Source organism: Drosophila biarmipes, unplaced genomic scaffold (genome assembly GCF_025231255.1).
Source record: "Drosophila biarmipes strain raj3 unplaced genomic scaffold, RU_DBia_V1.1 ptg000019l, whole genome shotgun sequence".
Lineage (NCBI taxonomy): Eukaryota > Metazoa > Arthropoda > Insecta > Diptera > Drosophilidae > Drosophila > Drosophila biarmipes.
Genome location: NW_026114537.1, coordinates 2,444,787 through 2,516,875, shown reverse-complemented (window position 1 = coordinate 2,516,875; position 72,089 = coordinate 2,444,787). Strand labels below are relative to the sequence as shown.

Below are 72,089 nucleotides of genomic sequence, written 5' to 3'. Positions count from 1 at the left end.
CTGTCAATTAGACTTTAAGCCATCTGAAGATTGGCTTATAATCAGACCCGAAAACCTTTAATTTCCATGTTTTTTGCCAATAACAAACAGTTCTGGAAACAACTCAATACTTTTGCCAGCAAGATCCAAAGTTATTGGAAAAATTAACTGGTACAATAGCAACAACAAAAAATGCATTCATAAGATTACTTAATACTACAAATAAAGATCAAGTAGTCAGTACAAGAAGATTGGCATATGAATCAGTTTCGCTCAACGAAGTAGTCAAAATTAATAATGAATATAGAGAAAAGTCTGTATTATCTCAACTATCAAAGAACATTCCTTCACAATTTAAGTCACAGCTCTCAAGCTTATGCACCAAATACAGTGATATATTCGGATTGGAAAAAGAACCAATCAGTACAAATAATTTCTACAAACAGAAACTGAGATTAAAGGATGATGAACCAGTATACGTAAAAAATTATAGACGCCCACACAGTCAGATAAATTTCAACTCCCTAAAATTCATGACATTTTAGATCAACTATGGCGAGCAAAATATTTTTCGTGTCTTGACCTTATGTAAGGATTCCACCAAATTGAACTCGAAAAAAGTAATTTCACGTCCTTTTCAACGAGCAATGGCTCGTATCATCTCACGCGATTACCTTTTGGTTTAAAAATAGGGCTTAATTCATTTCAAAGGATTATGGCTAATGCATTCTCTGGATTAGAAGCTTCACAAGCATTCCTTTATATGGATTACTTAATAGTTATAGGTTGTTCCGAGAAACAAATGCTTAAAAACTTAACACATGTTTTTGAGAAATGCAGGGAATACAACCTAAAGTTACATCCAGAAAAATGTTCGTTTTTATGCATGAGGTGACTTTTCTTGGTCATAAATGCACAGATAAAGGAATACTTCCAAATGACAAGAAATATGACGTCATTATGATTTACCCAGTGCCGCACAATGCGGAGACGTTTTGTAGCTTTTTGCAATTACTATAGACAATTCATTAAAAACTTCGCCGAATATTCCTGGCACATAGCAAGATTATGCAAAAAGAATGTTCCCTTTAAATGGACAGTTGAATATCAAGACGCATTCCAATATTAAAAAAAGAAACTGATGGTACCAACACTGTTACAATACCCCGATTTCAATAAAGAATTCTGTATAATTACGGATGCAAGCAAACAAGCATGTGGAGCGGTTTTAACTCGAAAAAATGATGGACTCCAACTTCCCATTGCTTATGCATCTATATCATTCACTAAACGAGAAAGTAATAAGTGTACTACTGAGCAGAAACAAGCTGCAATACACTGGGCAATATTACGTTTTAGACCATATATATATGGAAAACATTTTATAATAAAAACAGACCATAGACCTTTAATATACCTCTTCTCAATGATCAATCCCAGTTCGAAACTGACACGTATGAGGCTCGAATTAGAAGAATATGATTTCTCAGTTGAATACTTAAGGGAAAAGACAACTATGTAGCTGATGCGTTATCACGAATAACCATCAAAAACCTACAAAATATAACTGGCAATATCAATAAACACACTATAAGATATCAGAATAGCCAGAAAATCCGCGGAAAATAAAGAAAAAGAGTTTCCTACGCAATCTTTAGATACAGCTTCTACGCCCAACGTATATGAAGTCATGAACAATGACGAAATATGTAAAGTAGTGACATCGCATGTAAAAGATATGCTATGTTCATTTAAACATGGCAGAAAAATTACATTTCCAAAGTCTTGAACTGCGTGGGAAAATATCTTTTAATAAACATTAATATATAATTTCAAATTAATGGCCAATAAAGTATTGAAAACATTAAGAGTAGCGCTACCCAACCCGGTGCCCCTAATAGATAAACAAAAAGATAAAGAAGCCATTCTGTCTAACTTCCATGACGATCCCATTCAAGGAGGTCATACTGGCACTTCAAAAACTTTAGCAAAAATCAAAAGACATTATTTTTGTTATTACTGACTACATACGAAAATGTCAAAAATGCCAGAAAGCTAAAATAACTAAACATAGTAAAACCCTAGATCAAGAATAGATCTAAGAAATAATTCATTTCCATAACATAATGGAAGGGAATGAAATATCAAAATAACTATCAAACATTAAAGCAGAATTTGAAAAATCGCATAAGTAATTGGATATTAAAAACAAAGCTAAAAGGTAGCCCCAGAAATCTAGTCGGAATTGAAAAAACTACATCAAAAGGTTTTTTCGGACTAAAAAGCAATGTCAAAGGCAGAATCTTCAGCAACGAAACAAAACTGCTAACCACTACACGTCAGAGGTTGGGCAGATGACGAAAGCTCTAGAAAGTGCGTACATAATGGACGGCCTAACCCTTGAATTAGCCAGAAGCTATTCTACACAGTCTGCAATTGATAAGGTAAAACTTATCATGCAGGCTGCCACCTTCAACACAATGAATGATGCCATATCCCAGTTCGTAAATAGTAGCACGGAAGCAACTGGACCACCAAATACTGTCCGTTATTATAAAAATTATCCTTATCGTGGTGGAAGCCGCGGACGTGGAAATTGCAGAGGTAAATTTTATGTTCGTAATAATAATTATAACCACTACAACAGTTCCAATTATAATAATAATGAAAGAGGTCAATTCAGAGGAAACAATCGAGAGCGTGGTAACTCAAATTGAGGCCACAATAGCAATAACACCAATAACCGTGTGAGTGTATCCCAAAATACATTGGGAAACTTTGAAAACTCTTTAATACCCAACAGTAGAAAATGTAATGGTTCATGCAATTAATCTCAGTCAGAATATGTTTGTTACTTTTACTAACGTATCCACGGGAAAAGAACTGGTGTTTTTAGTAGACAAGGGTGCAGACATTTCAATAATCAAAGAAAATTCTGATGTCTATCATGACATAAACTTTAATTATATAATAGATATAAAAGGAATAAATCACGAGGTTACAAAATCATGAGGGTTAACATCTATTGAGATACAGAAAACTAAATATATTATCCAACACGACCTTTATATCGTGAATTTTATTTTTCTACTCCATGCGATGGCATATTAGGAATCGACTTCATAAGGAAATACAACTGTCAATTAGACTTTAAGCCATCTGAAGATTGGCTTATAATCAGACCCGAAAACCTTTAATTTCCATGTTTTTTGCCAATAACATACAGTTCTGGAAACAACTCAATACTTTTGCCAGCAAGATCCAAAGTTATTGGAAAAATTAACTGGTACAATAGCAACAACAAAAAATGCATTCATAAGATTACTTAATACTACAAATAAAGATCAAGTAGTCAGTACAAGAAGATTGGCATATGAATCAGTTTCGCTCAACGAAGTAGTCAAAATTAATAATGAATATAGAGAAAAGTCTGTATTATCTCAACTATCAAAGAACATTCCTTCACAATTTAAGTCACAGCTCTCAAGCTTATGCACCAAATACAGTGATATATTCGGATTGGAAAAAGAACCAATCAGTACAAATAATTTCTACAAACAGAAACTGAGATTAAAGGATGATGAACCAGTATACGTAAAAAATTATAGACGCCCACACAGTCAGATAAATTTCAACTCCCTAAAATTCATGACATTTTAGATCAACTATGGCGAGCAAAATATTTTTCGTGTCTTGACCTTATGTAAGGATTCCACCAAATTGAACTCGAAAAAAGTAATTTCACGTCCTTTTCAACGAGCAAAGGCTCGTATCATCTCACGCGATTACCTTTTGGTTTAAAAATAGGGCTTAATTCATTTCAAAGGATTATGGCTAATGCATTCTCTGGATTAGAAGCTTCACAAGCATTCCTTTATATGGATTACTTAATAGTTATAGGTTGTTCCGAGAAACAAATGCTTAAAAACTTAACACATGTTTTTGAGAAATGCAGGGAATACAACCTAAAGTTACATCCAGAAAAATGTTCGTTTTTATGCATGAGGTGACTTTTCTTGGTCATAAATGCACAGATAAAGGAATACTTCCAGATGACAAGAAATATGACGTCATTATGATTTACCCAGTGCCGCACAATGCGGAGAGCGCTAGACGTTTTGTAGCTTTTTGCAATTACTATAGACAATTCATTAAAAACTTCGCCGAATATTCCTGGCACATAGCAAGATTATGCAAAAAGAATGTTCCCTTTAAATGGACAGTTGAATATCAAGACGCATTCCAATATTAAAAAAAGAAACTGATGGTACCAACAGCAAACAAGCATGTGGAGCGGTTTTAACTCGAAAAAATGATGGACTCCCATTGCTTATGCATCTATATCATTCACTAAACGAGAAAGTAATAAGAGTACTACTGAGCAGAAACAAGCTGCAATACACTGGGCAATATTACGTTTTAGACCATATATATATGGAAAACATTTTATAATAAAAACAGACCATAGACCTTTAATATACCTCTTCTCAATGATCAATCCCAGTTCGAAACTGACACGTATGAGGCTCGAATTAGAAGAATATGATTTCTCAGTTGAATACTTAAGGGAAAAGACAACTATGTAGCTGATGCGTTATCACGAATAACCATCAAAAACCTACAAAATATAACTGGCAATATCAATAAACACACTATAAGATATCAGAATAGCCAGAAAATCCGCGGAAAATAAAGAAAAAGAGTTTCCTACGCAATCTTTAGATACAGCTTCTACGCCCAACGTATATGAAGTCATGAACAATGACGAAATATGTAAAGTAGTGACATCGCATGTAAAAGATATGCTATGTTCATTTAAACATGGCAGAAAAATTACAGCAAGATACGATGTTAGGGATTTATATACCAATGGAATCATAGACTTAGGTCCATTTTCCAAAGTCTTGAACTGCGTGGGAAAATATCTTTTAATAAACTTTAATATATAATTTCAAATTAATGGCCAATAAAGTATTGAAAACATTAAGAGTAGCGCTACCCAACCCGGTGCCCCTAATAGATAAACAAAAAGATAAAGAAGCCATTCTGTCTAACTTCCATGACGATCCCATTCAAGGAGGTCATACTGGCACTTCAAAAACTTTAGCAAAAATCAAAAGACTTCACTTCAATATGTGACTTAACTAAGTATTTAGTTGCCATATCTGTTCCAAATAAGAATGCTAATACTGTTGCTAAAGCAATATTTAAATCTTTTATCCTGAAGTACGCTCCAATGAAGACGTTCATTACGGACATGGGAACAGAATACAAGAATTCAATTATAGACGATTTGTGCAAATATTTAAATATTAAAAATATAACATTTACATCACACCACCACCAGACAGTTGGAACAATAGAAAGAGGTCATAGAACTTTTACGAATACATGCGATCTTATGTCACATAGTTATTGTCTATATGAGTTAGTATTTGGTAAAACAAGTAATTTACCAAAACAATTTAATTGCATAGATAGCATAGAAACAATATAATATGGATGATTATGCTAAAGAAAGTTAATATATATTAGAAGTAGCATATAAAAGAGCTAGGATATTGATAAAAGAGCATAAGAATAAAAATAAGGTACTATATGATCAAAAAGTAAGCAATATAGATATATCAGTAGGAGATAAAATATCATTAAGAAACGAAACAGGTCATAAGTTAGATTTCAAATATACTGGTCCTTATTAAGTAACGGAAAAAGGAGATAGAAATGATGTTATAATAGTTAATGGCAAAAACAAAAAACATATAGTTCACAAGGATAGACTAAAAGTCAAAGCTTCTTATTTAAAACTGTATATATATATATATAATATATATATATATATAATATATATATATACATAAAATATATATATATACATATAATATATATATATACATATAATATATATATATATATATAATATATAAATATACATATAATATATATATATACAGTTTTAAATAAGAAGCTTTGACTTTTAGTCTATCCTTGTGAACTATATGTTTTTTGTTTTTGCCATTAACTATTATAACATCATTTCTATCTCCTAATATATATATATATATATATCAAAAGTGCGTGGGCTTAGACAAATATTAAGGTATAGGATATATATGTCATGTTATTTCATAAGCACACACGAAATAATGAAGGCTAAATAGGAATCGTAAAGTAAATTACAAACTTGTCTTAAATGTATTGAATATAAAGCAAACTAAACTACTTTAACTTAATGCGATACAAAACGAGTTGGCAGTTCCGGCCACCGATGAAGGAAAGTCGGATTTGGAACAATTCCAATTTGAATGCGGCGTCCTGCTACAACTGTTTTGCCGACTATTGCGCCGAATTGGCGCCGCTGTGGGAGCACGATCAGGCGTGGCAATCCTGTTGCGGATTTGGGGTGAGGTGAAATCTCACGCGGGTATACTCCAGCGATCCTATTGCAGTCGTTTCCCGATATAAAAATATGAGTCCGGGCTGACGAAATGATGAAGATCCACCTCATGGCTTACGAATAGACTTGGCGCTGAAGTGGGAATCCTTTAGGCCGATCGGCGTACCGCTGACGCAGATTGAAGTGCCGCTTGCGATTCTCAAAACTGTCCCAATTCTTAGAAATCCCACGTGGTCGATACTTTTCTGTTTTCTGGGGAATTCTGGTCATAAAATTACAATATTTCGGATATTCGGATATTTTGTGGATAGAATAAGCACAGATTAGCAAGATTACCACACGCGATCGGATTAAATAATTTTTTCCAGTAGCAAACGAAACGTTCTCGATAGCAGCTTGAGTCAAAGAGGCCGAAATGATGGCGTCTAGAGTGGACGTATGCATAAAATACCAAAATCCCTAAATAACGGATTTTTGCGTATATTTTGTGAGAATCAGATCCTTGCTAATAGCAACTTTGCATTTTGGCGCGAATGACTTAACTAAAATGTCTTAGTTAATACTTAGGCAAAAATATACTGACTCTCACAAGGTAAGTTCTCTGTGATTTCTTTCGACAATGAAGTGTTTACCATAAATCTATCGTCGGAAATGTGTTATTCCCTATTGAATAGCTGATAGTTCTTGTTCTGTTGTGCTCGTGTTACTTTCGCCTTTGTAAAAGACAAGATGCATAAGCAACTGGGAGCTGAATTCCATTTTTGTTTTGAGTTAGACATTTTCCACAAGCGAGTTTGCTACCATATGTAATTATGCAAACTTTTTTGCTAAAATCCTGTTATTATAAAAGAGTTGGGTTCGTTTAATCGTTCAAATGAAGATTTTGTTTTGTCGTTGTGAACTGGAAAAGCACAAAAGTTCGATGAAAATCGGACATAAGGAACAAGGGTGGGACGCTTCTCAGATTTTTACTCATAGTTCTGTCCGTTGGTGCAGGTATAATAATTATTATACTTATTATTAAAATAAGCGCGAACATTGCCTCTACCGTGATAGATGTTTCCTCTGTATGTGTACAATATTGAGATGGAGTTGCCTTTTACTTCAGTACTAGATTGTATGTCCTTAGTCGAGGCTTCATTCAACTATGAGAAGTTTCTTGCCGCTAAAATTGTTTTTAGGCGGCCATGTTCACAATTTATTAACCATTTTGGTGACGGCTTCCTTTGTGCTGTATTAATCACCATGTTCGGCTAGTAGGTCTTCGTCAAAGTGCGAAGCTTCAAGGACTTTTCGTAGTTGTCTTTTTCTGTTGTAAATTTTTGCCTGTTTCTGTTCGTTTGTTTGTTTGCTTGTTTTCGCCATTTTGGTTTTCACTACGTCAGATTTTTCACCGACTACAATGTCAATTATATCTTCGGTGTTTTTTTACATATAACCCCCTACGCTTGGAACTAACATTTTTCATTTCGTTTTAAATTTCGTATAAAATTTTATCAAAATCGGATGACTAAATCATATAGCTGCCATTGGAACGATCGAAAAATTAGAAGGAAAACATGAAATAAAAATTATATCCTTTGTGTTTTTTAACATATAACCTTATAAGCTTGAAAATAACATTTTTTAATTAGTTCTGAATTTCGAATTAAATTTTATTAAAATCGGACGACTATATCATATAGCTGTCATAGGAACGATCGGATAATTGGTGGGAAATAATGTGAAACAAATTATAGCTTTGGGGCTTTTTGACATATTATCTTATAATATTGGGAATATAAATTTTTATATTTTTAAAAAATTTCGAATTCAATTTAATAAAATTATCAAGTATTTTTTATAAATGCAAAGATATACAAACTTCGGCTTGCCGAAGTTAACTTCCTTTTTTGTTGTATGATAGAATTTCTTGTTAGCTCATTCTGCACCTCATTTAATGTTGATCATATAAATTTTGATAAACCGACTTCTACAGCCGAATCTTTGAATGTGCTTTAGTCAAGTTAACGCCCTTCAATTCTTTTATAATTGTTTTCTTTTATGTCTGGCGCACTTATATCTAAGTCTAGTGCTTCTGGTTCTTCATTTACTCTTATAATTGCTGCAGTTTTTGTATCATGTAGATCTTTTTCTTTAATTTCAACTCCTTCGCCCGAATTGAAATCTTCATTTTCCATTAGGTATATTTCTTGATCTATTGTCAAAGGGGTATTTAAAATTGTCGGTATGTATATATTCAATTAAACCTATCCTTGACAGTTATTTAATTTGTTCGTAACTTGTTCAATAATTTTGACCAATTTGTTCTATTTATAGCTGTTCTATTTCAAGTACTGAGTTATTGCTTTATTAAAAGAATCAACAAGAATCTTGTTTATTAATAGTGTCTGTATAATACATACCTATTTGGGCTTATACATTTGTAAGACTTATCAAAGATGTCTTTTATTTCACGCTCTGTAGATGCACACATATTGTATAACCACTGTACCAAGAGTACTTAATGGATACACACTGTAACACTTTGTTGCAGTTCATCGCGACTCTCCAAACACATATTGTATACCAAAGCAAATACAATAGACGAAAAACAACAGTAAAACCCCAAGGCTGCTCAAGGATACAAAGAAAAGAGTCCAAGGATAGCTCCAAGGAAACTCAACAGATACTAAAGAAAGAGCCCAAGGATAAATCCGAGGATGCTCAAAGATTAATGAGGAAAGACTCCAAGTATCATTCATAGGATTCTCAAAGGGTACTACGGTACTACAACTCGAAGGATTCTCTACAAGGCACTACGGTACAACCATATGTAGTACAAGGAACACGTCAAGGATAACGAACGCAGAAGGGAACAAACCAAGGTCTTCAAAGACTCGATTGGGGCTGGCAGGAAACACGAAGTATTAGTCTGCCTAAGGAAGTGGGAAGTCGGCACAGCTAAGAGAGGTGTACCGAAAGAGGCCAAGCACCTCGGGGAAGGGCAAAATGCCCAGATGGGGAGATGGGATCGCCGTCCGAATCGAGGTCGAAAAACAGCTTCAGGAGTTCGAAACGAACTTCGAGTCGCGCGGGAGAACAGAGTACTTACTTAGTGGCAATAGGGACGAAAAAACTAAACTCCGACCGACAGGTCGGGCATAACCAATTTGCAAAATCATCTTACAAAAGGGAAGCGGGCGCCTCGATAAGCGGTCGATTGGCACTGAACGATAGTACAATCGATGAGCACAAGGAAATGGAAATATGTGATGAGCGGCGAGCAAGTGGAATAAGCGGGACGGCAGCATCTCGCAGGACGTCGGTAGGAAGCAGCGCATGAAGGACAAGAGGGTCAATCAAGAGCCATGAACCTTGGACCCTGTGTGGAGAGTTTCGGCGGGCCGTTCGCAAAAGGGAAATAACGGTTCTCGGAGGCGGAATCAGTCGATCACCATCAGTCGATCACGATCAGTCGATCACGATCAGTCGATCACGATCAGTCGATCACGATCAGTCGATCACAATCAGTCGATCACGGGAAGTCGAGTCGAAGAGTTGAGACAAGCAGTCGATCAGTTACCAAGTGAACAGACAACCAACCAAGTACACTACAAGGGAGCCACAACAAGGCGAGTCGTCGCAAACAGCGCCGTGGGAGCCTACAAGGAGCAAGATCGCTACGTCGAGACGTTCGGGATTGGGATTGGGATTACAAGCTGGACTGAGGTACAAGGGGCATCACACGGCTCACACGGGTCTGCCAGAATTGGAGCAGTAAAGGCCGGCGACAAGAATTCGTGAGCTCGGGGTTAAGCCTGTCTAACCCCAGTAAACCTCGCCCTAAGCACTACTTTGGCGTGTCCCGGCATGAGCCCCGTGCGCCATATGGAATTGAGCAGGTCCTGGCGCGATCAGCCAAACGGGAGAGCGGTCGATCAGTACGGTCTCGAGTGAAATTTTCCAGGAGAGCCTACGGTTCCGATTTGTAAAGTCCCGGAGCGGTGCGACCGAGCCCCGAGATTAACGAGCCAGAAGGGAGAGAAGTCCCGGAACGGCGTATGCCCGAGAACGCAACACCAGAAGTCACGCTACGTACAGCCACCCAGTCAGGAGCAGTTCGCAGGACACCGCCATCAGCATGCAAGACACCACACCGCAACAGCCACGCAAGATGAGCCCGTAGGAACAGCACGGACAGCGAAAGGGTGAGGCTAGAGTGGAACGTTCTTTTACACAAGGCGTAGAAGCGAAGTGAAGAGCGAGGCGCCTTCCTGGCGTTTCGCCTTGACTGTCCGCACGATCTGAGCGGAATCCCCAGTGGGACCATCTGGGACAAAGCAAGGGACAGGCGGTCGGGTGTCAAGAGGAGTGATCCTAGAGAGCACGTCAGTCTGTTCACCCTAGTCTGAGAACGGTGACGCAAGTCTGAATCGTTGCCTAGCAGTCACCGAGTAAACGCATCAGGGATAAGCAGCGGACAGGCTAGGAACCTACAAAACTGTAACAGCGTGTCAACGAGGCGAGAGGACATCGAGACAACCAGAACCGACGGAGAAACCGAGGACAAGCAACTTATAAAGCCGACTGTAGTTATACCCGCAATAAACTCACTACGAACCCGTGAATTCTGTGCTTTCTCAGTGAACTACTGGACGGTCACGTTTATATAAACTTGGTGGGAGGAACACACACAATATACTGAGCTAGCCGCACAAATATCGTAGCGAGCAGAAAGTAAACAAAATCGATTCGTTGAAGGTTATTTTTCAAATTTTGGAAGAATAAAAACTGGGAAATATGTTTATCCCAACACGAATGAAACTCTTAAAAATGTATTCCAAACTAGTAATTAGGTTAAATTATTCGGAAAAATTCATGGAGATATATTTAATCAAAACAAAACTTTTGAACATTTTAAGATTCAACGCTTTAATCTATTGGTTAAGGAAGTTCGAGTTCCCTCTCAGGCTTTAGAATTTGATTTCTCTAACCCGGAAAAGGTTCAAAGCTCCAGAGGTTATCATATGCTATTTAGATCGTGTAAAATAAAACATTACGACCGTGTACTGCAAATTACAAAGGAAATGTTTGATACAAACAGTTTTATAATAGCCTTTGACTTAACTGCTGATCAATTAAATTCAACTGTATGTTCAAATTTGATCTCGCAAGGTACTATAAGAATCGAAGGAAGATTTTCCCAACCACTTACTGAAGCAGTTACTTGTTTAGTATACTGTGAATACGATTCGATGCTTGATATTAATAAACATAGAAAAATTCGAACGCTTTTTTAAAATGAATACTTTACAAATTCAACATTTGCTTTCCAAGCATTCAAAAGCATATCTATTTTTAAAAGAGTCTTTCCCTCGGACCAGTTACCCAAATCTATTTTAAAGTATCCCGATTTAATAATTGCGAACACCTATGCTTCAGATCAGAAAGGCACTCATTGGATTGCATTCTATTTTGATAGTCACAGGTCAGCAGAATTTTTCGATTCATATGGACAATGTCCGTAGAAAAAAGAATTTCTAAAATTTTTTAAATCTAACGCCTTTTATAATAAACAACCACTACAAGGATATTTTTTTAATACTTGCGGTCAATATTGCCTTCTGTATGGTCTTTTTAAAAGTAAAATAAAACACTTACTGGTTTTTTAAAATATTTGAAGAAAAAAGACTTTTTAAAAAATAATAAATTAATACTTCAAATAATTCAGAACTTAAAAAAAAAAAACTGATTATTAGGTAAAATTTATTTATTTTATTTATTTGGTCAACTTATAATATTTAATCATAAGACTAAGGGCTTCTTCTTTCAGTGCCGGCAGCATATGACACTGGCATGTGTCGGATCCAGATGAGGCATCATCGTCGCTCCACGAGCAAAGTTTGTAGTGGAATCCGAACTTTGAATAGATCAACTCTTTGTCCTCCAAATCATCCAGATTAGCTTTCAGAAATTCCATCCGTCGTAGGTGGTGCTCGAAAAACATGCCTTCAAATTGCATCGATTTGTGGAGCATACATTTTTATTTAAAACTATATCTTTTTCAGACTGATTTGAGACTGTTGTTTGTATTATATTGGACAATTTAATTTACTGATAAAAATTCAATTTGCGCTTTGCTATATCCTATCATATACCATATGAGTAATTCCATTCTCAATTAGTTTCCTAAAAGGTGTCCTTGTAGAAAATTTGTTTACATAACTCTTAGGTAAAAATATCCAAACATCTTTCTCGTCCTTATCAGTTAGATACGCGGCTATTTTCGATCCATATGGAGTCTTTTCAGCTTACATCCAGCGATCTTATACTCAAATCCAGTACATAGATTTTCAATTTTTGTATAGCCAATCACAGGCATCAATTCATTAAGGGTCTCTAAGAAATCCTATAAAATTCAACCGAATTAGTTGATAATTTTCTTTTATATATATACTTATACCATTCTTAAGAAACGTGATACTGGATTTGTTATGTCGTAGTATTTAACCGTGGTATACTAATTAATTTACTCAATATAACATGATCCAAAACTAAAAATATTACTATCAATGCATGTACAGTGAAAAAGACAACTATACAAATTGATTATATATAATTATATAAATATATATTAATATGTAGGTATATATACCAAAAAGTCATTTAATCCATGTAATATTTGAGAGCGCGATAAGAAAGAGATACCTACTAGTATATCTATCTCATTTTATATCTAAGTAAATACTCGTATGTCAATAGTGTTAAAATAAAGTTAGTTACATAATGTAAAAACAAAGTAGCTTGGAAAAATTTGGTTGCAAAACAACTATAATATGCATATTCTACTGATGCACAATGAGGAGATAAAAAATATTCGTAGAGCAGAAGAAAATTATCGAAAAAATAAAAATCAATTATAAGAAGTCTATTTTTATTTTCGGTATAATATATAATGGAAAAAAATTAAAATTAATAATCTAGTCTAAATAAAACGTCGAGAAAAGCGCTGTCATCTCCATCATCTAACAAATTTAAATATGGATTTGCTGGTTTTGGTGGGGGCTACAAATTTTCCTCGAAGATGTGGTCGTCTTCTGGAAACATTTCCGTGGGGATAGGTTCGTCCAATTCCATTTCCTGTCCACACTGAAATTGATCCTGGCTTTCATCGTTAAGGATCAGGGACTGCAGAGCAGCCTGCGTAGCAGTCCCCATTGGGAACTGGCTCCACGCAACTTAGGACAATTCCAGTCCATCTCTTGGGTAGAAGCTGCAGCAGGTTGAAGTACTCTTCATAGGAGACAATCAACCGAATCTTCCGTCTCAGAAGCCTCCACAACCTCCTCATCCGAGTTTTCAAAAATGTCGACATCAGAATCCTCCGTCTCTGGTATATTGAGGTGATCAACAGTAAGATCCATTGGTATGCAGTACTGAGGCATTCGAATTTCGATCCTGAGCAATTTGAGGGGTGTCATTTTTATAGGCTAGAATGTTCACTTAACAGGTTGTCATCTACAAGGAGTGCATGTTGTTGCGTTGTACTCCTAGAACCAACCCTTTGGTTTTCGAATATAGGAAGCAGAACAAGACCGCAGTCAAATAATGATTTGTCGGAAAAGGAAAACAAGGATTGCTAACAAATAACGGGGGGTGAACGTGATGTAGGAGGGTTCAGTATGTAGGTAAATATCGATGGTGTATCGGCTATGGGACAGGATACGCTTACGAAAGGTAATCTCTGTGTAAGGAAGGTAAAAAATTATTGACACTTCGGTCGGGTCAACATTTGCGGGAGATGTTGCAATGCAACCATTAGAATTTTCTCAAGCCTTACGCTAAGAGTAGCTATAATAAGCGGGATCAGAGGTTTTTTCGACGGTTTTGTTTAAAATCATAATCAGTGTGTTTGCTATCCGAGGGAATCCTATCGTTTTATTGCATTTCAAAATATAGTGATCCCTCGCTATCTTCTGAAAATGTCCATGAGAAAAAGCACGTGCATACCCACGAACTCAAGTATCACCCCCTACCATCGAGTCCTTGTGTGTGTCTGCTTGTGCATAACGTGTGAAATTCAAGTTTTTAATTTTTCTCAAAATGTGGAATTTTGATCGAAATATATTTGGGTCATCGAAGGTCGTCGGCATTTTTCACCCCTTTTTGCACAGGGTTAAATGATTTCAGACAGAAGTTTGCAACGCAGGGAAGGAGACGTTTCCCACTACATAAAGTATATACTCGTATATTATTGGTCAGCATCACTAGACGAGTCGATCTAGCTATGTCCGTCTGTATGTCCGTCTATCCGTCCGTCTGTCCGTCCGTTTTTACGCAAACTAGTCTCTCAGTTTTAAAGCTATTGGGCTGAAACTTTCCCAAAAGTCTTCTTTCTATTGCAGGTAGTATATAAGTCGGAACCAGCCGAACTTCGATGTTTTTTAACATATAAACTTGGAAATAACATTTTTAATTAGTTCTGAATTTCGAATTAAATTTTTTCAAAATCAGACGACTATATCACATAACAACGGTTTTAAACATTTCACCTCCTACGCTTGGAAAAATAAATATTTTATAATTGGTTCTAAATTTCGAATTTAATTTTATCAAAACCGGAGGACTATTTCATGTAGCTGCCACAGGAACGATCGGAAAATTGGTGGGAAAATAATATAAACAAATTAAAGCTTCGATGTCTTTTGACAAATTATCTTCTCTTAATGGGAATATAATTTTTTTACACTTTTAAAAACAGTAAGAGAAATAATGAAATTGTTTTTTTATACCCTTACAGAGGGTATAATGATTTTAGTCAGAAGTTTGCAACGCAGTGAATGAGACGTTTCCGACCCCATAAAGTATTTATATTCTTGATCAGCGTCACTAGACGAGTCGATCTAGCCATCTCCGTCCGTCCGTCTGTCTGTCCGTCTATCCGTCCGTCTGTCCGTCCGTTTCTACGCAAACTAGTCTCTCAGTTTTAAAGCTATTGGGCTGAAACTTTCCCAAAAGTCTTCTTTCTATTGCAGGTAGTATATAAGTCGGAACCAGCTGGATCGGACAACTATATCTTAAAGCTCCCATAGGAACTATTGGGGAAAAAATTTAAAAAAAAATTATATATTTCGTGTTTTTTAATATATACCTTTCTAAGCTTGGATATAACATTTTTAAATTAGTTCTGAATTTCCAATTAAATTTTATCAAAATCGCAGCCGTGGAAAAAATCGCAAAATTAGCCTGAAAATATGAAAAAAATTATATCTTTCGTGTTTTTTCACTTATAACCTTCTAAGTTTGGAAATAACATTTTTTAAATTTTGAAGAATTTCGAATCAATTTAATAAAAATATGTCTACTGTAACATATAGAAGTAAAAATAATGTCAAAAAAAAGAATGAAATCATTTTGTTTAATATCACTAGAGCCAGCAACAATCCTTTAAAATTTCACATGGTGTTAGAAAAGTTGATTATTTCTAAAACCTGCAAGGGTGTACAAAGTTAAGCTTGCCGAAGTTAAATTCCTTTCTTGTTTAGTATCACTTAAGCTAGCAACAATCCCTTAAAATTTAACATGATCACTAACGTTGATCATTTCTTATAACTTAACAAAGTTAACTTTCTTTCTTATTTATTTGTTATTAATTATAATTATTTTATTTCATTTTTTTTCAAGGTTAATAATACGATTATTTTTCGAGCAATGTTGTTTGTGCTCCTTTTTTTGATTTAAATTTTGTCCAGTTTTTTTACCTCATATCTTTTTTTAACATTTTTAAGGTAACTGATATAGTTTAGAAAAACAATTTGCGCAAATTATAACAACAATTATTATCAACAGTGTGTGTATTCTAAGTCATAAGTCTACTGACTTAACGTTTACTATTGACATTTTGGGTGTATATATATTCAAATTATGATTAAAATTATTTGTTTACAGTTTTTCCACCTAATGTTTTATATACATAGATTTACGTGCTGTTCTTCTAATTGAGCTGAGATGGCTCCGCAACTTTACAACTTTACAATTTTTATAAAATATATGTATATTATAATTTTGTTGGTTGGTGATCCGAATATCTTCCGCGTCTTGCGGTATTTGGCTTTTGTAGCTGGAGGCTTTCTCTCAAATAATCAAGTTCAGCAGTTAATTTTACTGATGTTGCCCATTTGGGCTGCATATGTATTTGTGTATAAAAGCCACTTAATGTGTGCTGTTTATACCCTTTACTAGAGTAGAAGGGTATACTATATTCGTCGGAAAGTATGTACCAGGTAGAAGGAAGCGTTTCCGACTTTATAATGTATTCATGTATATTCTTGATCAGGATCACTAGCCGAGTCGATCATGCCATGTCTGTCTGTCTGTTCGTATGAACGTTGAGATCTCGGAAACTATAAGAGTTAAAACGGGCATACTTGCCATGCAGATTCCTGGGGATCCTGCGCAGCGCAAGTTTGTTTCAGCGGGGTGCCTTTAATGCCTACAATCTAACAATTTAACTGAATTGGGTTTGTCTCATTAATACCAGTAAACTGACCAAAAAATTGTGTCACGCGCACTCTAACGACCACAGGCGCTTGAATCTGTCTGCCGCCCTCTTCTACTGAAATAGCCGGTACGTGACGCCCTAAAAGATCACTTTGCTGCTTATATATTTCCGTTCCCTTTTGCTCCCTCAAGCTGAGTAAAGAGTATCTAATAGTCGAGGTAATCGACTATAGCGTTCTTCTTTGTTTAATTTTATTTTCCCGCCAATTCAGTTGTCCGATTTCGATAAAATTTAATTCGAAATTCTGAATCAATTTAAAATTTATTTTCAATAGTAGGAGGTTATGTGTTCAAAAACCCCAAGGCAATAATTTTTTTAAAATTTGTTTTCCGATAATTCCTATGGTACCTATAAGATAAAGTTGTCCGATCCGGCTGGTTCCAACTTATATACTTCCTGCAATAGAAAGAAGACTTTTGGGAAAGTTTCAACTCAATAGCTTTAAAACTGCAAGACTAGTTTGCGTAAAAACGGACGGACAGACGGACATGGCTAGATCGACTCGTCTAGTAATGCAGATCAAGAATATTTGTACTTTTTGAGGTCGAAAACGTAAATCAAATATGACCTGCGTGAAATCAAATATGACCTAGAAGTAGTCGAATTCATTTTATCACAATTAATTGCAACTAGATCAAAAAGGGGAATAAATGAGTTACGCACTTTCTGGAAATGATTAGCTGGAACTCCAGATCCTGATGATTTTATTAAGGTTCAGAATACTATCAATGACTTAATTGAAAAGAATAATAAGCATTTTATTATCAATTCCAAATTGTTCAAATAAAATATAATTTTTTCCTGATGAGTTTAAAAACGTTTTTATTGATCAAGATTTACCCCTGCGAAAATTTTAAAAATGATGACATCATGGAAATATTAAAATACGAACAAAAATTAATTATCTCAGACTTAATGTACATCTCTGTTGTTGAAATCGCACTTCATATATAACTTTTAATTATTTACATAAAATACTTAATAATAAAAAACAGATGCCCCAGAGGGATTTCTCAAATCGAGGGGAAGCTAGTATTAAGCAATTAAGTCGCAAAATGCGCAAATATGTTTTATGAAATGTGTAACTTTAAGAAATAACTTTTTCAAAATTGCTTCACTTTAATTAGGAAAAAAACAAGTTTTACCCGATTATTAAATGGTGAGAAATTAACACGTAAAAAATATGAGAAAAAAATGAGAAAGGAAGTTATATGAAAAAATCAACGTTACTAACACCGTGTGCAATTTGTAAGGATTGTTGGTAGTTTAAATAATATTCAAAATAAATCTTTTATTTTTTCTCTGTCCGTTTCCCTGACAGCTATATATTAGAGTAGTCCGATTTTTGTTAAATTGATTTCAAAATTGTTTAAAATATGAAAAATTAAATTCCCAATATTATAACACCAAAGCTATAATTCGTTTCATATTATTTTCCTACCCATTATCCGATCGTTCCTATGGCAACTATATGATATAGTCGTCCGATTTAAATAAAATTTAATACAAAATTCAAAACTATTTTAAAAATGTTATTTCCAAGCTTAGAAGGTTATATGTTAAAAAACACCAACGATATAATTTTTTTTAATTTTTTCCCCTATAGTTCTTATGGAAGCTATAAGATATAGTTGTCTGATCCGGCTGGTTCCGACTTATATCTTCTACCTGCAATAGAAAGAATACTTTTGGAAATGTTTTACCCTTATAGCTTAAAAACTGAGAGAATAGTTTGCGTATAAACGGACGGACAGACGGACGGACAGTCTCTTTCTTGCAAACTTCTGACGGAAATCATTTCACCCTCTACGAGGGTAAAAATATACGTCATACAAGATGATGCCATTCTAAATGGTAACAATATTGGTAACAAGTCCCATTTAAACGGGACATTTAATAACATTTAATGGTAAAACCAAAATTAATAATATCTCATATACCAATTTCGAGAAAACAATTCATGACTACATCACTACGAATCACCTAAAAATTTTATAATATTGAAATTTCATTTTATCAAATAACTCGGAACTCTCTTTTGATAATATAAAAATGTAAAATCCCTTGACTAAAATTAATAATACCAAAATATCACTTACCTTTAACTTATTAATTTTTATTATTATATATTTGATTTGATGCTATCTTATTTGTAGCAAAAAAACAAAGGCCAGAACCAGAAAAATCCATTAACCAAGACAATTTATTAGCAGAATTAAGAGATCAATTAAATGAATTACATATTGAATCGGGACGATCCATTTTAGAAGGGGGAGAGTTATCCAACCCATGAAACCAGGCCACTTATGGCTTTTATAACAATAATTTCAATCTCTGCATTTGCCTCTGTTTTTTCCGTTGGCTTTGAGCTACGATCTTGGTTTCCCAGCTAAGTTAAATAAATCAAAATTAAAGTAAACATCAGCTTCCGTTCGAAGCCCAATCAATTGCGCCTTTTGCGTTCCAAGCGTCCACGGTTAGCATAATTGAATTTCACAATGAGATGCGACAGTTTTATCTTAAGCTTTTAATCTAAACATGAATTGAAGTTCTAAAGATCAAAGAGAACTCTTGGCCGATGTTCGTTGGATTAAGATGGGAGAAGGCAGTCTCTCTAAAACCTAAAAATTGTTTTGTGTTAATATGTTTAATAAAGGTTTAACATTATAAAATATTTTAATTTACGTTTTCGTTTATTGAGCTTCACTTTTGAGCACTGGTTTCTCTAATCCTATTTTCTTTTTATCTCTTTGATAATCTAAAAAAAGAGATATAACTCGGTTACTTCATTTTTATACCCTTGCAAAGGGTATCATGATTTCAGTCAGAAGTCTGCAACACAGTGAAGGAGACGTTTCCAACCCCATAAAGTACATATATATATTCTTGATCAGTCAGTAACCGAACAAATAAAATTAGGCCTATAAATGTGTGCTCTAAAAATGAAGAGTTTGTTTTAAAATCAGTTATCATTAAAATCAGTATATAACAAAAATATTTCCAGAACATACATTTTTATAATATAATTTAGTTAGAATATTAATTACTTAATCCTTGGTACTATTTTTATACAAAATCTTATAAAAGGTGATATTGATTATGCAGAACTTGTAAACCGCCTATCATTCAATGTTCCTGTTAGACTAACACGAAATTATTATCCTCTAAATTTTCCACGATGTACTTTAAATTTTTGTCTGCACGAGCCCTTTTGCTTTCTGTGTAATAACTATGACAACCTTTATCATTTAATTTGCATTTGAACTTCTATCCATCCCGGTATAAAAATTTGACAATAGGGGCCTGCGCGAAACAATCACGTGCTTGGTGTAGTTGGGCCATTTGTTTGTACTGTTCGAAGTGCATCTATGTCCGGCATGCCTATGAAAGGATACGAAACTATTTGACCACAAAAGTTCTCAAAGTTCTGAAAGTTGAGTCTACAAACCTGTAACATATGGTATACAATATTAAATGGGTACCCTATTAAAGGTTCATTTATGATCAGGATCGTCAAAAAGTGAAAGATAAAAATGTTTTCGTGGTAGAGAAAATACTAAAAAGGAAAAATAGTCAAGTGCTTGCAAAATGGAACGGTTTCGAAAGTAACAAATCGCAACATTAATAATTATACACGTGCAGAAAAAAAGAGAATACAAGATTCTTCGGAAAGTATGTAACAAATAGAAGGAAGCGTTTCCGGTCCCATAAAGTATGTATATTCTTTATCAGCGTCACTGGACGAGTCGATCTAGCCATGTCCCTCTGTCCTTCCGTCTGTCCGTCCGTTTCTACTAGTCTCTCAGTTTTAAAGCTATCGCGCTGAAACATTTCCAAAAGTATTCATTCTATTGCATGTAGAATATATAAGTCGGAACCAGCCGGATCGGATCCCATAGGAACTATCGAGAAACAAATTTAAAAAAAATTATATCTTTGGTGTTTTTTAACATATAACTTCCTACGCTCGGAAAAAACATTTTTAATTGGTTTTGAATTTCTAATTAAATTTTATCAAAATCGGAGGACTATATTATATAGCTGCCATAGGAACGGTCGCAAAATTTGTGGGAAAATAATATGAAACAAATAATAGATTTGAGTGGTTTTGACATTTATCGTCTTATAATATTGGGAATTTAATTCTTTAAAGTTTTAAGAATTTCAAATTCAATTTAATAAAAATCGGACTACTCGAACATAAAGATGTAAAAAAATGGTCTGAAAAAATAATGAACTATTTTTTTTAATATCTCTGAAGTCAGCAACAATCCTTAAAATTTTCACATGATGTTACTAAAGTTGATTATTATTATTATTATTCGGCTTGCCGAAGTTAACTTCCTTTCTTGTTTTCTTATTTACTTTAATTAAAATCTTCATCATCAATTTCAGGTGTTAAGTCGGGGAACTCACATTTTTCCGGACGTGAATGATCGTTCATTAATGAAGAATTTGATGTGCTGGGTTTTATATCAATCCAATTTGTGATTTGGGACTTACTTGTTCTGGTTGTAATAGGATTACTTTTTGGCCATTTTGAAATTTCCATTATTTGTTACGTTTTTTTGGAATTTTGAGATATTTTTCGAAAGCATTTATTTTGTTATTATACAAAATTGGTAAACATTTTATAGTTATTAATTAATTTTCTCTATTATTTTTTATTAACTGCTGTTAGGTATCGATATGCATAAAAATTACTTTGCCTAAATTTTGTTTACTCTTAATCATTAGAAAAAAATTCCAGAAAGCAATGAAATTATAAGAATCGGTAGAAATCCCCCTCTTTGAATAAGAACTTCTCAGGGACTCCTTTAAAATATTCAACATTTTTGAAATTGGGCTTGACACTCTCCTTCCCAGAACACCAAATAATTCGATCTATTAAAATATTAAAGAAAGATCTTTTTCTTTTGGTGATTATATTTTCTAAATTTTTTATTGAATAATTTTTTTTTTATTGGGAATGAATTTTAAAGTATTACAGTATTACTAATTGCTCGCTAGATTTGATTAATAACTAGGTTTTATTAATAATCTCTTAATCGCGTTTCTTGGAGCAGTTCGTCTCGAAATGAGTATCTGATCCGAAAGATTTACAATAAATAAGTTTAGTGGTTCCACTTTTGCGGCCGTGTGTGATACTTATTTAGTGGTGATATTATTTCTTCAATACTTGTGTATGAAATATCTCCAGCTGACCAATTCAATCCGTTTACGTTCTGCTGGTTAAGGTGCTGCTGCTTAAGAGCTCCATTATCCAATTGTTTTATGTTGTGTGGCGGTTTGAAATATAAAAAAATTTGGTATAACGGTTCTAGCATTGCCAGAAAAAAACTTTTTTATTGTTTCCAAGTAAATATTGAAAATCACTATAATTTGAATTACGATCGATCATGATTGGTTGAAATTTTTTAATCAACAGAGGGTGTGCTTGCTAGGGCTTTCTATACCGGTGGGACTAGAACATATTCTTAGTTTTTTTAAGTAGTCTTACCTAATGAACATGTGTGTAACTAAAAGAAATAAAATATTTCGAAAGAAACAGGACTATGAAATCGTTATTGGACTCAAGAATTATGTAGTTTATAACTTAAAATTGAAATGCAGCTCGAAAATTTTTTCCCATGTTTGGATGTAGTAAAGTAAAAATAATTAACATTGAATTTGACATAGGCGAATGGATGAAATTGGACCAGTATGACTTCTTGATGCCTGATCACCCGTGCTTGCATTCCATAAAATGTAACTTAAGATTAAGGAAATCAGATAATCAGTACGTATTTGTGATTAATCAGTATGGAGTTTGATTCTGAGTCCTGGAAATCATTACTAAGATTATTTTATACTACGTTTGTATGTTGGAACTCAGCAAGTAATATATCATTCCAATAATCATATTATTCCTAAGTGTGTATCTTTACAAAAAAATTATATTCAACTATCTAATTTAGAACACTTAAACGCATCTCAAGACTTCTATATGTGTTCGCTTCCATCGAACATTAAAAAATTGTATGTTGAAAATGTTTATTATGGAGGGTAAATATAAGTGGATTCATAAAATTAATCTCGTAAATCAATACAAAATTTCTTGTCACCGAACAAATAAAATTAGGCCTATAAATGTGTGCTCTAAAATTGAAGAGTTTGTTTTAAAATCAGTTATCATTAAAATCAGTATATAACAAAAATATTTCCAGAACATACATTTTTATAATGTAATTTTGTTAGAATAATAAATACTTAATCCTTGGTACTATTTTTATACAAAATCTTATAAAAGGTGATATTGATTATGCAGAACTTGTAAACCGCCTATCATTCAATGTTCCTGTTAGACTAACACGAAATTATTATCCTCTAAATTTTCCACGATGTACTTTAAATTTTTGTCTGCACGAGCCCTTTTGCTTTCTGTGTAATAACTATGACAACCTCTATCATTTAATTTGCATTTGAACTTCTATCCATCCCGGTATAAAAATTTGACAATAGGGGCCTGCGCGAAACAATCACGTGCTTGGTGTAGTTGGGCCATTTGTTTGTACTGTTCGAAGTGCATCTATGTCCGGCATGCCTATGAAAGGATACGAAACTATTTGACCACAAAAGTTCTTAAAGTTCTAAAAGTTGAGTCTACAAACATGTAACATATGGTTTACAATATTAAATGGGTACCCTATTAAAGGTTCATTTATGATCAGGATCGTCAAAAAGTAAAAGATAAAAATGTTTTCGTAGTAGAGAAAATACTAAAAAGGAAAAATAGTCAAGTGCTTGCAAAATGGAACGGTTTCGATTCCTGCCACATCTAATAGATATCTGTAAATGACCTGCTAAAGTAATAAATCGCAACATTAATAATTATACACGTGCAGAAAAAAAGAGAATACAAGATTCGTCGGAAAGTATGTAACAGGTAGAAGGAAGCGTTTCCGGTCCCATAAAGTATGTATATTCTTGATCAGGATCACTAACCGAGTTGATCTAGCCATGTCCATCTGTGCGTCTGTCCGTTTAAACGGGAAGATCATATCAGCGAAAATCTGTAGCGCCTACAGTTTTTATGATAGAAACAATGTATTTGTCTCATCAATACCTATCGACTAACCTAAATGTACCATACCCACTCTAACGCTTAAGTCTGTCTGCCGCCCACACAACTTCTACTAAAATAACTGATTTTGTACGGTCTGCTCGCTACGAGATTCGCGCGGCTAGCTTAGTGGATTGTGTGTGTTCGGCAGAATTCACGGGCTTGTAGTGGGATAATAAGGCAAACGCTAGGAACCTGCCTCGCGCTTTATTTCACTTCTACGCCTGGGGTAAACGAACGTTGCACCCTAGCCTCACCCTCTCGCTTGCTGACCGTGACTTTTCCACGGGGCTCGATCTGTCTTAAGTGGCTGACGAGATGTGCTGTCGAACTGTTCCTGGCGGCAGCTGGACGTAGTTTAGCTTCTCGTACTCGGGGTCTTTGCATACGCCGATCCGGAACTTTACAAGTCTCTCCTGGACAACTCCCCTCGAGACCGTACCCATCGACCGTTCTTTTTTGGTTGATCGTGTCAGGACCCTCTCCTTCTCCACCTGACGTACTGGGCTTAAGCACGAGTTACACTGGGCTTAGACAGGCTTCTCCCCGAGTTTACGATTTCTTCTCCACGCGTAACACCAGAATTTCCTCTCCAAAGTTCACGGCAGAGTCCAAAATCCGGCGATGTCCCGTTATTCACTTTTGCACACTGAACTCTCGTTTTGCCCGCCAAATCTTCGCTTTGTTTTTCTCCATCCTTGGTCTCCAAACACTCTTGCTCTCCAACAAGATATCCAAACTTTATTCGCTCTTCGCTGCGCCATTACTATACGATTTTCGCCGCCTACTGCTGCTGACATTTGTGTGGAGTTATTCAACTCCTCTCACTACTTAATATATGGTCAATATTATAATGACCATGAGCCAAAGTATTACAATTATCTGGACTAATTTATTCATAACTAATTATTATTCATGACTTATTTTATTCAAAATTTCTGTATAGAGGATGTGCGACCTACTCGTTGGTCTCCATTAAATGTCTTTTATATTTAATTTTATATTAAAGTCGGAACCAGCCGGATTTGACAACTATATTTTATAGCTCCAGTAAAAATAATCAGAAAAAAAAGTTTAAAAAAATTATATCTTTGGTGTTTTTAAATATAAAAACTCCTATGCGTGGAAATAAAATTTTTAATAATATTGAAATCATTTTCTTTTTAATATCAGTGAAGCTAGCAAAAGTCCTTTAAAATTTAACACGGTGTTTCTAACGTTGATTATTTCTTATAACTGCAAAGGAAGCAGGGGTGAACAAGTCTTAAGAATAAAGTGGAAGCTGCTGGCTTTTAGCTTTACATGTACTTTCTTGCGTTCGATGCGTCTTCTCCAGGTTAGTCGTCCAGATACGTTACATCATTGCCTTTGGGAATCTGCGAATTATTCAATGATAAAGTAGGGCACTCAACAGGCATTTAATGTTTATGTGATTAAATTTTTGTTCATTAATTTAATCCGCCAATCAGGTAGCCACCTCTCTACTACGAGGAGGTGGTTTGCTAGGTGTGTTGTGACTCTGCTTGGGCTAGATGTATTTAGCTGTAGATGTTAATATACGCTGTGTTTTGGAGAAACAGAGTAGGCCCTAGCGCGCCGCCGTGCGGGACTTCAGCTTTGATAATGTAGTCGTCGGATGTTCTTGTGTTGCGAAGGCTCTGTTGTATAGACACGACTCAAGAAGCTTGTGAGTGTAATCAGGCCAATGTGTAGCCAAGGCCAAGCCGAAGGCTTGAGATACATCGAGAAATGCAGTTCTTATTTCTGATGTTATTCTGTTAACTTGTTCGGTTGTTCCATGGTTTTGACGAAAGCCAAGCTGATGAGCCGGCATAACATTGTGTGCTCTGTAGTATGCACACATATTGTATACCCACTGTACCACGAGTACTTTAAGGGAGCATCACCAATGCTGCTCCCGCAAAATAAAGTAACAAAACTAAAGCAAATGAGCCCGAGATTAAAGAAAACCTGATTTCTATTCTCAACCGATGGCAGTGGCTGATGGCCCTGCATCAGCAGTTTTGCTTGCGTGGAAAATAAGAGTACCTTAGGAGCACAATGAAAGGACATAAATGGGAATGTGATACATTCAGACGGGAGACATGGTGCTTAAAGAGGAGAACTTACCACCAAATAAATGGCGTCTTGGGCGGATCCAACTAGTGTGCCCAGGCGCGGATGGCCAGGTCCGAATGGCAGATGTTATAACCGCACGTGGCATCCTCCTCCCCATTGCGAGGGTAGAGAATGTTCATGTTCATGCACAAAAGAAAAAAAAAAAATAAAGGAAATTTGGAAACATGGGGAGCTCTTAGCACGCGTACCTCCAATAGTCTGTAAAACTGGCTGACGTTTCGATACTTTTTGCCTATCTATTTCAGGAAACGAGGCTTTCAAGCATTATAAAGCTATTCCACCACAAGTTGCAGTGGTTTGAGTCCGCTTGGGGAAATCTGCAGACTCGTGTCGACTCGTCGCCCATCCGAGATTCTAGGGTGGGAAGAATTCAAGACCTTCTGTCAAGTTCGTAATCGAACCTCTTGGAAGTCACCTTGTAAATATACCAAATAACCTAAAATATCCAATTTATGTTCCAATAACATAGAGTTCTGGCAACAACGCCATAACTTTGCCAGCAAAGTCCAAGTTGTCCAAAAAATTGAAATAAGTTCTGCACTAGACAGTGTATTGATTCCGAATAAAGAAATTCAGAATGGTATGTACATAGCAAATACCATACCAAAAGTTCAAAATGCATTTGTAAGACTACTAAATACAAGAAATACAGATCAGATAGTCAACATAAAACAGATAAAACATGAATCACTTTCAAACTATGATTTAGTTAAAGGAGACTGCAAAGACCGTGAAACAGCTTTCGAAAAACTTCCCGCTACAATTTTATACACAATTAACAACATTATGCACTCAATTAGCGACGTATTCGGTCTAGAATCCGAATCGATTACTACGAATAATTTTTATTAACAAAAACTGAGATTGATGGATGATGAACCAATATACATAAAAAATTATAGAAATCCTAGTAGTAAAAACGAAGAAATTAAAAAGTTAGTCCAAGAACTCAATAAAGACAAAATTGTGGAACTCTCCATATTACCATATAATGGCCCACTTTATAAGTACCCAAAGGGTCGCTTGCGAATTCGGAGAAGAAGAAATGGCGATTAGTAATTAACTATCGACAGATTAATAAGGAACTCCGGTTTGATTAATTTCCACTTTCTAGAATTAATGATTTTTTAGATCAACTAGGTAGAGCAAAATATTTTTCATGTCTTGATTTTATGTAATGTTTTTATCAAAACGAACTCAAACAAAGTTCACGAGATATTACGTCCCTTTCACAAGCAATGGTTCATATCGCTTTACGAACTATTCGGCTTAAAACCAGCGCCAAATTCTTTTCATAGAATGATGACGAAAGCTTTCTCTGGGTTAGAACCTTCACAAACATTTTTATTATTTATTTTATATTTATGGCAATAACACATTTCAGACCATACATTCATTCAGACCATACACTTCACAGTCAAAAGAAACCACAGATCACTTACCTACTTATTTTAAATGGTAAACCCCAGTTCAAAACTAACTAGAATGAGACTTAATTAGAGGAATAAAATTTTTTACGGACAGACTATAAAAAATAGATAATTAAAGACTTATGTAAAAATTTACTATTACGGACTTGAGAATATTCAGTTAAATAATAAAATTCTGAAAGTCACTACTAGAAATCAAAGTATACAGAAAAATTCCTGCGCAGGAAAAGAAAAGAAAAAATAGATTTGCCTATGCAAGCTCAAAATAAAGCTTCTAAGCCCAACGTATGCAGAGTCAGAAAAAAGCGAAAAACAAATTCACTATGTTTACTAAAGGATGAAAAAAATTTATAGCTAGAATTGATGCTAGCGATATGTACACCAATGGAATTCTCGACATAGAACAGTTCTATCAAAGGCTTGAAATAGAAGCCTGTATACTTAATATCAGCAAACTCAATGTAGCATAGAGTGAAAAGATCTTTGACACAGTACATATAGAATCTTTTAAAATAATGGGCAATTAGATATTACTATGTCTAAGTCTAAGATACTCAAGCCGGTGACCCCATTATTAAATAATGATAAAGAGAAAGGAGCATTATTGTTTACATTCTATGACGATCCAATGCAAGGAGGTCAAACTAACATAGCTAGAGCATAAGCAAAAATAAAAAGGCATTATTTTTTGAAAAATATGACCCGAGTTAAAACTAAACTATAAGAAAGAGGCAGAAATGCTAGCAATCAAAAACAACTAAACATACAAAGACGCCTTTGACTATTACTAAACCGTCCCAAATGGCATTTGGGAGGGTAATATGGATACGATCGGTTCACTACCTAAATCCGAAAAGGGAAATGATTTAGCAGTAACCCTAATATGCGATTTAACTAAATACCTTGTGGCAATTCCAATTAAAAACAAAAGTGCAAATACGGTAGCAAAAGCTATATTTGAAGATGTTATTCTGATAAAAATTCAAGCATTGTAAAGCTATTCCGCATGGGGAAATCTGCAGACTCGTGTCGACTCGTCGCCCATCCGAGATTCTAGGGTGGGAAGAATTCAAGACCTTCTGTCAAGTTCGTAATCGAACCTCTAGAAGGCTATAGATTAAAAAAGTCCTGTTTACTTTGGAAGTCACCTTGTAAATATACCAAATAACCTAAAATATCCAATTTATGTTCCAATAACATAGAGTTCTGGCAACAACGCCATAACTTTGCCAGCAAAGTCCAAGTTGTCCAAAAAATTGAAATAAGTTCTGCACTAGACAGTGTATTGATTCCGAATAAAGAAATTCAGAATGGTATGTACATAGCAAATACCATACCAAGAGTTCAAAATGCATTTGTAAGACTACTAAATACAAGAAATACAGATCAGATAGTCAACATAAAACAGATAAAACATGAATCACTTTCAAACTATGATTTAGTTAAAGGAGACTGCAAAGACCGTGAAACAGCTTTCGAAAAAAATCCTGGTAGTAAAAACGAAGAAATTAAAAAGTTAGTCCAAGAACTCAATAAAGACAAAATTGTGGAACTCTCCATATTACCATATAATGGCCCACTTTATAAGTACCCAAAGGGTCACTTGCGAATTCGGAGAAGAAGAAATGGCGATTAGTAATTAACTATCGACAGATTAATAAGGAACTCCGGTTTGATTAATTTCCACTTTCTAGAATTAATGATTTTTTAGATCAACTAGGTAGAGCAAAATATTTTTCATGTCTTGATTTTATGTAATGTTTTTATCAAAACGAACTCAAACAAAGTTCACGAGATATTACGTCCCTTTCACAAGCAATGGTTCATATCGCTTTACGAACTATTCGGCTTAAAACCAGCGCCAAATTCTTTTCATAGAATGATGACGAAAGCTTTCTCTGGGTTAGAACCTTCACAAACATTTTTATTATTTATTTTATATTTATGGCAATAACACATTTCAGACCATACATTCATTCAGACCATACACTTCACAGTCAAAAGAAACCACAGATCACTTACCTACTTATTTTAAATGGTAAACCCCAGTTCAAAACTAACTAGAATGAGACTTAATTAGAGGAATAAAATTTTTTACGGACAGACTATAAAAAATAGATAATTAAAGACTTATGTAAAAATTTACTATTACGGACTTGAGAATATTCAGTTAAATAACAAAATTCTGAAAGTCACTACTAGAAATCAAAGTATACAGAAAAATTCCTGCGCAGGAAACGAAAAGAAAAAATAGATTTGCCTAGGAAAGCTCAAAATAAAGCTTCTAAGCCCAACGTATGCAGAGTCAGAAAAAAGCGAAAAACAAAGTCACTATGTTAACTAAAGGATGAAAAAAATTTATAGCTAGAATTGATGCTAGCGATATGTACACCAATGGAATTCTCGACATAGAACACATAGAACCACAGATCACTTACCTACTTATTTTAAATGGTAAACCCCAGTTCAAAACTAACTAGAATGAGACTTAATTAGAGGAATAAAATTTTTAACGGACAGACTATAAAAAATAGGTAATTAAAGACTTATGTGAAAATTTACTATTACTGACTTGAGAATATTCAGTTAAATAATAAAATTCTAAAAATCACTACCAGAAATCAAAGTATACAGAAAAATTCCTGCGCAGGAAAAGAAAAGAAAAAATAGATTTGCCTAGGCAAGCTAAAAATAAAGCTTCTAAGCCCAACGTATGCAGAGTCAGAAAAGAGCGAAAAACAAATTCACTATGTTTACTAAAGGATGAATAAAATTTATAGCTAGAATTGATGCTAGCGATATGTACACCAATGGAATTCTCGACATAGAACAGTTCTATCAAAGGCTTGAAATAGAAGCCTGTATACTTAATATCAGCAAACTCAATGTAGCATAGAGTGAAAAGATCTTTGACACAGTACATATAGAATCTTTTAAAATAATGGGCAATTAGATATTACTATGTCTAAGTCTAAGATACTCAAGCCGGTGACCCCATTATTAAATAATGATAAAGAGAAAGGAGCATTATTGTTTACATTCTATGACGATCCAATGCAAGGAGGTCAAACTAACATAGCTAGAGCATAAGCAAAAATAAAAAGGCATTATTTTTTGAAAAATATGACCCGAGTTAAAACTAAACTATAAGAAAGAGGCAGAAATGCTAGCAATCAAAAACAACTAAACATACAAAGACGCCTTTGACTATTACTAAACCGTCCCAAATGGCATTTGGGAGGGTAATATGGATACGATCGGTTCACTACCTAAATCCGAAAAGGGAAATGATTTAGCAGTAACCCTAATATGCGATTTAACTAAATACCTTGTGGCAATTCCAATTAAAAACAAAAGTGCAAATACGGTAGCAAAAGCTATATTTGAAGATGTTATTCTGATAAAAATTCAAGCATTGTAAAGCTATTCCGCATGGGGAAATCTGCAGACTCGTGTCGACTCGTCGCCCATCCGAGATTCTAGGGTGGGAAGAATTCAAGACCTTCTGTCAAGTTCGTAATCGAACCTCTAGAAGGCTATAGATTAAAAAAGTCCTGTTTACTTTGGAAGTCACCTTGTAAATATACCAAATAACCTAAAATATCCAATTTATGTTCCAATAACATAGAGTTCTGGCAACAACGCCATAACTTTGCCAGCAAAGTCCAAGTTGTCCAAAAAATTGAAATAAGTTCTGCACTAGACAGTGTATTGATTCCGAATAAAGAAATTCAGAATGGTATGTACATAGCAAATACCATACCAAGAGTTCAAAATGCATTTGTAAGACTACTAAATACAAGAAATACAGATCAGATAGTCAACATAAAACAGATAAAACATGAATCACTTTCAAACTATGATTTAGTTAAAGGAGACTGCAAAGACCGTGAAACAGCTTTCGAAAAAAATCCTGGTAGTAAAAACGAAGAAATTAAAAAGTTAGTCCAAGAACTCAATAAAGACAAAATTGTGGAACTCTCCATATTACCATATAATGGCCCACTTTATAAGTACCCAAAGGGTCACTTGCGAATTCGGAGAAGAAGAAATGGCGATTAGTAATTAACTATCGACAGATTAATAAGGAACTCCGGTTTGATTAATTTCCACTTTCTAGAATTAATGATTTTTTAGATCAACTAGGTAGAGCAAAATATTTTTCATGTCTTGATTTTATGTAATGTTTTTATCAAAACGAACTCAAACAAAGTTCACGAGATATTACGTCCCTTTCACAAGCAATGGTTCATATCGCTTTACGAACTATTCGGCTTAAAACCAGCGCCAAATTCTTTTCATAGAATGATGACGAAAGCTTTCTCTGGGTTAGAACCTTCACAAACATTTTTATTATTTATTTTATATTTATGGCAATAACACATTTCAGACCATACATTCATTCAGACCATACACTTCACAGTCAAAAGAAACCACAGATCACTTACCTACTTATTTTAAATGGTAAACCCCAGTTCAAAACTAACTAGAATGAGACTTAATTAGAGGAATAAAATTTTTTACGGACAGACTATAAAAAATAGATAATTAAAGACTTATGTAAAAATTTACTATTACGGACTTGAGAATATTCAGTTAAATAACAAAATTCTGAAAGTCACTACTAGAAATCAAAGTATACAGAAAAATTCCTGCGCAGGAAACGAAAAGAAAAAATAGATTTGCCTAGGAAAGCTCAAAATAAAGCTTCTAAGCCCAACGTATGCAGAGTCAGAAAAAAGCGAAAAACAAAGTCACTATGTTAACTAAAGGATGAAAAAAATTTATAGCTAGAATTGATGCTAGCGATATGTACACCAATGGAATTCTCGACATAGAACACATAGAACCACAGATCACTTACCTACTTATTTTAAATGGTAAACCCCAGTTCAAAACTAACTAGAATGAGACTTAATTAGAGGAATAAAATTTTTAACGGACAGACTATAAAAAATAGGTAATTAAAGACTTATGTGAAAATTTACTATTACTGACTTGAGAATATTCAGTTAAATAATAAAATTCTAAAAATCACTACCAGAAATCAAAGTATACAGAAAAATTCCTGCGCAGGAAAAGAAAAGAAAAAATAGATTTGCCTAGGCAAGCTAAAAATAAAGCTTCTAAGCCCAACGTATGCAGAGTCAGAAAAGAGCGAAAAACAAATTCACTATGTTTACTAAAGGATGAATAAAATTTATAGCTAGAATTGATGCTAGCGATATGTACACCAATGGAATTCTCGACATAGAACAGTTCTATCAAAGGCTTGAAATAGAAGCCTGTATACTTAATATCAGCAAACTCAATGTAGCATAGAGTGAAAAGATCTTTGACACAGTACATATAGAATCTTTTAAAATAATGGGCAATTAGATATTACTATGTCTAAGTCTAAGATACTCAAGCCGGTGACCCCATTATTAAATAATGATAAAGAGAAAGGAGCATTATTGTTTACATTCTATGACGATCCAATGCAAGGAGGTCAAACTAACATTGCTAGAGCATAAGCAAAAATAAAAATGCATTATTTTTTGAAAAATATGACCCGAGTTAAAACTAAACTATAAGAAAGAGCCAGAAATGCTAGCAATCAAAAACAACTAAACATACAAAGACGCCTTTGACTATTACTAAACCGTCCCAAATGGCATTTGGGAGGGTAATATGGATACGATCGGTTCACTACCTATATCCGAAAAGGGAAATGATTTAGCAGTAACCCTAATATGCGATTTAACTAAATACCTTGTGGCAATTCCAATTTAAAACAAAAGTGCAAATACGGTAGCAAAAGCTATATTTGAAGATGTTCTGATAAAAATTCAAATATCAAAAGCATAATTTTTAACGCACATCATCACCAGACCATGGAACAAAACCACATCCGCTCATATATCTCAGTTGATAAAACTGATTGGGATGTATGGCTCCAATACTTCTTATATTGTTTCAACACAACACCACACATGGCACATGAATACTGTCCAATGAGTTAGTTTTTGGTAAAGCTTCAAATTTACCTCAACATTTTAATAGTATGGACAAAACAAAACCACTATATAATATAGATAAATATAGACTAGAATAAGCATTTAAGAGAGCTTGATTAATGCTAGAATCTCATAAGCAGAAACAAAAAAATAACTTTGACAAAAATACTTTAGAATTTGCTTTAAAATTATAAGATCAGGTTTTACTGAAAAATGAAGCAGGGCATACGCTAGACTTTAAATGCAATCCTGAAAAGGCCGCAGATAAATAGGTGGCGCGCTATGCGCGGCCTTTTCAGTTTTTTATTCAGGAGGGGTTGCACGCTTCGCATATTTTTACTCTATACTAAATTAAAACATTATACTGGGCATATATTCTTCTTGCTTTAGTAAGTCAACGTTAGGCATGGCTTAAGCTTTGCTTAGCAGATGGCGATCTTCGGAATTGGCACTCTCGATTTGTAGATTGGTCTTCTTTTGATTGCATTGTGTACTCATAGTTTGAGGTTGAGTTTGAAGCTCGAGCTGCAGAGACTAGTACAGGCTCCAGTGAATTAACATTTATCATTGTTATATTGTTATATGTTTTCTGTACTTAATCCAACTGTTTTCTGTAAGGTCATTTTTAGTGAAAGAAAGTATTTTAGTAATTATTTTGGTAATCGCAATGTCTATTAAAATGGGTTGCTTCTTCGGGTCTGCCGGCCAGTATGTTGGTGTGCCAGAAGAATAGTCGTGCTTGTTCTTGGCTTTGATAATTGCATTATAGAGTTGCTTTGCTTTTGGATTTACGAGATCCCTAGCTTGTGTGCTTGGTATTATAGTCTCCTGCTGCTGTGAAGTGGCCTCCTAGTGAGTTGAAAACTTTGATCTGGAGGCTGTCAACTGTTTATTTTGGGTGCGGTAGTAATTCCTCTTTGGTGGATGCGACTTTTCAGCTCCTTATAAACTAGGCAACCTCTTTAGTTAGAAGTGTGACCGCAGTTGCCGCACTTTTTAAAGGTGCAATCATCTTGGCTCGCTGGACAGAGTGCGGAGTCATGAACCTTTCCACAAACTACACACACTGGGCGCAGTTTAGAGTCTGACCTTGCATGACCATATTCTTGGCGTTCGCACGTTGTACCGGTCCATTGCGTTTGTGCGGTTCCTCAACTGTAATTTGGCGGTACAAGAGGAAGATTGTTAATAGAATGCACTTCGTATTTCTTCAGAGGCTTATTTTCTGGTTCGAGCTCAACCTTAAAGGGTGGCTGCGGCTTTGTATCCCTTTTATGAATATTGAAGAATGTTAAATCTCTTCTCTTGTAGCGCCTTTGTTACCTCTGCAGGCGTTGTGCAACCTAGAAATCCGCTGAATCCACTGCTATCAGGTCCATCGGTATGACTCCCGATGTGACCAGCGCCGCGTCATGGGATACTGTGCGGAACGCACAGCAGACCCTCAGGCGCACAGACTCTGTAAGGAGTTGCCATCCTGCGAATAACTCTTATTTTTTAAGATTTAAAAGTGGATTCTCCAATCTTGGTAATAGCCGTCCCCGCTTTCTGCCTGCTACTTATAAGGCTGCTTTTGTCTTATGCGCTGCCAAGGCGAGACCCTTATAGTCGAGCCATGCGCTTGCTCGTTTCCCAGCTTCGTTGTAGATTCTATTCGCGTCTGCGAGATTCTTGGCCGTAACTACTTAGGCTACGTAATCCGTATGACCAATGAGTCCTGCCCCTTCGGGCATCTCCCCCGGTGACCCTGTGAGTCGATTGCCCGCATTCAGTTTTGTACAGGAGCAGGCGGCCTTCGCATTAGCTCGCTATTACTCGCTGTATGTGCACTGTAGTTTGGTCAATGCAATCCAATGTTCTGTGCCGTACAACTACCCTCTTCCCTCAATGAATTTGTCTGCTATTTCGCACAGTTTACCGACAGTCGATGGTAGATAGCCCCTTTCGAAAACCATACTGCACCTCAGAGAGGCCGTTGGTTCCGACAAGGGCACCTTCTAGCCGGGAGTGTATTATTCTTTCAAGATCTGTGAGGTTTGTGTCATACTTTCTTGCTCAGGAAATAGGGTTTCAACTTTCCTTGTTAGGGTGACTAGGCATGTCGGCAATGATCTACTAAATGCCGGAAACCGTTTTGTGACCAGTTTATATGAGAAGCCCCAAGGGTTGCGAAGCAGCAGAAATTAGACCGTATGTGATTTTTAAAATAAACAAGTCGCTTCGGCTTTAATTAACCATTAAACGAAAGTGGGTCGAATTCAAATGAAATTAAATATAGTGTAAAAATCTGCGAAGCTTCCCACCCCAGTTCCGAAGGTCCGATTTTCATAAAATTTATTTGCTTTTCCGGTTTTGGGAAATTTAAGGTTTTACTGGTGTTTCCGCAGCTCCATGTTGCCGATTTTTTCTACTTTTGCTAGCCATTCTCCACAGTTTTAATTCTGTATTGATCGATTAAGACATTAAGACATTTTGACATTTTGCTCCAGCAACGATTGGGCAACCTTGCAGTGGTTTAGGTTTATCTCAAAGATCTTCATTAACCCCTAAGCCCTTTCATAGCCCTCCTGAAGTACGGACGTTTTCCACTCATTGTGGTCACAGTCTTTTTTCTTTTTGCGTTTGCAGAGCATTCAGCAGGCCTTTGCTTTGCAGCTTCTGTCTTATCTTTGGGCGCACTTTGCAGCAAGTCCATCCCAGACTAAGTTTTCCCTTCTCCATAAAACGTCTCCCATTAAACGACTCCCCCGTACGCGCCCTTAGTCCTACTACCGCAGATTCTGGCAGTTCCACATCAAACTGTGACTTAACCGCACATATGACATCCGTTGTGTCAGTGGTTTCTTCGATGTCCGTCACCTCGATCAGCATTGCCTCATTTTGGTCTGAAGCTCTGCAGTTTTTGGGTCGGAGACCTTATTTAGGAGGATTAGTATTCACCCTTGGCTGTTCACCTGACAGCCTGTACGGCTTGCGTGGCGCTCACCTTGGGCTTCCTTGGCTTCTGCTTCATATTTTTCCACTCCTGTGAAGGTTTTTGGGGCTTACTGGTGCTCTCGGTCCCAGCATGTTTCTCCCTGTTTCTCCCTTGGCTAGCTTTGCTTGCCGGCGCCTTATGCATCGCCTTTTTTGCTGGCAGTTTTTCAAAGTTTCTTTACCCCTGTGTCGCTTGCTATTGCCGCTCGCGAGCACTTCCTTGCATGTTTTTTTTAGCAATCACCTTAGCTTTTTCGCGTTCCTCGATTACGCCTGACACAGCCGACAGAACTTCTCTCTGGAGACAGTCAATTTCATCGACTATGTCCCGCATAGGGTTTGTGATGGAGCGCCTTCCATCCATCAGCTTCTTCAGCTCCCTGGCCTTCGATCCCAGGTCAGTAAGCTGTTTCAGCACATCCCCTTGCTCTTCATCAGCAGCTTTAGTGCTGCCTTTTTCTACTGTTAAGGGGGGCCAGGCTGCTTGCCACTGCCCTTCGCCCTTTTTTTTAGCTCCCATGTTGGTATTGGCGTACCACCGCCCACCACAAGACTAACTCTTAGGCTTGCGCCAGGGGGTTGTGCTCCGGTCTCCTACCCACCATATCCCCGCCTGGGGAATTCTCCGGTACTGCACGAAGTTTGGGCCTTTACCCGCAGTGACCTGTTTCTCTTCGATCGAACTTTGTTCAATTATTTAAAAAGAAAAGGAATAAATCTTTGTGATAAGGCTTAGAAGTTTTTTATTTATAATTTTAAAAAGAAAAAGAACCGCCCAAGGTTTCCCTACGTGCTACGGCACGCACTTATGAGATTAGCCCGTGGCACCCGCAGCCCCTTTCGCACACTACGATCAGCTGGTCGCGCATGCGCTTTTCACCACTGATTAAGTGTTTGCAAAACAAATAGCGCGAGTAGCAAATTTGGCAACAACTAGACAATCAATGAGTGAATATAGAAAGAGGCAAAGATGCCTCCCCGCCTTCGCAACGACCGGCCCCTGCCTGGCCACCAAACCTAATGGGGATGAATTCCTGGGTTGTTCCCAGGTGCCGTCTACGGCCTCCTGGCCACCAGCTGATGTTCAGATACGTGTCCATTCCGTTTTATCCATAGCATATCTATGCACAGTTGATTCGCTCCAAGTATTGGATTCCTAAACTGAGGAAACTTGTATGCGTACCATTCACAAAGAGAAGCATCAAAGATCTTCATTATTTTGTGCCAGTTACCCAAACGGGTATTGATTTTGAGGGACAATTTGATATGAAAAAAACAAGGAACAAACAAGGTCGAGTGCCTTGACCATCAGATACCCGTTACGCAGTTTAAGGGAGTAAAAGGATAATAAAGATAGATAAGCAGCAAAGAGATATCTTAGGACACCACCTACCGGCTATTTCGTTTAAACCGTTTTTGGGCGTTTAAGTGGGAGTGGCACGTTTTTTTATTTTTATCATAAAAACTGTAGGCGCTTTAGATTTTCGGGGATTATGGGCGTTAAAGGGGCCGTGGCAACCCACTGAAACAAACTTGCTTCCGAGATCTCAGCGTTTATACGGACAGACGGACATGGCTAGATTGACTCGGCTAGTGATCCTGATTAAGAATATATATGCTTTATGGGGTCGGAAATACTTCCTTTTACCTGTTACATACTTTCTGACGAATCTAGTACACCCCAATTTGTAGCTCTTTTCGCCGCTCCTTTCCGTGACTAAGCCCGAGATTAAAGGAAACGGGAAAGGAAACGTGGGAAAGAAGAATACTTAAAGGAGCTCCACAAACGGACAATAAGGCAATTTCGAACATGAGACATTCAGATGGGAGACACTGTGGTGCTAACAGAAAGGCGTCTTGGGCGGATCCAACTTCCCTGTCCAGGCGCGGGTGAATGCATCCATCTCCGAGTGATACAGCTTTTCTTTCTTTTTTTTGAGTTAGCGACATGTCACTATCACTAGAATCATCCATAACACCTAACCTTCGCATACTCGCTCTCATAGATTGTTGTCAATGGCGCTAACCACAACCCAAAACGTTCGGCCACGCATAACAAACACATAAAGGTGCCGCGTTTGACGAGGTGCGCACGAGTTACCACACACATTGTTGCGGACACTCCACCGCCCCCCGCGGCGCCACGGATGAATTGTCATTGGCCCAAACATCGTGTGCATAAACGCTGAGATACGAAACCGGTGGAAGTAACCGAGCCAGTCGGATTCAGTCCATTTAATTTTCATGTATTCCATTCCATTCTACTCCATTCTTTGAGTTTTAAACGAATAAACATTTAATTTAGTTTTTACTGTCAACTAAGAAGGTTCTTTCTCTTTATTCAAACGGAAATTATTCACTTTTAACCAAAAACCATCTACTGGACTCCGAAGACACTCCAGCAGTATGCTCACATACTGTAATTAACGCGCTAGGGAAATGTCAACTGTTTCTCCAGCTCCCCGCTCTGAAGCAGCTCCGCGCGGTCCTTATAAATCAATACTATGGGAACTGCCTTGCCCACGAGTAATCGGTCCAATCCTGCCGCAGTAATTCCAAGTGGCACGTCTGCAGTTGCCCACAACGCCACGCTGATGGGACGGTTAAGTGAACTTTTGGTTCCTCACCAGTTGGCATGATAGGCTCGAGTACGAGCCTGAAATTACACTGACGGGAAAAGACTAGGGACGTGAACGCCGTCGCTGCTTAAAGCGTTTCGGCTTAACGATTTGGAAGTCGACACGAGTCAATATAATAACCCAAATATGTATGTCGGTACCATATATTACTTGGCTGGCATGTAAAATGAATGTATATCTTTGAGAATTTATATGCTGAACCAGAAAAAAAAAATTTCCAGTAAAGGCGGGTAAGGATTCTCTAAATTTACCAAAGAAAAAAAAACAGAAGGGTTTAATTTAATTTAATTAATTTGTAATTTTGTTTTTTTTTTGTTAATTAGTTACATAGAAAATAAAATTACTATATTGTATAAATATAATATTAGTATGGAAAGAAGATGTACTATCTAAGCATGACCATATTAAATACAAAATTGAAATACACATTTTTAATCTATCTTTATGAATTGTTTGTTATACCCTTGCAGAGGGTATAATGATTTCAGCCACAAGTTTGCAACGCAGTGAAGGAGACGTTTCCGACCCCAAAAAGTATATATATTTTTGATCAGCGTCACAAGATGAGTCAGCCATGTCACAAGACGAGTAGCCATGTCCGTCTGTCCGGCTTAGCGGCTTAGACTTTTGTATTTAATTAAGTACACTGTAACACAATGTTGGTATCGGTACAGTGGGTACTCGCTACATGATACATGCGTACTACATATCCTTCCTTTTGAAGAATAACGTAATGTAATGAAGTTATTTTCTAAAGTATATATTTATATTTTAAAAATTTAAAAATTTTAGATGTTAATCTGTATTACAAAAGAAATATAAAAAATTGAAAACCATCATATTATTAAAAACGAGAATTTTGTTATAATCAGAAATAACTGATATCCTGTTGATTTTTGTTTTTTTATTTCTTTTTTATATATATATATAAATTAACAAATTATAGCTTTGGTGTTTTTGACATATAACCTCCTACGCTAAGAAATAAGTTTTAGTTTTGAATTTCGAATAAAATTTTATCAAAATCGGACGACTATATCATATAGCTGTCATAGGAACGATCGGAAAATTGGTGGGAAAATAATAATCAGAAGTGGCACAGCACAGAGTTGGCTTTCGCGGCCTTAAACCAACACATTTTAAACCAACACAGCCATTGAGCGCAGTAACTAGCAGTTGACAAAGTCAACCGTAACGAAAACCACAACAACAACTGTATGGAAAGCGCGTTTAACTTGCAGTGCAAGTTTTATATCTGTATGTATGTCTGCTGCACGAAAAACCGAAAAAACAATAAACTTATTAAGCTGGCTGTGCAGACTGGTATGAATCGCTATATCCAAATAAAAAAGTCCCGATAATTCTCAACGCAAAATAACCCGTAAAGTAAAAGTAGTAAAGTAGAAACGCATATGAACTCAAACCGATTTAAAGTCTTGGCAGATTCCAATGAGGTTAAGGCGGCCGAATCTACACACTTTTTGTTCGGTTGGTTTGGTGTTGAAGCCAAAGCGACTCGTTTATTTCAAAATATCACATACAATCGTAGTCTTATTTCTGCTGCTTAAAGACAGCCATCGCAGCTGAGGCTTTAGACTTGAATAATCTTTTATTCATATCGCTAAATAGCTAAGCTATGCTGGTAGAGGCGCCGGTAGAGCTGCGGTCAAGGATGGTCATATAACCGTGCACTTGGGGAATTGATTGTGTCGTAGTTTTATCTACAATTATTGCGTTGGTCTCAATAAAAGAATATGTTTGTACACATATTAAGGCATAATACTGAGTAGGATATGTGAACATGCTATATCTCCCTCTTTTTTTTTCTTCTACACTTTCAACCTTATGGGGTCCAGTATATTTAAAGTCTAGCGTATGCCCTGCTTCATTTTTCAGTAAAACCTGATCTCATAATTTTAAAGCAAATTCCAAAGTATTTTTGTCAAAGTTATTTTTTTGTTTCTGCTTATGAGATTCTAGCATTAATCTAGCTCTCGTAAATGCTAATTCTAGTCTATATTTATCTATATTATATAGTGGTTTTGTTTTGTCCATACTATTAAAATGTTGAGGTAAATTTGAAGCTTTACCAAAAACTAACTCATATGGACAGTATTCATGTGCCATGTGTGGTGTTGTGTTGAAACAATATACGAAGTATTGGAGCCATACATCCCAATCAGTTTTATCAACTGAGATATATGATTGGATGATCTAATTAAATGTTCTGTGGTTTTATTCCATTGTTCCAACAGTCTGGTGATGATGAGCGGTAAAAGTTATGTTTTTGATATTTTTAGTTCGAAATCTAAAATTTTTTTTTTTTGTTCTCTTTTATTTGATTTTAAAGCTTGCTCTTATCTAAACTTCGTTTTCTTTGCATAATCATCTATATAATATAAAGGTTCTATTCGATCTACGCTATTAAAATGTTTTGGTAAATTTGAAGTTCTACCAAATACTAACTCATATGGACAATAATCATGTGCCATAGAGGGTGTCGTGTTGAAACAATAAACCAAATATTTTAGCCATACATCCCAATCCATCTTATCAGTTGAGATGTATATACGGATGAATTTATTAAAGGTTCTGTGGCTTCGTTGCACTTTTCCGACTGTCTGATGATGGTGTGCTGTCGATGTTCTATATTTGATTTTTAGGTTATTGCTTAGGCGATCGATAAAGGAATTTGTTTATTCTGTTCCCATGTCCGTAATGAACGTCTTTATTGGACCGTACTTTAAAACAAATTCTTCGAACATAGTCTTCGCTACTGTTTATTTTGATATGATTTCGGCAGTGGACCGATCGTATCCACAATTACCATATCGAATACCATTTTTGGGGTTCCTGTAAGTGTTAAAGGAGTTTAAGTATGTGATGGACATTTACGTATATACTGGGTTATGTATTTCCTCAGTGTTTTCCAATAGTAGTGTCTTTTGACCTTGGCCAAGGTTTTTGTTATACCTGAATATCCTTCTTGAATAGGATCGTCATGTAGTGTAGACATTATCGCTTTTTTTTCATTATTAACATTATTATTTGTTATTAGGGTCACCGGGTTAAGTAGCGCTACTCCTAGTGATTGTAATATTTTGTTGCCCATTTTTTTTTAAATTTATCGATTGAAATATTTTCAAATATATTATCCCATGGTGCCACTTTAATTTGTTGTTTACCAGCCTGCAGTTCAAGCCTTTGGAAAAGTGACCTTAGTCAAGGGTTCCATTAGTATACAGATCTCCAACATCATATCTTGCTGTAGTTTTTATTTTTCATGTTTGAAAAAACATAAACTATTATTAATATACTTTAAGTACTTCGTCATTGCTTCTGACTTTATACACGCTTTATATCTCTATAGATTGCGAAGGCAATTCTATTGGTTTGTTTCCCGTGTTGTTTCTGTCTCATACGTGTCAGAGAGAATAGATATATTAATGGTCTGTGATCTGTTTTGATTGAAAAGTGTTTTCCATAAATATATGGTCGAAAATGAAATATTGCCTAGTGAATTGCATCTAATTCCTGCTCAGTTGTGCACTTATTACTTTCTCCCTTAGCAAAGGCTCTAGATGCATATGAAATAGTAAGTTGGAGCCCGTTATGGTTTTGAGTTAAAGCCGCTCCTCACGCTTGCTTACTTGCATCAGTAATTATACAAAATTCATTGCTAAAATCTGCATGTTGTAGCAAAGTAGGTTCCATGAGTTTTGGCATTCATCTGTCCATTTAAAAGGAACATTCTGTATACATAATCTTGTTATGTGCCGTGAATATTTGGCGAGTGTTTTTATAAAACGCCTATAAGAATTGCAAATTGCTTCGAAACGTATTGCGCTACCCGCATTGTGCGGCGCAGGGTAATTCATAATGACGTCCTTTTTCTTGTCGTCTGGAAGTATTTTTAAAAACTCATGCATACAAAATTAACAATTTTTTTGGCTGTAACTTGAGATTGTCTTTCCTACATTTCTCAAAAACGTCTGCTAAGTTTATTATTATCCATTTAAATGAATGCTTGTGAAGGTTCTAATCCAGAAAATGCCTAGTCGCTTGAGAGTTAAAATTTATCGGATAGTAATTTTTTATTAATTTTACGATAGTAATCACTAATCGCCATTTATTTTTTCTTTCTTTCTTTTTTTTTAAAACTGGAGAGGGTGTTTTGGGGACAAGTAATAATAGGCTATTATATTCAGATACAGATGGTTCAACAAACCCGTCGGTGATCATTTTTCCGACTTGTTTCTGTATTTTGTTAACATGACTGTGTGGGCTTCTGTAATTTTTTTTTTACACTGGTTCATCATCTTTTAATCTCAATTTTTGGCTTGTAAAAATTATTTGTGCGAATTGGTTCGGTTTCCAATCCGAATACATCATTATATTGGGTGCATAAATTGAAAGCTGTGATTTGATTTGTGGAGGAAAGTTTTTTTTAGGGGAGATAATACCGATTTTTGTTTTGTAGATAAGTTTTGACTACTTAGTAGTTCATATGCCTAATTATTCGTACTGACTACTTGAAATTTATTTGTTGTACTGAGTACGAAAGCATTTTTGGTTTTTGCTATGGTACTTGCTATGTAAATACCATGCTTAATTTCTTGATTTGGAATTAATCATCTTGATTTGGAAGTATCATCATTTCAGATCGGTGTTCCCTGTGCTCATTTTGCAACGATGTGCTCAGCCAATTTTTGACCTGCAGGCTTTTTTTTAAAGAGTAAGCTTGGAAAAATAAAATTCGTTTAAAGGAAGCTGGAAGTCCCTTTAAAGAGCCAAATATGGCTTGATATTTATCTGTCTCAAAAAACTAGATTCTTTCCTTCTGCTTTCCTATCAGAATACAAGATGTTTACAAAGTAAGTGTACCAAATTGTATACTGATAGGTTTTCCTTGTCTTCCCATGTTAAAATACCTACTTACCGTAGAAACATCGAATATATTATTACCTTCAGAGCAGCATGATTTTCTTGATGGTTTGCTTGATATTTCTCTGTCTCAAGTAAGCCATGTTCAAAATTTGTTAGGACGATTACTGGATCTATGCTTTGTTTTAAGTCCAGATTGTATCTGCATAGTTCGAACCTCTGCAATTACTTTTCCAGAAGACCCATATCACCCAACTCTGGAACTGACTATTGACACGGGTACAAAATTAAATGAAACTTCCCCTGCTTTCGTAGTGCAAACTTTGCGCTTGGAAATAACATTTTATATTTGGTTTTGAATTTCGAATTAAATTTTATCAAAATCGGACGACTATATCATATAGCTACCATAGAAATGATCGGAAAATTAGTAGGAAAATATGAAATAGAAATTATATCTTCGGTGTTTTTTAGCATATAATCTTCTTAGCTTAAAAATAACATTTTTTAATTAGTTCTAAATTTCGTATTAAATTTTATCAAAATTGGACGACTATATCAAATAGCTGTAATAGAAACAATCGGAAAATTATTGGGAAAATAATATGAAAAAATTATTTACTAAAATTGTTTATTTCTATAACTTCAATGGTATCCAAATTTCGGCTTGCTGAAGCTAACTTCCTTTCTTGTTCTATTTGTAATTAATTATAATTATTTTATTTTTGTTTTTTAAGTTCCAAACTTAATTACAAGATTAATTATGCTCCTTTTTTTAAATTAAAATGTTGTCCAGATTTTTAGGTTATAAAAACAATTTGTGCACAAATTTACAATTTTTCTAAAATATATGTATATTATAATTTTGTTGGTTGGTGCTCCGGATGTTTTCCGCGTCAGCTGGTCGTCGCCGGTTTGGCTACGCTGACGCTCCTTCGTGATGGGGTGATCCTCGCACTGTTGGCTGCTGATGTCCGTAGCCTATTGGATTAGGCGGGGCCGGTGCCGGTCCTTGCATTGGACTTTGATTTCATGCAGGTGTATTTGCATGCTGCAGCGTCCAGGGCAGTCGTTCGGGCAGACGTCAGATAAGTTTCCGCAAAAGCTTTGGAGAAGGTGGTTTGTTAACAAGTCTTTCATTTAAAACATTAATATTTGTTTATTGGGATTCGGTATTTGGCTTATGTAGCTAAAGGCTAAAGGCTGTCAGAAAACTAAAACTTTTTTTGCGCTGGTACAAGTGACGGACTGCTACTCGCACTTGCAGACTGCAAGAAGCCAGATGACCTGATGATGAGTGATCTTTTATTACATTTGGAGCAGCATAGGTACCGATACCAAAGTTCAGTTCTTTCTGTTTCATACATTTTTTCTTATGTTTTATATCTTAAATGTTATAAATACGAGTATATTTTTGATTTCTCTGGCTTTATTTTCGCTTATCCTAGCAACCCAAGCCTTAAGCTTAGAGTAGCGGCGGTTTTAAATGTATTTTTTAAGAGTTCTTTTAAGTGCAAGCATATACACACCCCATAATCAGTGTGTTTGGTACCACGGATTCCTTCCGTATAATTGCATTTCAAATATTGTGACCCTCCTTATCTTCTGAGAATGGGCAGGAGAAAGTGAACGTGCGTACCCATGACCCGAATCTTACCCCTGCCCTCGAGTCCTTACTCGTGACTGCTGCTGCGGGAAGGTGTGAAATGATAATGTTTTGAGTATTATTAAAAATTTTAAATTTTTATTTTAAAGCGGCTTGAAAAATGCTTTCCAATGACATCAATTTTTTTTTAGTGAGGGGGTATTCTAATTAGGGTATCGGCTACTCGACCGAAAAGGACAAACAACTACGAAAATGACCGCCGTATTTGCATGCACTTAAATACATTCAAAACCGCCGAAAAAACATCCGCAACCGCTTTTAATAACTATTGCTATTAATCGACGTAAAGTTATAGATGCATAAAATCACAAGACCATACTTTGTTTCCCCTTTTTATACCCGTTACTCGCCGTTACTCCTTTTAATTTTTGAAATACATTTCGATTGATGTATCACTCTTAACCATCGGACTATTACTGTAGATTTTCATTTTTTCGTTCATATGTAGTAGTAAGGTGCACTTCGTCATTACGTGGACTGCCGTCCACATTGAGAAGAAAAATAATGTTATCACTTATTTAATATATGCAAATGAAACAAAAAAAATCTCTTTACGAGGCTATGTCAAAAAAAACCGAAGCTATGTAGGGGTATAACGTATTTCCCTGAAGTTAAACACCAACACAAATATGACTTCTAGTCTTTTCTATTATTTAATTTGGTCTGTTCAGGATCACAGTCGGCGTTCAACTGCTCTCGCTCTCAGCTCACGATCCGCATCAACCCCTGATTCACTGAGAGAGTGTGAGAGCGATGAGATTGAGAGAGAGAGTTAGAGAACAGTGAGCGGCATCGTACAACAACAACAACTTATTCTTAGAACTTACACGACTGATCATCTCAAACATTTTATCTTCCTCATTTTTTAACTTTTTTCTAACATTTTTTAATTTTTCATCTTTTGCTTGACAAATAATTAAATTATCTTCAAGTTATCCGTTTCAACCACCATTATGTTTGTATTTCTACTTAACGCGTCAACTTCCACTAACTTTTTCTTAATCATTTCAAAACATTGCAATTCCTTTTCTTCAAATACAAATTCTTTATCCTTTTTTAACAATTCATATAGAGGTTTAGCGATTATCGAAAAATCTTTAATGAACCTTCTAAAATACGAACACAAGCCCAAAAAGCTTCTAACATTGCGTACTTTGTCTGGAACGGGAAAATCTCTAACAGCTTCTATTCCTTTGTCGTTAGCTTGTATTCCCTTGCTTGTTACCAAAAATCCAAAGTATTGTACACTTGCTTGTAGAAACTCACACTTGTCCATTCTTAATTCTAGTTTGTTCCTTGCTAATCGATCAAAAACTTCTTTAAGAACACTTAAATGTTCTTGCATTTCTTTACTCGCACTCATGATATCGTCCATGTATATAACTACCTTATTATTATCATATCTGCAAAAATCTTATTGATAAATCGTTGAAACACCGCTGGTGCATTCTTTAGCCCCATTGGCAACCGCATAAACTCAAATTGTCCTAAAGGCGTCATAAATGAACGCGAACACTAGTGTAGCCATGCTTTAAATCCAATTTCGAAAATATTGTTTTATTACTAATGTATCTAATAAATCGTCAATGAAAGGTAACGGATAATTATCTTTTACCATTGTCTTGTTAATGGTTTTGAATCCTCTAATCTCAATTTCATTTCGCATCTAACCTCCGGTTCCTTTGGCCTTTCTTTATTTACATAACAACTCTCTACCATCCTAACAAACTGACACCTAACATTATAATTCACATTATCACAAACTTTGTGTTCTCCACTTTCATCCGTTAAATTTATATTAAATAATTCCTTTTCCACTAGATTTATTTCCGGCTCAATATAATTTTTATTTATAACTTCTTCTTCATCTCTGATTTTACTAAAAATTTCTTTATTTGTTTCCCTGCTGTCCCTAGTTCCATGATTAACATCGCTAAAAATTCTATTTTTATTCCTAACATTACTAACAACATCACCAATTATTTGCTTTTCATCACTAACATCATCGCTAAATATCTGCTTTTCATCACTAACGTCATCGCTAACTATCTGCTTTTCATCACTAACTTCATAGCTAACTATCTGCTTTTCATCACTAACATCAGAAGGTTTTTTAATATTCTCAACCGTGACCATTTTCAAAGTGTCAAGGTTCAAATTTAAACTACAAGCATGCATAAAATCTCGTCCCAAGATTACATCATGACTCACAGATTCATTTGCCACAACAACTAAATTAAAATGTACTCTATTTAAATTTTTCAAAACATAACATAAGTTCTTAGGTAACTTTTGTTTAAGCTTATGAACTAAAAACTGGTAATTTTGAAATGTCTTCTGGCACTTTGGATATTTTAATAAATGAAATTGGGCTTCCTGTATCTATGAGGCATTCTGCAATTAACCTGGTATTAGAATCGTTAACAAAATTAATTTCAACATATCTTACATATTTGTTTTCGCCCTCGTTCTTGTGTTTGTTTTTCAAGCATTTCGCTACAAAGTGCCCCATCTCTCCGCACGCATAGCACGATCCTTTCTCCCGCTTTGACTTCCTGCACTCATACGCCCAATGCCCTTTGGCATTGCAATTGAAACAACGAGTCTCCTTTCTGTCCTTGGGATCCGTTGATGTCGTCGGCCTGCCAACTCCATATAGCTTTGGCAAGCTTACATCCGCAAACGCCCTCTTTATGTGCCCAACATCCACAAAGCATTGAATATGCGCCTGATTGCGTAGCCCTTGATTGGGGATACCTTCGATGATGCAGCTCAACATTTCATCTGCATCAATATTAATGCCCTGAGCAAGCATTATCTTATCGTCGAAATAGCTCCCGAAACTTTCGCTTTGTTTCCATTTGCGCCCTTCGAATTTGCGTCGTATCTCCAACTTCGATGATTTTCCCCTAAACGTTGAGATCAGCTCTGCTATTAGGTCATCCAACGGTAGCAACACGCGGTCTGCATCTGCGTGCAGCCACTCATAAGCTTTTCCCTTTATTTTGCTCAGCATAAGCATCTTTAAAAATTTTCCTTTTATTCCGTAAATGGTCGCGACATTTTGCAATTGAGTAATTTGCGGGCACACTACTTGCCAGAAAACTCACTCAACACCTGTGTTGTCATGCCCAACGAGACGTCGATGCTCTCGTTAACATTTTTCACCACCGCTTTACGATCGCTCCTTTTTGCGTTTCTAGACTGGTCTCCAGCCTGGTTGTGCATGTCGTCTTCTTCGTAATTGTCGTTCCTTCCACCGTCTTCGTTTTGTTCGCCACCTTTTTCGTTGCTCCGTTTGCCTCTAATTCTGAGAATGCTGCCAGCCACTTCGTCACTCGTTTCACCATCTTCGCCGTTAGTTTCGCCGTCTTCTTCGCTGTAATTCCCAATGCCGCCGTCTTCGCCTTTACTTTTTTCGCCGTCTTCTTCCTGGAAAATTCCGCCGCCGTCTTCGAAAATTTCGTCGCTGCTGTCATTGCCCTTACTTTTATCGACGTCTTCATCTCCTTTTTGTTTCGTCATTTCATCAAACTTCCTTTGGTACTTTATTTAACCGTAAGATCAATTCCTTTTTCGTTCCGGTTGTTGATAGCTTCAACACACTCAACCACCTCTTTAATTGTTCGATCGAAGCGTTATTTAATTCCATTTTATTTTTTTTTGTTTGTAATTAATTGGCTCGTGATCGGCCCACTTCTGATTTTGTAGGGGTATAACGTATTCCCCTGAAGTTAAACACCAACACAAATATGACTTCTAGTCTTTTCTTTTATTTAATTTGGTCTGTTCAGGATCACGGTCGGCGTTCAACTGCTCTCGCTCTCAGCTCACGATTCGCATCAACCCCCGCTTTACTGAGAGAGTGTGAGAGCGATGAGATTGAGAGAGAGAGTTAGAGAACAGTGAGCGGCATCGTACAACAACAACAACTTATTCTTAGAACTTACGCGACTGATCTAGAAGGAATACAATAACATACACATACATACATACTACGACGTAGCAATCCTGTACAGCTATAATTTGTTTCATATTATTTTCCCGCTCATTTTCGGATCTTTCCCATGACAGCTAGATGATATAGTAGTCCGATTTTGATAAAATTAAATTCGATACTTAGAACTAATAAAAAAATGTTAATTCTAAGCGTAGGAAATTGTATGTTAAAAAATACCAAAGATATAATTTTTATACCCTTGCAGAGGGTTCTAATGATTTCACTCAAAAAATTGCAACGCAGTGAAGGAGACGTTTCCGACCCCATAAAGTATGTATATTCTTGATCACCGTCACTAGAAGAGTCGATCTAGCCATGTCCGTCTGACCGTCAATTTCTACGCAAACTAGGGTCTCAGTTTTTAAGCTATCGGACTGAAACTTTTCCAAAAGTCTTCTTTCTATTGCAGGTAGTATATAAGTCGGAAGCAGCCGGATCAGACAACTATATCTTAGAGCTCCCAAAGGAATTATCGGCGAAAAAATTAAAAAAAATATATGTCTTCGGTGTTTTGTAAAATATAACCTTTAAAGCTTGGAAATAACACTTTTTAATTAGTTCGGAATTTAGATTTTAATTTGATCAAAATCGGACGACTACCAGCTCTCATAGGAACGATCGGAAATTTGGTGTGAATATAATATAATATAATATAACAAGTTATAGCTTTTCTGCCTTTTCACATAAAACCTTCTAAGCTTTTAAAAAGTAGGAAAGGGCGACGGACGTATAAAATTATACCAGAACTGCAGAGATGGTTGGGACGGAAGCATAGACATGTGGACTTTAACTTAACGCAACTGCTGACATGGATGCTTTAAATATTATCTGAACACGTATTTTTTGTCTGTTCGAGATTTGAAAATGTACGTCGAGATCTGAGCATGAGGGTTGGGAGAACGCCAGCCATTTATAACCTGGTTAAAACTATGCTTGAATCAGAAGTAAATTGGTCCGCTGTATGCAAGATGGCCCCAAAGGGCATTCCCCTACAGTGCACAGCACAGAGTTGGTTTAAACCAACGCACTTTAAACCAACACGGCCAATGAGAGCAGTAACTAGCAGTTAGTAAAAAAATGTTTACAAGTGGTACAAACTCTTCCAAGATGGCCGGTAAGATGCCAACGCCCAAGCACGTCAACAACTGATAAAAACGTTCAAGCAGTGAAAAAAATTGTTTTGGAAAATAGTCGAATCACTATCAGAGAAGTTGCTGAAGATGTCGGTATATCGCTTGGCTCGTGCCATGAAATTTTTTCAAACGTTTTGGGCATGAGTCGTGTGTCAGCGAAGTTTGTTCCAAAATTGCTGAATTTTGACCAAAAGAACCGTCGCATGAGCATCGCTCAAGAGCTGTTGGATGACGTCAACGACGACCCAGATTTACTCAAAAGGGTCAAAACTGATGACGAATCATGGGTATATGGTTATGATATCGAAACCAAAGCCCAATCGTCACAATGGAAGAGCCCAGGTGAGCCAAGACCGAAAAAAGCACACCAAGTCAAATGTCAAAGTTTTGATCACTGTATTCTTCGATTACCATGGCGTGGTACATCAGGAGTTCTTACCATATGGTCGTACGGTCAATGAACAGTATTATCCGTTTGCGAGAAGCAATACGAAAGAAACGTCCAGAATTGTGAAAAAACAATTCATGGCTCTTGCATCACGATAATGCCCCTCACTCATGTTTGCTTGTGAGAGATTTTTTGGCCAAAAACAACACCACAATAATACCTCAGCTACCATATTCACCGGATTTGGCCCCATGTGACTTTTTCTTGTTCCCAAAACTAAAGAGACATATGAAAGGACGGAGATTTGCAACGATTGAAGAGATAAAGACTGCATCACTGGAAGAGCTCAAGGCTATACCGAAAAGTGCTTATGGGAAGTGCTTTGAGGTTTGGAAAAACCGTTGGCATAAGTGTATTGTATCTGAGGGGGATTACTTTGAAGGGGACAACATTAATATTGATAAATAAATTAATAGTTTTTCTTGAAAATACAAAGTCACCTTTCTTTTTGAACACACCTCGTATGTCTGCTGCACGAAAAACAGAAAAAACAATAAATTTATTAAGCTGGCTGCAGACTGGTATGAATCGCTATATCCAAATAAAAAAGTCCCGATAATTCTCAACGCAAAATAACCCGTAAAGTAAAAGTAGTAAAGTAGAAACGCATATAAACTCAAACCGATTTAAAAACTTGGCAGACTCCAATGAGATTAAGGCGGCCGAGTCTACACACTTTTTGTTCGGTTGGTTTGGTGTTGAAGCCAAAGCGACTTGTTTATTTCAAAATATCACATACAATCGTAGTCTTATTTCTGCTGCTTAAGGACAGCTATCGAAGCTGAGGCTTTAGACTTGAATAATCTTTTATTCATATCGCTAAAATAGCTAAGCTATGCTGGCAGAGGCGCCGGCAGAGCTGCGGTCAAGGGTGGTCATATAACCGTGCACTTGGGGAATTGTTTGTGTCGTAGTTTCATCTACAATTATTGCGTTGGTCTCAATAAAAGAATATGTTACTGAGTAGGATATGTGAACATGCTATATCTCCCTCTTTTTTTTTCTTCTACACTTTCAACCTTATGGGGTCCAGTATATTTAAAGTCTAGCGTATGCCCTACTTCATTTTTCAGTAAAACCTGATCTCATAATTTTAAAGCAAAATTTAAAGTGTTTTTGTCAAAGTTATTTTTTTGTTTCTGCTTATGAGATTCTAGCATTAATCTAGCTCTCTTAAATGCTTATTCTAGTCTATATTTATCTATATTATATAGTGGTTTTATTTTGTCCATACTATTAAAATGTTGAGATAAATTTAAAGCTTTACCAAACACTAACTCATATGGACAGTATTCATGTGCCATGTATGGTGTTGTGTTGCAACAATATACGAAGTATTGGAGCCATACATTCCAATCAGTTTTATCAACTGAGATATATGAGCGGATGAACTCATTAAATGTTCTGTGGTTTTGTTCCATGGTTCCTACAGTCTGGTGATGATGTGCGTTAAAAGTTATGCTTTTGATATTTGAATTTTTACATCAGAATAACATCTTCAAATATAGATTTTGCTACTGTATTTGCACTTTTGTTTTAAATTGGAATTGCTACAAGGTATTTAGTTAAATCGCATATTAGGGTTACTGCTAAATCATTTCCCTTTTCGGATTCAGGTAGTGAACCGATCGTATACATATTACCCTCCCAAATGCCATTTGGGACGGTTTAGTAATAGTCAAAGGCGTCTTTGTATGTTTAGTTGTTTTTGATTGCTAGCATTTCTGGCTCTTTCTTATAGTTTAGTTTTAACTCGGGTCATATTTTTCAAAAAGTAGCAAATGACATTGGATGTATAAGCTTATCCCAGAACTGCTGAGATGGCTGGGACGGAAGCATGGAAATGTGGACTTTTACTTAACGCAACTGCTGACAGGACATGGATGCTTTAAATACTATCTGAATACGTATTTTTTATCTGTTCGAGATTTGAAAATGAAAAAATTGAGCATAAGGGTTGGGAGGACGCCAGCCATTTATAACCTGGTTAAAACTATGCTTGAATCAGAAGTAAATTCCCCTACAGTGCACAGCACAGAGTTGGCTTAAACCAACGCACTTTAAACCAACACGGCCAATAAGCGCAGTAACTAGCAGTTAGTAATAAAATGTTTACAAGTGGTACAAACTCTTCCAAGATGGTCGGTAAGATGCCAACGACGAGCCTCGCTCTGGACGCCCAAGCACGTCAACAACTGATGAAAACGTTCAAGCAGTGAAGAAAATTGTTTTATAAAATCGTCGAATCACTATCAGAGAAGTTGCTGAAGATGTCGGTATATCGCTTGGCTCGTGCCATGAAATTTTTTCAAACGTTTTGGGCATGAGTCGTGTGTCAGCGAAGTTTGTTCCAAAATTGCTGAATTTTGAACAAAAGAACCGTCGCATGAGCATCGCTCAAGAGCTGTTGGATGACGTCAACGACGACCCAGATTTACTCAAAAGGGTCATAACTGATGACGAATCATGGGTATATGGTTATGATATCGAAACCAAAGCCCAATCGTCACAATGGAAGAGCCCAGGTGAGCCAAGACCGAAAAAAGCACACCAAGTCAAATGTCAAAGTTTTGATCACTGTATTCTTCGATTACCATGGCGTGGTGCATCAGGAGTTCTTACCATATGGTCGTACGGTCAATGAACAGTATTATCCGTTTGCGAGAAGCAATACGAAAGAAACGTCCAGAATTGTGAAAAAACAATTCATGGCTTTTGCATCACGATAATGCCCCTCACTCATGTTTGCTTGTGAGAGATTTTTTGGCCAAAAACAACACCACAATAATACCTCAGCTACCATATTCACCGGATTTGGCCCCATGTGACTTTTTCTTGTTCCCAAAACTAAAGAGACATATGAAAGGACGGAGATTTGCAACGATTGAAGAGATAAAGACTGCATCACTGGAAGAGCTCAAGGCTATACCGAAAAGTGCTTATGGGAAGTGCTTTGAGGATTGGAAAAACCGTTGGCATAAGTGTATTGTATCTGAGGGGGATTACTTTGAAGGGGACAACATTAATATTGATAAATAAATTAATAGTTTTTCTTGAAAATACAAAGTCACCTTTCTTTTTGAACACACCTCGTATGTCTGCTGCACGAAAAACAGAAAAAACACTAAATTTATTAAGCTGGCTGCAGACTGGTATGAATCGCTATATCCAAATAAAAAAGTCCCGATAATTCTCAACGCAAAATAACCCGTAAAGTAAAAGTAGTAAAGTAGAAACGCATATGAACTCAAACCGATTTAAAGTCTTGGCAGACTCCAATGAGGTTTAGGCGGTCGAATCTACACACTTTTTGTTCGGTTGGTTTGGTGTTGAAGCCAAAGCGACTTGTTTATTTCAAAATATCACATACAATCGTAGTCTTATTTCTGCTGCTTAAGGACAGCTATCGAAGCTGAGGCTTTAGACTTGAATAATCTTTTATTCATATCGCTAAAATAGCTAAGCTATGCTGGCAGAGGCGCCGGCAGAGCTGCGGTCAAGGGTGGTCATATAACCGTGCACTTGGGGAATTGTTTGTGTCGTAGTTTTATCTACAATTATTGCATTGGTCTCAATAAAAGAATATGTTACTGAGTAGGATATGTGAACATGCTATATCTCCCTCTTTTTTTTTCTTCTACACTTTCAACCTTATGGGGTCCAGTATATTTAAAGTCTAGCGTATGCCCTACTTCATTTTTCAGTAAAACCTGATCTCATAATTTTAAAGCAAAATTTAAAGTGTTTTTGTCAAAGTTATTTTTTTGTTTCTGCTTATGAGATTCTAGCATTAATCTAGCTCTCTTAAATCTATATTATATAGTGGTTTTATTTTGTCCATACTATTAAAATGTTGAGGTAAATTTAAAGCTTTACCAAAAACTAACTCTTATGGACAGTATTGTGTGCCATGTGTGGTGTTGTTTTGAAACGGTATACGAAGTATTGGAGCCATACATCCCAATCAGTTTTATCAACTGAGATATATGAGCGGATGAACTCATTAAATGTTCTGTGTGTGTTCTGTTAAATGTTCACGGTTCCTACAGTCTGGTGATGATGTGCGTTAAAAGTTATGCTTTTGATATTTGAATTTTTACATCAGAATAACATCTTCAACTATAGATTTTGCTACTGTATTTGCACTTTTGTTTTAAATTGGAATTGCCACAAGGTATTTAGTTAAATCGCATATTAGGGTTACTGCTAAACCATTTCCCTTTTCGGATTCAGGTAGTGAACCGATCGTATCCATATTACCCTCCCAAATGCCATTTGGGACGGTTTAGTAATAGTCAAAGGCGTCTTTGTATGTTTAGTTGTTTTTGATTGCTAGCATTTCTGGCTCTTTCTTATAGTTTAGTTTTAACTCGGGTGTTTCTGTCAACAACATTATTCAGCTTATTCGCAAGGATAATTTCCGCATAATACCCCTTGTTAGGGGCAACATTCAGGAAACAAAAGTTCAAAAAAAGTATGAAGATATTTACAAAGAATTTTCGAAATATCTTACCAAAAATAAAAAGAACTTTTACACGTATCAGCTAAAATGCAGGAAGGGCCTGCAAGTCGTACTTGAGAGCGTAGAGTCGGAAATAACGCCTGCAGAGGTAACAAAGGTGCTACGAGAGAAGAGATTTAGCGCTAAGACAGTCTTCAATATTCATAACAGGGATACAAAGCCGCAGCCACTCTTTAAGGATGAGCTCGAACCAGAAAATAAGCCTCTGAAGAAAAACGAAGTGCACTCTATTTACAATCTTCCTCTTGCATCGCCAAATTACAGTTGAGGAACCACACAAGCGCAATGGACCGGTACAACGTGCGAACGCCAAGAAAATGGTCATGCAAGGTCAGACTCTAAACTGCGCCCAGTGTGTGTAGTTTGTGGAGAGGTTCATGACTCCGCACTCTGTCCAGCGAGCCAAGATGATTGCACCTTTAAAAAGTGCGGCAACTGCGGTGACAATCACACTTCTAACTAAAGAGGTTGCCTAGTTTATAAGGAGCTGAAAAGTCGCATCCACCAAAGAGGAATTACTGCCCGCACCCAAAATAAACAGTTGACAGCCTCCAGATCAAAGTTTTCAACTCACTAGGAGGCCACTTCACAGCTCCAGGAGACTACAATACCAAGCGCACACACTAGGGATCTCGTCTCGTGACTCCAAATGGAATGCAACTCTATAATGCAATTATCAAAGCCAAGAACAAGCTCGACTATTCTTCTGGCACACCAAAAAAAATCTTTCGGATCATTCGTTTGATCACTCGACTGTCCCGTTAATTTTAGTCCGACATCCAGGAACATTGGAACAATAATTAAAATTGACCTCACAGAAAACCAATTGGGTACTGAAAGTATATTAGCTCACACATCGAGCTAAGTCCTCAGCCAACAATGAAGCCGACTTAGACAGCTAATTCACTGGAGCCAGTACTCGCCTCTACAGCTCGAGCTTCAAAACCTAAAATTACCTAAAATTACCTAAACACAAACCTAAGACTCGAGGAAGGAATCCCGTCACATCAATTTTGGTTTCTTGAAAAGCACGGAATAATTGAGCAGGTAAACCGGATAACATTAGAAATTCGGTACTCGTTCGAAAAACGAGAGTACTGTTCTGCCATATATTTATATGTTTCTCAAGCATTTGATACAGTCTAGCTAGAAGGTATAATGTCAAGATAATGCAGGGCAGCATTGTCCCACACCCTCAAGCTTTTAGAGTCTTACCTTTAAGACAGAAAATTGGGTGTGCAACACTTCTATATTTGATGATTTCACTGTTGGAGCCGGAGTTCTTCAAGGTAGCGTGCTAGGGCCAACATTATATGTCCTCTACATAGAAAACATCCCAAAAAGCACACGACTAACAAGATATACGTTTTCTGATGCTAGATATATTCTTAGCCGACCAAAGTGTCCGATGCGAGTAACTGATCAGTCAGCTCTTTATCTTGTCGATAATTGGCGAAATAAAGTGAACGAATAAATGCAAGCACGTTACTTTTACCCTGAACAGTGACATACCTAGGAGAACACCTCGATAGAAGACTTACATGTTCTATTGTATAACTCGGTACTAAACCCTATATGGATGTACGGTATCCAGTTAGGGGGGACGCCAGCAATAGCAATATTGACATAGCCCAGCGAGTTCAGTCGAAGATCTTGACAACAATTACAGGGGCACCGTGGGAAGTTCGCAACGAAAACTTACATCGCGACTTAAACATTCTATTAGTCAAAGAAGTGATCTTACTTATTGTTAGGCCTCAAAATTATGAAAGGATTCAATAAATTAAAGCAAATAAAAAAATAAATTGACCATCACCTTCTTCTTGTAGTCCTTCAGAACTTCTTGTCGCCAAAGGCAACGCACACCTGCAGGTGGTGGTTCAGCACAACATCGACGCCCGACTCGGAGGCGATGTCGGTGCCCCCGTCACGAGATCAACTGCGAAATTAGCTGAGGCCGAAGCTAAAAGAGCTTTGACAAAATTTGTGACTAAGACCGATAGCGGTATTCAATTCGAAGCCAGGGTCAGTACCCCTGCATACCCACCTCCGTCTGTTCACACTTTCGGTATTATATAGTACACGATGACAGTCAAGCAAGCCAGGTGGGACTACTCTTACTCTTTCTTTGTACGCTGCGCTGCACAACTGAACGAAACAATTGAACGAGCTAGCGTCCAAGCGATTCCTGAACGTTATACATCGGTGACCCTTCCTAGTGAATACATAGTATATACTGTTGCCGTTGCAACACTAAACGAAACAATTGAAAGAGATAACGTTCAACCGATTTCTAGCCACACCGGTGACTCTTTCATGTGGATGCCGCGTACCTCCAATAAACTGTACAACTTTTACTATATAATAATTGGCCGACGTTTCCACCATTGTGGCGAAATCGGAAGACTAGTTTCAAAAACAAGCGAGTGCTGGTTAACAGCCAGCTAAAGATCCTGGTTAATCCTTCCTCCTAACCCATAAAGCTTCATAAAACTCTGGAGAGCACTATCCAAGTATGATTGACAGCTCTGAAAATAGCTAAAGTAGATATTGTGATTGTCTTCTCGTTTTTCTGTGCTTCTCAAAGTTGTCGAAGCTAACGTTGGCCCTGTGGGACCAATCGCACCCTAAGCCATCCGAGGTGCAGAGTGGGAAGAATTCAAGACCTTTTTTCAAGGTCGTCATCGAACCCTTGAGGCAATGAAACCGCTGAGTCCAGAGCTCTGCGTCCTGAAAGTGGAGTATTCACTACTTCTGAAATAGGGTCACCATAAATCGATAGCGGTGTAAACTTATTTTAGGCATTCAAATGTTTCCGGAACCCTCCTTAGTCAAAAGAGCATACTCTGGTGGATTTTTTGCGGCCCAGTAGGAAAGAATCCCACTAAAAGAATATTTTCCTAGTCAGCCCGGTTGTGTAATACTTCTTGTCGCCTTCGCAATGTATTTATTATTATTGCCGGTGCTGCTCCTCACACTTGTAGAAATAACACGTTCGTTTTATTTAAGACCAACATGTCATTATTTATTAAGTTGCCAATTCAGAATGACAATGAAATTGTGCCTATACCACCACGCTGGCAATCAATTAAATTAAAGCACAGCTCCTTAAGGCGGCTTGTGCTGAATGTGCTGTTGAGAAGCCAATATTCGATTGGCGATTTTTCTTCTTGTCCATCAGAGCTAGGCTTGCAGTGTGACCGTGACTGCCTTGTTTCCGTGCGGCCGTGGCGAGGTGGCATGTTAACTTGCGCGACAATTAAATCTTTTAATATTCAAGTTAGTCGTTGAATTAGTTATATTTAATGAAATTGTAAGGTTTTTATTTAAAAAATAACATTTTAAATCTGTCTTTTTGTACTACCTGCTCTTTATTCTTAATGTCTTTAATCTTAATATTGTCATTTTTATACATTTCAATTATTACGTAGGGTGCTATTTAATTTTTTAATAAAACTTTATCTCCCATCTTATTTTAAAATCTTCAGTGTTTTTGTCTTATATTTATTTTTACCGTTTTTTATTTTGTTCAATCATTGTTCGTGCTCTTTTATATGCGTTTTCGAGTCTAAACTGTGATTCTTTGGCAAATTCATCTATATTATATAAAAGTGTAATTTTATCATTACTTTTAAATTAAATGTTTTATATGGGAGATTTATTTAAAACAAGCTCGTATAGACAGTAATCGAGTACCATCGAGGGTGGAGTGTTAAAAAATATGTAAAGTATAAGAGCCAAACATCCCAATCTGTTTTGTCTCATGAGATGTACGATCTAACATACTCGTTAAACGTTCTGTGGTTTCTTGTAAATAAGGTCTGGTGGTGGTTTTGCAGTAAATGTTATGGTTTTAATATATATTAATAATAACATTAATCTTTGATTACTGAATTATTGTATTCCGTTCCCATTTCCGTTGTGAATACATTAATGAATACCTTACTGTAGAATAAAAGATTTGAATATATCTTTTTATACGGTTTTTTCACTTTTAGCTGGTATTGGGATGGCAACAAGGTATTTTGTTAGTTCACAAATTGGTGTAACTGCTTATTCATTTCCTCGTTCTGATTTAGGTAATTTACCGATCGTATCCACTAACACTCTATCAAATGCCTTCAAATGTGTTTCTGTAATAGTCAAGGGAGTTTTTGTATGTTTTGTTATTTTGGCCTTTTGGCATTTAATACATTTTTTACGTGGTTTGCAACCTCACGCGTCATGTTTTTCCAATACTAATGTCTTTCTATTTTCGACAGCGTTTTTGTAGTTCCTGTATGTCAACCTTGAATTGTATCATTTTGTAGTCTAGACAGTATAGCTTCTTTTTTTTTTGTATTATTTACTGAGGTCAGCGGCTTGAGTAGCGCTACTCTTAAGTTCATGAATATTTTATTGCTTATATTTTTGCATATATCTACTGAAATAATTTCAAAGATTTTCTCGCTCTGTGCCATCTTAAGTTGGCTAATCTTATATTTTTTTCCAGTCTTTGGAAAAATTGATCTAAATCGAATATTTCATTGGTATACAGATCATCAACCTTTAATGTTATGCTGTTAATTCTTGTTCAGTTGTTGATTTATCACTTTCGCCTTTTGTAAATGTTCTTGAGGCGTATGCTAATGGGAGATCTACCCCATCATGTAATTAAGTTAATACTGCTCCACAAGCTTGCTCACTAGCATCTGTTCTTATCCAAAATTTGTTATTGAAATCTGGGTATTGTAATAGGGTTCGTTGAATAAATGCATTTTTAAGGTATTCAAAAGCTTTTTGACATACAAGATTGTTTATTTATTTCTTCTTTTTGGCTATGGTGTGTTCTATAGTTTTAAATATAAGCTGGAACGTCATCCTTCACTCTTAATTTTTATTCATACTAATTATTGGAGGATATTGGTTTTGTTTCTAATCCGAATAGATCAGTAAATTCGTTGCAGTGAGAGTACTTTTAAACATTGACCTCATTGTGTCTGATTTTATAATCCTTACTTTATCGTTTTAATAGTTATCTAATGGTTCATAGTCAATGCTAGAAATGTTTAAAACTTTTTTGGTATCGGTCCTGTTTAAAATGCGGACAAAAGTATTATTAAAATTAGATACAGTGCCTTCTATAATAACGCAATCAGATATATATTGATTTTCTTCTCTTTGTGAGACGTGTTTACCTAAATTTGTCTTAGAACTTGGGACCTATCAGGAATTATTAAGTTTTTATCTATTAAATGTATAATCTGAATAGTATCGGAAGGTTATCATTACCATTTGAAAGTTGAAGAGGATTATAAATTTTCCTGTTTGTATTTCTATAAATGTTAAACCTTTTGATTTAAGAGTACCTTCTCCCTATTCTAGACATTATTTTTGACGTGTCTATGTTATAATAGTTATCAGAACTTATTTTTTAAAAGACTAAAATCAGTGCCTCTATCTATTAAAAGGGTTAAGGGTGTTTTTGTTTATTAATTTTGTTTTTGAATGTAAATATTGAGACTAAGATTTATTTTATTTATAGTTGTTTTGTGTGGCTTTCTTTTCTGAAGGGAATTTCTTTGTTTTCCTCTTCAGTTCCAATAGCTTTGACTTGAGCATTCGGGTTTCCTCTATTGTTGGATTTATTTCGAGAGGCCATTCAAATTTTCTCTATTGTTGTATTGAGTTCTGTCATAATTTATTATTATTTAAAATTGTCCGTATCAATATATCTAATTTATACCAATCCTCGATAGTTAAATTTAATATTTTTGACCAGTTTGTTTTATTTATTATGTGCCTGTTTTTATGCACTAATATTATTGCTTCATTGAAAGAGTGGACAAGAATTTTGTCATGTTTGTTAATAGTCTCTTTCTGTATTACCCTATTCAGTATTTTAAATTTGTAAGACTTATCAAAAGTTTCTTTGATTTTTCGAGAGTTAGTTGCTCCATTCTAAGTATTTATTATTATTATTTTTTTTTTATTTTATTTCTTTGTCACTGATAATATAATTAGTTGTCCTAACATTGGATGTGTATTTATTTCCGAAAATAGTTTTCAATTTCTCACAGTAGATAGAACTATTGCCTTCTGAGTACTAGTGCAATACATAAGGGGGGAAAAAGTTAATTTGGACTTATACATATACTCACATTTGAATTTGGAAATTGAAAAAGGCTTTTCTTTATTCTGGCTATCGATAATACCCTATTCTCAAAATCTGCTTCCCTATCTAACGAAATTCCTATATACTCTCGAGTGTTCATTATTATAAGTTTTATTTAATACATTTTTTAGTTACCTTAAAATTTTTCATTTGAATAATCAATGATGTTTATTTTTTGATTTATTTAGTTTTAATTATATCTATCTAATTTTTAAAGATTTCTCATTTATTTATGCTTGTTTTATACATTTATATATTTTTAATTTTCTTCTGGAAAAACTAGAAGAGAAACCCCTTTTGACCGACCGCTCTGCGCATGCGACCCCATTGGCAGACAGCTGTTTACTCTTTTGCTTGTCTTTCAACGAGTAAAGACTTGAGATGGCAACTTTTTTGAAGAAGCACGATCTTAAGAAGCCCTTCAGAACAGAGCCAAATAACTTGGCCAGTGTGAGCTCGTACTGCTACAGCAGCATCGTGCACAAGAAGGCCCTGGGACACGTGCACGCCGCCGACAAGAAGGACTTCACCCCTGTGCTGAAGAAGGGCAAGTGTTGACTTCAAGTTCGGCCCTCGCCGTTCCCTGAAGAAGCTGAAGAACCTGTACATCGGCTCCAAACACCGCAAGGACCTGACACAGACTGCCTTTCGCCGTGCTTCCGCTGTCCTGCTGTCCCAGGAGCCCGCCATCCGCAAGCGAAGAAAGGCCGAGCTAGCTAAGGGAAAGAAGCCCGAATAAACCGGACCAGTTATGACTATGCGGAGCTGTTTTTTAATCGAGAATAGAAAAATATGTTAAAAACAACAACAATGGTTTCTGTGGGAGCACTATGCAAAATGTATGAAAACTAAATCATACTTTAAGGCAATGAACCACTGATTGTCTGAATTTTTTAATCTTTGTCATTAGAGAATGCTGATAAAATATCATCAATCAAGAATATAGCCTTACTGGATATACTTCTATCGAGCAGATTAGGGTTCCGCTCAATTTAACAATTTTTGTCTTTTAAATAAAAGTGACTCTCTGTTTTTATATACCACTCAGGCGGTACCGGTGCCGGTCATCGCACAGGCTTTAAGGAAAGTTGATTTGCAATAGAGGCTCTCCAGTGGTCCCGGGCAATTCTTGATACACTCCTTGATTTTTTTGGCAGCTGCTTTGGAAGTGGAGGTGTCATTTTGTTATTTTTACTTCCCACACCAATTTCTCTCCAAACAAATCACACCAAATGAGAGTTTGTATTCCAGATAGACAACCTGTTTGATCCAGCAGGATGGTTATCGTCATTCATTTTTCGGGCAAAAATGTTCTTGTCAGAAATTTGGACATCCAATAATCATTCCGGCAAGGTGCTTTTTTGCAAATCTGTTACTCCTCTTTTCCCATCGCATAGTGTTTACCATTCTCCATTTCTCCGCGTGACGTGTCAAGATGTTGAATTGGGAAGGGTGCTGCACGCAATTGATATCAACTCGCTCGCCAGCAATTAGGGTGGTGTTCTTGTCACGCTTCCCAAGGTGCCTATACCCATTACATTAAAAAAAGTTGCTTGCAAAGGACAAGCTGATTTCGGTGTGAGGATCACCACTCATCGTAGCCATATAGAATCAAAAAGGGGTTAGAAAGGGATAGAGAGATAGCTCCTCAGCCTCGGCTCCTGCTTCTGAAATTTCAAGACCTCAGTTGTTTCTAGGCTTGATTTTCCCTCCCAACCTATGGCTATCAACATACTGGAAAGAGAATTTCTAGTTCTAATAATAGCCCCATCCGTCCAGAGGTCTCAAGGGGTCATGCTAGCCTGGGTCAAAATTTGGGGGTTTCTAGCACATTATAAACATTTATTTAATAACCGCTAAACGGCACGAGTTACTTTTTTAAGCGTTTTTCCGATTTTTTAGTGTTTTTCTTTTAAGATTTTATGTTACTTTACATGACACATACATCCCCCAAATTATGGTTTTATCAATAATTGTGTATTTTCTTCACTCACCAACATATCGTAGATGCATCGTTGAAAGCGCATTCTCGGACGAATCGTGGCTGAATATCTGAATCCATAAAAAAAAACAAGGGGGAGCGGTCCTTCTTCTGGGAATTAAAACCTTAAAACCTGGAAAATAAAACCTTAACCTTTCTTTTTTTTTCTCTTAATTTTAAGGAGGTTAGGTTTAGGGGACAACAACAATATTCACTCAAATCCATCTTCTTGTCCTTTGCCTTTTTATACCCTTGCACAGGGTATAATGATTTCAGTCAGAAGCTTGCAACGCAGTGAAGGAGAAGTTTCTGACCCCATAAAGTATATATATTCTTGATCAGCGTCACTAGACGAGTCGATCCGTCTGGCCGTCAGACTTTCTGTCCGTCTGTTTCTACGCAAACTAGTCTCTCAGTTTTTAACCTATCGGGCTGAAACTTTACCAAAAGTCTTCTTCGGAACCGGCCGGATCAAACAACTATATCTTATAGCTCCCATAGGAACTATCAGGTAAAAAATTTAAAAGAAATTATATCTTCGGTGTTTTTAAGCATATAAGCTTCTAGGCTTGGAAACAACATTTTTTAATTAGTTCTGATTTTCGAATTAAATTTTATCAAAATCGGACGACTATATCATATGCCTGCCATATGAACAAGCGGAAAATACATTTACATATAACCTTCTAAGCTTGGAAATAACACTTTTAAATTATTTCTGAATTTCGAATTACATTTTTATTAAAATCGGACGACTATCATATAGCTGTCATAGGAACGATCGGAAAATTGGTGGGAAAATATGAAACAAACTATAGCTTTGGTGTTTTTGACATATAACCTCCTACGCTAAGAAATAACATTTTTAAATTAGTTTTGAATTTCAAATAAAATTTTATCAAAATCGGACGACTATATCATATAGCTGTCATAGGAACGATCGGAAAATTGGTGGGAAAATAATAATCAGAAGTAATTTGGTCCGCTGTATGAAACATGGCCCCTAAGGGCGTTCGCCTACAGTGCACAGCACGCTTTAAACCAACACAGCCAATGAGCGCAGTAACTAGCAGTTGACAAAGTCAACCGTAACGAAAACCACAACAACAACTGTATCGAAAGCGCGTTTAACTTGCAGTGCAAGTATTATATCTGTATGTATGTCTGCTGCACGAAAAACAGAAAAAACAATAAACTTATTAATCTGGCTGTGCATACTGGTATGAATCGCTATATCCAAATAAAAAAGTCCCGATAATTCTCAACGCAAAATAACCCGTAAAGTAAAAGTAGTAAAGTAGAAACGCATACGAACTCAAACCGATTTAAAGTCTTGGCAAACTCCAATGAGGTTTAGGCGGCCGAATCTACACACTTTTTGTTTGGTTGGTTTGGTGTTGAAGCCAAAGCGACTTGTTTATTTCAAAATATCACATACAATCGTAGTCTTATTTCTGCTGCTTAAAGACAGCCATCGCAGCTGAGGCTTTAGACTTGAATAATCTTTTATTCATATCGCTAAAATAGCTAAGCTATGCTGGCAGAGGCGCCGGCAGAGCTGCGGTCAAGGGTGGTCATATAACCGTGCACTTGGGGAATTGTTTGTGTCGTAGTTTTATCTACAATTATTGCGTTGGTCTCAATAAAAGAATATGTTTGTACACATATTAAGGCATAATACTGAGTAGGATATGTGAACATGCTATATCTCCCTCTTTTTTTTCTTTTACACTTATAACCTTATGGGATCCAGTATATTTAAAGTTTAGCGTATGCCCTACTTCATTTTTCAGTAAAACCTGATCTCATAATTTTAAAGCAAATTCTAATGTATTTTTGTCAAAATTATTTTTTTGTTTCTGCTTATGAGATTCTTGCATTCATCTAGCTCTCTTAAATGCTTGTTCTAGTCTATATTTATCTATATTATATAGTGGTTTTATTTTGTCTATTCTATTAAAATGTTGAGGTAAATTTGAAGCTTTACCAAAAACTAACTGAAACTAACTGAAAAATTCTTTCCAATGACACCAAATTTTTTTTTTTTTTTTTTTTTAGTGAGGTGGTATACTATTTAGGGTATCGGAGGTCATTGTCGTTTGTTGCCTTTTTCAGTCGCTGCGGTCTTATACTCTAGTTTTTCTTATATGTTATACGATTCCTTTTGAGGACTGTGTCTAGGAAAATGAGCTGAAGAATCACTTTAATGTTTAAGTTGTATAAGACTTATAGGATCACTTTTCAGGGCTGAGAATATCGAAATTGTTTGTGTCTACGATAAAGTTAGACGGGTGTGTATAGAAAATTAGCTAGTGGAATCACTTATGGTTTATGTTTTAAATTTCTTATTGGGAACACTTTTCAGGGCTTATATCTAAAGGCCACCCAATAATATTTATGTGTGTTGATATAATAGTATAAAAGTCGGAACCAGCCGGATCGGACAACTATATCTTATGGCTCCCATAGGAATTTCGAATTAAATTTTATCGAAATCGGACGACTATATCATATAGCTGCTATAGGAACGATCGAAAAATTAGTAGGAAAACATGAAATAAAAATTATATCTTTTGTGTTTTTAAACATATAACCTTGTAAGCATGAAAATAACATTTTTTAATTAGTTCTAAATTTCTAATTAAATTTTATTAAAATCGGATGGCTATATCATATAGCTCCCATAGGAACAATCGGAAAATTAGTGGTAAAATAAAATTGAAAAATTACATCTTCGGTGTTTTTTAACTTATTACCTCCTACGCTTGGAAATAACATTTTTTATTTGGTTTTGAATTTCGAATTAAATTTTATCAAAATCGGACGACTATATCATATAGCTGCTATAGGAACGATCGAAAAATTAGTAGGAAAACAATAAAATAAAAATTATATCTTTTGTGTTTTTAAGCATATAACCTTATAAGCATGAAAATAACATTTTTTAATTAGTTCTGAATTTCGAATTAAATTTTATTAAAAACAGACGACTATATCATATGTATAGCTGTCATAGGAACGGTCGGATAATTGGTGGGAAATAATGTGAAACAAATTATAGCTTTGGGGCTTTTTGACATATGATCTTATAATATTGGGAATACAAATTTTTATTTTTTTAAGAATTTCGAATTCAATTTATTAAAATTATTGATTATTTTTTATAACTGCAAGGGTATACAAACTTCGGCTTGTCGAAGTAAACTTCCTTTTTTGTTTCTAATTGGTATTGCCACAAGGTATTTAGTTAAATCGCATAATAGGGTTACTGCTGTGAACCGACCGTATCCATATTACCCTTCCAAAGCCATTTGCGGCGGTTCAGTAATAGTCAAATGCAGTAGCTAGAATAAGGGGGATTTTTTCGACAGTTTTGTTTAAAATCATAATCAGTGTGTTTGCTATCCGAGGGAATCTCATCGTTTTATTGCATTTAAAAATATTGTGACCCCTCGCTATCTTCTGAGAATGTCCATGAGAAAGTGCACGTGCATACCCACGAACTCGAGTATCGCCCCCTACCCTCAAGTCCTTGTGTGTGTGTGTGTCTGCTTGTGCGTGGCTGAAGGTGTGAAATTTAAATTTTTAATTTTTTTTTTTAAATATGCAATTTTAATTTTAGAATCGAATGAAAATGAAAATTATACCATTGAAAAGGGCTTGAAAAATCCTTTCCAATGACACCAAACTTTTTTTTTAGTGACGGTCGAATTATATTTGGTTCATCGACGGTCGTCGGCATTTTTCACCTGTTTTTGGGTAGTAGTGGGAAATGAAAAAAATAAAAAAATTTGGTGTCATTGGAAAGGATTTTTCAAGTCCTTTCCAATGGTATAATTCACGATTCTTAAATTAAAATTGCACATTTTGAAAAAAATTTTAAAATTTTAATTTTACACCTTACGCACAAGCAACCACGCACAAGCAGACCCACACACACACAAGGCCTCAAGGGTAGGGGTGATACTCGAGTTCGTGGGTATGCAAGTTATCCAACCCGTGAAACCAGGCCACTTATGGCTTTTATAAACAATAATTTCAATCTCCTTTGTCTTTGCCCTTGGCTGTGAGGTCCGATCTTGGTTCCCCAGCTAAGTTAAACAAATCAAAATTAAAGTAAACATCAGCTTCCGTTCGAAGCCCAATCAATTGCGCCTTTTGCGTTTCAAGTGTCCGACAAATTGCATCGGCATAATTGAATTTCATAATAAGATGCGACAGTTTCATCTTAAGCTTTCAATCTAAACATAAATTAAAGTTCAAAAGTTCTTAAAGAAAAGCTCCTGGCCGAGATTCATTGGATTAGATTCGAGATTGGAAGAGCCAGTCCAGTTTTTAAGAAGACCGCGATCGGTAATAGATAGTAACGAAAAGTTTTATCTAAAAATTGTGTTAATAAATTAATCAATAAAGGCTTATCACCAAAATAATATTTTAAAATAAAAAATAAATTTTTTTATTTAAATATTCCGGAAGGCATTTAATTGGCGCCCAACGCAACTCGCGCTGCCAAAAACTCAAAAAATTTTTAGTGGAATAAATTTAAAAAAAAATTCCATCACCAATTGACGATACATAACATTGTGACAGTAATCGCAAAATTTAAATGGAAATCAATTAATGTAATAATTCATTTAAACCCGGAAATATAAAAAAGGTGGGCCGAAAGATAAATTATTATCACAAAAACAAAACAAAAAAAATTCGAAGAGAATCAAAACCAAAAATAAACAGTGACAAAAAAAAAATAAAGGCAAAAAAAGAAAAAAAAAAAAAGAAAATCTTCGAATAAATTAAAAAAACAAAAGGAGGGCTGTAGGGCAATCCCTCGCCATACTAACAAATAAATTAAATTAAGAAGGAAGGAAGGGCTGAAGGGCATTCCCTCGCCAAAATCAGCACGACAACACTCAAACCAACTAAGGAAGGAAAATCAACCCACAACCTCACAGACGGAAGACCCCATCAGGACAGTTTCGTGAGGAATTCATTTAAAATAATAAAAAAAAATTTAATTTAAGTTCAGGGAATTAAAAAAATATAATAATAAAATTAATAAAAACAATAAGTTAGATTTAATTAAAAATTAGAATTAAAAAATATCATCAAAAACAATCTGTAAGATTTAATAAATAGCTTTGGTAAATTAAATTTAAAAATGGCAACCGGAGGTTCAGCACTAAATTTCTCTGCAGGAAGTATAGCCACAGCTGGCGGCCTTACAGTGGAGTTAATTAATAGATTAATAAATGTTCAGTTGAATGAAGTAAGCAGGAAAATAGAAGGTTTAGAAGGTAGATTAGCCACAGATGCAAACACTGTAGAGGATTATAAAATTCAAACAATCGACCAAACTATAAAGTGCGATAAAACACTTGAAGTGGTCAAATCTTTACCAAAGTTCACAATTTTACGAAATAAAATTATGGGAGCTGCCCATGATGCTCTTACCAATCAAGGCACCGTTTTACATTTTCAAGCAATCTTATCTAGATTGGATTTTATATATAACGATAAACGACCAATACATATCCTAGAATCCGAACTAAGTATTCTCAGGCAGGGGCGAATGACAGTTACCGAATACAATAACGAAGTTAATAAAAAAATGACTTTACTAATAAACAAAACCATTATGACACACGGAAAGGACAGTGTAATCACCAAAGAAACAAAACAATAAGGGGCAACGCTCTACGAATATTTATATCCGGATTAAATGGATCTATCTCAGAAACTCTTTTCTCATTAAATCCACCAGATTTACCCAATGCTTTGGCAAAGGTCCAGGAATTGGAATCAAACAATTTCCGTGCTCAATTTGCGAACAGGTTTAATGGGTTTAAAAATTAAAATAAATATCAGGGAAACAACTTACGATTTGATCAAGTACGACAAAATAATAATAAAACGGGAACATTGGGGTAATAACCAAAATTATAACTGGCCTCAAAAGGGAAATTTTTGGCAAAACAATAACCAAAACAACACTCAACAGCAACAAGCTGTCGAGCCAATGGATGTTGATCCATCGATTCAACTCCAAAATAAACCCAAAAACAATCGGCAGCCGAATAATATTTGGCAGTCAAATAATAATTGAGGAAGATATAATAATAATTATTATCAAAATAATAATCGATCAAATTACTATCTCCCCAAACCAAAAAAAAAAGAGCATTTTTTAGACGAGACCCCTACAGGGGAATGCCTTATTTAATTAGGACAGCCAGAAAAACCAAGAAGCAGTTAAAAATTTTAATAGATACAGGAGCCACTGCTTGTTATATAAAAAAGGGAATTTTTGAAAATAAAAATGAGTTATCTATATATAAAAAGGTAACTACAGTTCATGTATTCAATTATTAAGTATTACCATATTATAACTATATTTGGAAAACGACATTTATTTTATGAAATAGAAGGATTGGAATCTGATCTTCTAATTGGATTCAATTTACTAAGAAAAATTTGAGCTATAATAAACATAGCAAAGGGAGTATTGGAATATAAAGGGATAACTGAAAAGTTTAAATATTTCGATAATGAGGAAAAAAATTAAATAAGTTACATTGAAGAAAAAAATAATATTCTTCCCTTAAAAGAATTTATTATAAAAAAATATTTTGATGATAAAAGTAGAGATGACGAGAAGATTCATTATTTGTGGAAAATAGTGAGAAAAGCTTGGGATTCGAAAATCCTGAGAACGCCGACGTAGAAATATCCGTCAATAAAAATACCAATATCTTGGGATTAAAAAATCCTGAGAACGCCGACGTAGAAATATCCGTCAATCAAAATACCAATATCTTGGGATTAAAAAATCCTGAGAACGCCGACCTAGAATTATCCGTCAATCAAAATAAAAATGCCTTGGGAATTAAAAATCCTGAGAGTGCCGACGAAGATAATACCGTCAAAAATCGAATAAATAAAAATCTTTTGAAATGTAAAAATTTCAAGCCTGCCGTCGTTGAGGAATCCGACAAACAACAGATAAATATATAAAGCTTGGAGTGAAACGAGCTTCAAAGAGTTAAGACGTGCAACTAACCTACGCTCCAAGCTACAGCTTATCAGTTTAATCTACCAACCGATCATCCGATTCGAAAACTTCTTCGCGATTAACCGAAAAGAAACGAAACCTATAAACAAATGAACTTGCTTTACTTACGCACCAAGGGCCCGAGCCCAAAACAACTACAATGTCTCGTCCACTCGACCGACCGCCGACCGACCAGTGACAACGATTAACACAATAAAAAGTGAACCAAAGTACATAATTATTACCAGAACTGATAATGGGAATTTTGAAAAAATATCACCTTTTATTATTAAAAAAGTGATAGACTACACCTGTAATGGACCAGTCGATACATGCAAAAAACTTAGATCTGGTATCCTTCTCGTCAAAACAAAAAACCATATTCAAGCTCAGAAATTACTTAAAATGCAATTATTCCACACCTTCCCGGTACACTCCGAAGAGCACAAAACTCTAAACTCCACCAAAGGCATTATATACTCCAACGATCTAAGGAATATTGATGAAAATGAAATCTTGGAAGAACTTAAACCTCAAAACGTTATTGACGTCCGAAAAATATTAAAAAAAGACATACTTACCTTTGCAACAATTACCCTACCCGACAAACTCTGGATAGGATACGAAGTGGTTAACATACGACCATACATTCCTTCTCCAATGAGATACTCAACTGTCTCAGATTTGGACAAACTGCTTGTTAATAATGTTGATTTAAGAATTAATTTCAATATTGAAAAAACAGCATTTTATTCAATGGATACCGACACTGAATCAAATTTAAAGATACTAGGAGCACAACTTTTTATGAATCACATAACAATTAACCCCAGCATTTTATTGGCTCACCATCATGTTTTACACACAAAAAATGCTCTATACCCATTCAGCAAAGTCGAAGTCAAATCTTTTTCAATTTATCCGGGCAATAATACACTGTCAATAGATAACGCAGTTATTGGTCAGCTACCAAATTTTCTGGCTTTTTGTACTCAGGAAACAGGACCTTAGACCCGTTTAACTTTGAACATTTTAAAATTCAATTTTAA

General features: G+C 35.8%; 1 long non-coding RNA gene and 1 pseudogene across 4 annotated transcripts; one reads left to right on the top strand and one right to left on the bottom strand.

Moving 5' to 3' along the window:
* Positions 1–19,293: 19,293 nt before the first annotated feature.
* LOC127012111 (uncharacterized) lies at positions 19,294–26,496 on the bottom strand. 4 transcript variants are annotated; one of them, XR_007765629.1, is made up of 3 exons: positions 26,152–26,338; positions 19,605–19,677; positions 19,294–19,540 (listed from the first exon to the last, which is right to left on the bottom strand). It is a non-coding gene; the product is annotated as an uncharacterized LOC127012111 (long non-coding RNA). The 4 variants fall into 4 exon arrangements; XR_007765628.1 differs by lacking the exons at positions 19,294–19,540; positions 19,605–19,677 and adding exons at positions 24,663–25,397; positions 26,349–26,496 and having other exon boundaries at positions 26,152–26,249; XR_007765627.1 differs by lacking the exons at positions 19,294–19,540; positions 19,605–19,677 and adding exons at positions 24,663–25,397; positions 26,349–26,496 and having other exon boundaries at positions 26,152–26,246.
* Positions 26,497–38,818: 12,322 nt separating this feature from the next.
* Positions 38,819–63,401, top strand: LOC108023903 (60S ribosomal protein L28-like; annotated as a pseudogene).
* The last annotated feature ends 8,688 nt before the right edge of the window (positions 63,402–72,089 follow it).